Consider the following 72,089-nt stretch of genomic DNA (forward strand, 5'->3'; position numbering starts at 1 on the left):
ACGCTTTGTTTTGCAATGACAATAAATAAAAGTCAGGGTCAATCTTTATCTCGAGTGGGAGTTAATCTTCTTAAGTCTGTGTTCACGCATGGACAACTCTATGTCGCTGTCTCTCGAGTTACTTCTAGAAAAGGTTTGAAGCTGCTCATCTTGGATGAAGATAATAATGTTTGCAAGGAGACCACAAATGTTGTGTATCGTGAAGTTTTTCAAAAAGTATGATCATTAGTTATGTTTTACAATTGTTGTTGCTATAATTTAGAAAACAAAAGTTGCGTATTGTTTGGAAGTCATTTTTTTTATTTCTTTGTAAGGCGTACTGGTCATTACAAGACATGCAATTTCTATATAAGCAGATCCTCCTGCCATTGACTTTTAATTGATGCACTTTTCAGGTACAACAATACGCGGAACGTTTTTTTTTTTTTTTACATCGTTGTTACCCTAAAATACAATATTTACTTTAGACCATTGATTTTGTAAAAAATAAAAAAAAAATAACAATCGGCGTTTCTGTAGCCCAAACTATACTTATACACACCCGTAAAAAATTTAACGTTTGCATTCACAGACTAGGTGTATACATCTGACACTGACTATTATATAAAAAAATATAAATTTTTTAGTTTTTATGATTAATAAAATACATTATGTCAACAAATAATAATAAACAGTACGTTGACGTATTTTTGCAAAAATATTACATATGCTAAGATGATATTTTTTTCCCATGTCAAATTTAAATTATAACCACACTTATAACTTTAATACTATAACATAATATAAAATCTATACATTTGATCCTAAAAGTTTTTTATTTCCCGTGCTTGGCACGGGTCACTATACTAGTAATGAAAATATAGGTCCCCGTGATCTTGATTTAGTTGGTAGGTACAATGCATAAAATGTGTGAACTCCAGCCACTAGGCTACTTGACAAAAAAAATATAATGAAAAGATGGGAGGTAAGTTGGGAATATAAGTTTCCTAGAAATATTAAATATCATTTTCTCCCTAAAAAAACTATCGTTTTCTCCGGTATACACATGACCACAATCATATTATGTTGGAATTTTGGTCTAACCATTTGCGAAGATGCATTCTAAGTATCATTAGATTAAAATATTTGCAAAGGTGGGGATAGTAGTGTTACGACCCAAAATTCAAAATCGTGACCGGCACACGAACTAGAACATCCTAATTCGGCAAGCCTATTGACAACACTTAACAAACTAAAATTTAGACTATTTCCAATTTGACTTTCAGTTTAAAATAATATCCACTAAAATTTCAACAGAGTATCCTCTGTATTTTCAATTTTTTTCCAAGATTTTAATCCTGTTTGTCAACCTGTATTATCATCCAGAGTTTCAAAATGGTATATTTACATAACTGTACATCTCAAAATAAAACATTCAGACTTCAAATAGCTGCAGATACTCTGACTCCACATATGCATAAACAAAAGAGACATTCTTCAAAGAAACCTACCAAACAAGAGACGGCTGAACTTTGAGACTACTAGCAGCTTTCTACCTAGCTGCTTGGAAATCTAAAAAAGAATAGAAAATAAAAAGAGTAAGTCACAAGGACTTAGTGAGGAGACAACAACCACTACCAACTAGAAGGGAAACACACAAGGGCACGATTATTTATTTTTCTCAAATCTAATTTTTTACTTACAAGGCTAGTATTCGTATAAAAATATAATAAATTCACAATCAAGTGTACCATGAAAATTCATAAAACTTTGCAAATTTATCAAACCAAATAAGACTATATCATGTACCAAAAAAAAAAAAGACTATATCAAAATTTCAATTTCGTCAAGAGGTGAAACCAAATCCACAACTTTAAAGAAAATATAGAAATCGATTATAATGAAAAGGAATAGAGATAATCAAATCCAAATAGAATATAAAAATCGGACTTAATGAAATGGAATCAAAATAATCACTTCAAAGAAAATATAAAATCATATTCAATTTCATAATACCAAAATAATCAACTTTAAATAAAGTATAGAAATCTAACTTTAGCGAAAATAATCAAATGGGTGAATCGAGAACTAGCTGCATCTCGTTGATAGCCCTCTCCTCCTAATGGCGGCCTTTCCATGGGGCGGCTCCATCTAACGGATAGCTCTTTTTTCTCGACTCAAAACAAAGTGTAAAACATTTTCAATTAGAGAGTTTACCTCTCATTGATAGCCCTCTCCTCCTAATGGCGGCCTTTCCATAGGGGCGGCTCCATCTAACTGGGTAACTCTACCTAATTGAAATCACATACTAGGTGCACCTAGGTCGTCGTCACTAAAACCATAATTTTCAAAACAAATTCTCAAAACGTCTCACAAACCATATTTTTCAACATATCGGATCAAAATATGTATCATCAAAACTCAATTAAAAATCTACCACGTAGTCATAAGTAAATCCAAATCAAATCCACATCGAGTACATATAAATACCAAAATCTTCGAAAAAACACAATTTCAAACCATGCTTTAGAACATATCAAAACTAGTGCACAAACTATATGCAATCAAATCTCCATTTTTACTCCAAAACTTTATAAATCATAAGTAGCGTCAAAGAGAGTATATATTAATATCGAAAATTCCCAAAAAAAAAAAAAACATATCTCAAAACTGTATTTCTTCATATCTCAAAACTCATGTTATAGTATATGCAATCAAACCTCTATTTTCAAATCATTTGCTCAATAAGTCATGGATAAATCCAAATAGAGACCATAATAATATCGATGACTTTAAACATAAGTATCAATGAGAAGAAAAATGTTTAAAGGGTGTGTTCCCCATTTTATAAAACACTTTAACATAGAAAATTATCAAAATATCAATAATATTAATAGTGAAAATATATGATAATGATCGTTATCAACTCACAACTATGACGAGTCCACTCCATTCCTAGCAATGTCTTCCGAAATGACCACCAAAGCAATTTTCACCACATCTGAACATCATACAATGAATTCAACTCTTGTTAAACCTATCTAAGATCACACTCCAATAGATAAATCAATTAGGCAAAAAACCCCCCAATTTGTTAGACTTAGGGTTGAAAGGGATTCATGAAAATCTAAAATTTTACAATCTATACTAATTCCACTACTCATCCAAGGTAGATATCATCTCTAAATTTCATGAACCATAAAGCTTTTACCTTAAGGAGTATCGATGAGCAACTTTCAAGAGATGGGTAATCCTCTCTTCCTTGGAGCATTAACCCCAATTCCAAAATTTTACTCAAAAGGACTTGCATTATGAGATTGATTTGCTTGGATGTGCTATTGACCTCAAGAGTTCATGGCTTATGGAAGATATTTGGTGATTGAGAGAGAAAAGAATGGGTTACGGTGTGGGAAGAAAGAAAAGGAATGTTCGAGAGACAGTGAGAGAAACTTGAGTGGGGTTGGGTTTACTTAAGTTTATATTTTATTTTATTTGTTTTGTTTTATTTTATTTTATTTTTAATAAAGAGGGTGCGTTTCAAGTAGAGACAAGCTGGATAAGCTACTCTTTAATCTTCATCTGGGGCGATACCAACTATGATATTGTTCCTAGAGGGATTAAACTGGTTTTGGTTTTGCACTAGTTAATCCAAATTACACGGGACTTCATCGGTTGCCATAGCTTGAAAGACATGTATTTCCATTTCACCGTGGCTGGCAACGGGGGAAGACATGGATGTTAATAGTGATGTTAATTTAGAGTTTCTCTTTCCATTTGGTAATTGAGGGTTGTAGGTTTTTTTTTTTTTTTTTTTTTTTTTTTTTTTTTTTTATAGTTGTGAGATAAGGGAGACTTGTTTTCCATAGGTGATGTCGTTAATCTAATTAGATCGAGTAGGTTGGCCGGGCTGGAGAGCAGTGTTTTATTGGTCTTGATAAGTGGGGAAGGGTGGTACATGCAAACACTCTGACGCTCAAGTTAGTAAGTAGCAAAGATTGAGAGGTATCCAAAGAATATAAGAGAAGTCGAGAAGGAATTTATGAGCGGTCATTACGAAAGGCCTCAACATATCATTGTTGTATAGCCGTTGTGGCGTTAATTCACTTGGACATTACGAAGCAAAAAGAACTTTATGATGGGTGGGCTTGGTCTGTATTAGGTACAACCAGTGACGGATCCAGGAATTTCAATAAGTGGGGTCAATATTGTTTATCATAAATACTTATACAAAAATATACAAATTTATAACCAATAAAATAATGACAATATTATCATTAACAAAGAAACTACTTTTGACAATTGCAGTTGTCACATATAGTAGTAATGTTTGAGTACTTCTTGTGCTATGCTATTCCACAAATGTGATGCAGTTGCAGCTATGCTATTCGTTGGACGAAATCCTACATATTGTTGTTGATGATGTCTGAATTGGGTTTTATTTGATCATTAATAGGTCTTACTTGTTGGATCTTACTTTGCAAACTTATTGCAGCTATGTTATGCTAGTAGCCCTTGTTGGAGCTTACTTTGCAACTTGTTTTAAAATGGAAGCAAGGAATAGAGAACGTATGTTAGTGGAATATCATACTTTTTCTTCGTGAATATCATACTATTACAATATATTATCATATTTTTGGCAGAATTAATGCACTGGTTAAATTCAGGCTACCGAAAGAAAAAAAAGGAAGAATAAATACATTACACCGTGAACTGTCATACAAAGAGACAGAATACAGTCGATTATCCTTTGTAGCTCACAAATGGTCTGCAAGGGATGATCTTGTGATGTTAGAATGTTTTTGACGAGGGAGAAGCTAAGAAAAAAGAGAGAATCCAGTACACGACCTGGCTTTCAATAGTCGGAGCATGCAGCTAAGTCAGAATCACTATATGCAATAAATTTGCATTCATAAGAAGACTATTCATTTACTAGGGTAGGTTTTGATTATGCATAAAGGTTCTTATACACAAAGATTAGGAGTGCTAACAACATAGGAGAGGTCAAGGTGTGTGTGTGATGAATTCTGCAAGTTGTGTGTTCTATCTAAGGCTTAACCTTATTTCTACATCGTCGGTTTAACCTTCTTTCTTGCTTTTGTACACACGTTGCTTTCAAAATTGATACATTTCATTATTTTCTAATATGTAGTTCTATCACAGCTTTCAAAGATATTAGGATTGTACATAGCGTAAAGGGCAACCAAGAAACTCCAAAGATTGCTCTAAAATGCAATAACACCAAGAAACTCCACAAATACTCATTACGTTTAAAACACAAGCAAAGTAAGACAATAAGATAGTACCTAGGAAATCTTCAAGGTATTTTACATAGAAAAGTATACTACACATGTTTCTTGGGTTAGAAATGAATGTAATGCATTCTTATTTCTTAAACATGTTGGAGTCTTAAACACAAGTTCTTTTTGGGTGATTTTTTACTCCATTACACATGCTTCCTATAGTAGAGGCATTTTCAAAATTTATACTGAACTTTAGATTTTTATAAAATTGGTTTGTACTGTCGACCCACCACCATTAAACTCTTTATAATCTCAAATTATTTACTAATTAGTCTTATCCCATTTTATTGTTACATATAAACGTACGATTCTTTATCCTTGATTAGCATTGTAACCAAAAAAGTACGATTCTTTATCCTTAAGATCATCTTAAATGCAACTCTAACAAGATTTATTCCATATTCCTTAATTTTACATAGGAAAGTGCAACTCTAACAAGATTAATTCAATGAACCATATATTTAGAAATGTCTACAAAGGTTAATCTACTTACAAATTGGATCGCAGCAAGCAAGGAATTTTCTGTCAAGGCATCCGTTTATTTATAACATGAAAACTCAGATTTTTTTTTTTGACTAAAAAAAAAACCCAGATTTAAATACATGTAGATTGAGTTTAATAGTAACCCAGTGCACATGTCATGTAAAGAAATTATAAAAAGAAATGACACGTCAAGACTAAATTCATACATAGTACTCCCAACAGAATAGTCATCGATAATTGATGTCTACGCTGCCCAAAACAGAACACTCACATAGAAACATAATATGATATTTTTATCGATATAACATAGCATTAAGCATATACCAATTAAAACAGTTGTAAGAGTTTCAGACTTAATAATAGAAACTTAACCACAATGACAACTTCAAATTTTGTCCTTTAAAAGTTATGATGGTCTATATCAGTCCTGTATTGTTTGACAAAAAGTAATATCTTTCAAGATCATAGATAAATTAAGAGTAGTTAATTTTAGACAAAGAAACTAGCAAGTTACAATTAGCAAAAAGATATCTGGTATAAACCTAATTAATCCAATAATAACATGTTAGTTCCACATATGCATTTGAATTAAATAGTATAATCAATTAGTTATTATCGTCTATAGTTTGGCATCATGAGAAGAACTTCTCATTTCCTAAGGAATGATACCACATCAAAAATAAGAAACACTGGTATAGTAGGCTATTCTTAACCAGCAAAGCTCTACTGTGCTAAGCTGCATATAGCATATCCTAAGTTTCCAAAAACAATTTAGCAACAGGTAAGCATATAAACATCAACTGTTTAAATAAAGCGTTCGATAATGTGAAACTAATTGTCTGAAAAATAATACCTCATAAAAATTCTTAATCCAAACCATACAACTGAATATTCATCAAATAAAGAAAAGCTCAAAGATAATAACTAACGTTCTAATCCAAGATAGTAAGTTCTACTTTATTCATACCGTCTACTTATTCAGAATGTACTAATCAAATATAATAACCTATCTCCTCCCTAAAGACGACTTCTCTTATTTTACTGGTGGCATTTTCACATTTGAAGTTCTTGTGCGATTTTGTGGCTTCTTTTGTTTCTTTGGTGGAATTTTCACATTTGAAGTCCTTCAACCATTTTGTGCATTCACTTGCTTCATCGGTGGCATTTTTACATTTGAAATCCTTGAGCGCTTTTGCGGGTTCTCATGTTTCATTGGTGGCAGTTGCACATTTGAAGTCCTTGAACGAATTTGTGGATTCTCTTGTTTCATCATGGCATTTGCACATTTGAAATCCTTGAGGATTTTTGTGGATGCCAGTTTCTTTTGCATTCTTATTCGATCTACTTTCGTTTGTTCGGTGAAGCGTTGCCAAAGATTGTACCGTTGTTGGATTTGCCCCTGTAGTAGAAATTGGTTCAAAATTTGCAACATTGTTGTTAATGTCACCCCTCTCAAGCTCCTGCAACAGAAATTAAAGTAGGGAACATGAAAGGTTCCGCTGTGAACCGTTCCAAATTAGAAACCATACACATGAAAAACTGAGGGTAAGGATATGAAGTAACTTTTGCATAGGCCGCATTTAAATTTTCCACCTCACCTGAAACTCTAAGGTCATGTAGTACAGGAGATTGAGGCATAATTAGAAAATCATTCACGAGGACCAAATGACGCATATCAATCCAAGCTAACATTCCTCAAATAATGACAACCAGAACGAATTCCTGAATTTTCGCAATTCATGTACTTCAAAAGAAAACTAATTGCATCTTTGCGAAGTATTGAACAAGCACCGAGCATAATTTTAATTGCATTAGCTTTCTTAAAATCAAATGGAATATCAAGCATAGCATCAGGATCACATTTAGCCCTCTCTCTAAGTTCCCGAATAGAGTTTATCATGAAAGTGTTATAGTTTTCCTCATTAGTGAACTTCTTGAAAAGGGTTAGAATACAACAGCCAAAGTAGACAAGTATTGTAAACCAATCCAATTGAGGGCTATTATTAATATGCTCCTGCAATATTGAGTCCCAACTCCCAAGTATTGTACGCACATGCTGGTAATCTCGCATATCCAGGGTTTATACCTATATCAAGTAATGATGTTGTGACAGAATCATGGGATTCAGAAGATACATCGTTTATCATAGAACAAACACAAGTGCATACCTCCTTGTTATCAGTAGAAGGATTTGCCTCCTTATATGCAACAGTGAAAGGCATACCTCCTAAATTCAATGATTCTGTGGTATAAAAAGGATATTTCATCAGTTTCAAGCTTCCAAAAATTCCCTTTATAAACTCCTTAGGAATCTCTCCTATGGTGGGATATTTTTCCCTCAATCCATTCATCGTTAACTCTAGAAATTAAAATAAATATTCAAGTTAGAGAATGAAGATGAAGTATCAGTTTATATATTTATAAATAAATATAATTTGTTGCCAATTTAAATCTTATGTGGAGTAAAAACAAAATAATTTTGTAGGAATGAAAAACATATTAAAGGGAGGCAAACTAGTTGGGTGAGTTGGAGGCGAATTTTCAAACCAAAATCTAAGGGAGGTTTGGGGGTGAAGGATATCAATTTGGTTACAAAGTCTCCTAGCTAAGTGGAGGTGGAGGTTAGTTCAAGAAGATTGTCCTCTTTGGAAGCAAGTGCTTATTGATAAATATGGGATCAAAGCGGCGCCCTTGGATTGTGGTTTGACGGATTGGCATGAAGAAGTTTTCCATAATATTTGGAAAAGTCCGGCACCGTTAAAAGTGGTGGCTTTTTCGTGGAAACTACTTCTTGACCGTATCCCCTCTCGTGTTAACCTCGCGTTGAGAAATGCGTTAGGTCCGGAATTGTCTTTGTCATGTGCGTTATGCGGCCGTCTCGAGGAGACTTCGACTCATCTCTTCTTGCATTGCCGAGTGACGGATTTGGTTTGGGCTTCGGTTGCAAGTTGGTTAGATTTCGGTCTAATAACTCCGTCTGATCTTTATGTTCACTTCCTCCGCTGGTCGGACGAAGCTTTGAGTTTGAAGGTACGTTGCGGTTTTTGGTTAATTTGGCACGCTACTATTTGGGTCCTTTGGAAGGTGAGGAACGACCGTATTTTCTCGAACCGGGTTAAGGAGGTGGCTGAGATTGTGGAAGAGGTTAAAGTCTTATCTTGGCAATGGAGTTTATCTAGGGTGTCGAAAGCCTCGTGCCTCTTTTATGAGTGGTGTTGGAACCCAAAGGAGTGCATTAGGAGAGGGTAGCGTGTTTGGTCCTTTGGCTTTCATGTTGGTGGTGTCTGTTTTTAGCTTGCCCCTGCTGCTATTTTTCTTTTTTTCTGCTGCCTGTGTGTCGCTCTGTTTGCGCTTGGCTGTAGTTTTTGGGGTTTGGCCTTATTGGCCTTTTGTATGCTTTATTAGCTCTTTTATGCACTTCACGTGAAGGGGCTTCTCATCACTGATGTTTGTTTGTCTCTCAACACTGATGTTGTATCTTTTATGATTAGATAGTTACATGTTTCCTCAATATTTTTTGTGCCATTTGTTTTCATGATATATAGCATATCCTAAGTTTCCAAAAACACTTTAGCAAAAGCAGGCATATCAAGATCGAGTGTTTAAATAAAGCGTTCGATATGGTAAAATAATTGTCTGAAAATACCTCAAAAATTCTTAAATCAAACCATACAACTGAATTCATGAAATAAAGAAAAATCTCAAAACCAAGCATTTAATAGTCAATATCAAAAGTAAAAGTAAAAATACGATGATGTAGTCATAAGGCCATCTACTTATTCATGATGTACTAATCCAAGATAATAACATGAGTCCTCTCTTGTTTTACCGGTGGCATTTGCACATTTGAAGTCCTTGAGCGCTTTTGTCGATTCTCTTGTTTCATCGGGGGCATTTGCACATTTGAATTCCTTGAGAGATTTAGTGGATTCTCTCGTTTCACCTGTGGCATTTGCACATTTGATGTCCTTGAGCGCTTTTGTGGATTCTCTTGTTTCACTTGTGACCTTTGCACATTTGAAGAGCTTGAGCCATGTTCTGGAAAAGCTGTTAGGTGAAGTGTTACCAAAGATTGTACCATTGCTGGATTTGCTTCTGTAGTAGAAATTGACTCAAAATTTGCAACATTGTTGTTATTGTCACCCCTCTCCAGCTCCTGCGCAACAGCAAGTAAAGTAGGAAACATGGAAGGTTCGACTTTGAACCGTTCCACATTAGAAACCATACACATGAAAAACTGAGGGTAAGCATGGCAAGTAACTTTTCTAATGGCCTCATTTAAATTCTCCACCTCTCTTGAAACTCTAGGGTCACGTAGGACAGGAGATTGCGGCGTAATTAAAAAATCATTCATGAGGATCAAATGTCGCATATCAACCCAAGCTAATAGATTCCCCAAATAATGACAAATAGAAGCAATTCCTGAATTTTCGCAATTCATGTACTTCAAAAGAAATTTAATTGCATCCTTGCAAAGCACTGAACAACCACCAAGCATAGTTCTAATAGCATTCACTTTCTTATAATCAAATGGAACTTCAAACGTAGCATCAGGATCACATTTAGCTCTCACTCTAAGTTCGCGAATAGAATTTGTCATGAAAACGGTATAGTTTTCCTCGTTAGTAAATTCCTTGAAAAGTACAAGGATACAACAACCAAAGTAGACAAGTACTGAAGGCAAATCGAAATTCATTGTTTGGTAACCATCCATAGGTCGGTAACCACCATAGATATTAAAGATTGCTAACCCCCATGATTGGTTAGCATAGGTTAGTGACCCCGCCCATGCACCAGGTTTTATACCTATTGCATCCAATGCTGTTAACGCGGAGTTCTGGAATTCAGAAGATACACAAGTTATCATAGCACAAACACAAATGCATAACTCCTTGTTATTTTCTGAAACAACCGCCATATTATATGCCTTTGTGAAATAAGCCACACTAGTCTGGTTCATAATAAACTTCTTTGGTATTTCTTCAGTGGGATACCTTTCCCTCAGTCCATTCATTGTTGAACTCTATAAAATAAAATAAGTAGTCAAATTAGAGATTGAAGATGAAGATCAAGCTATATATATATATATATATATATACACACCCACACTCATATTGTAATATGAAACAATTATCATTAGGAGTGGCAAAGTGATCCACCAAATCTATATCCATTATAAAATTCATCCAATCCATCCACCAAACAATATTTTTTAATGGATTGTATTCAATCCATCCATATAAAAATATGGATTCAATTCATTTAACTCATTTTTAAAATCCAATGGATTAATTGAACTATTAATATAAATCTAATATATAAAAAATCCAAATAATCAAAAACTAAAATATTTAATGTTAAAATTAATTTAGAACTAAGAAATTGGAAAAGTTTGAAAAAACAAAACACAAAATTATAGAAATTTAATAGGGGTGACAAAATTGATAGCTTGGATAGATAAAACTATTTTCGAGTGAATAGGCAAAAAACCTTTGAAATTATTGTAACTTTCGTCAAAAACCCCATGACTTTTAAGAAACTTCAGAAACCCCCATGAAATTTTAAATGTTAGTCAATTATCCCCCTCCGTTTGTTTTGGCTTTTAAAACCTATAACGTGGCAGTTAACTGTACACATGGCACCTTCACACGGACTTGATGTCATGCCACGTCACGGGGGGTATTGATTATTTTTTATTTTTTGCTATTTTTTTGTCAAATTTGTTCTTTTTTTTTGCTTTTTTTGTTGTCTAAAATCTGTGATTATAAAAATAGGCAAATAACCCCCTCAAATTTAACGCATATATGCAAATACCCCCCTCAAATTTAAAACCTATGTACAAATATCCTGAAAACAAATGGCACAATAAACATTGAGGAAACATGTAACTATCTAATCATAAAAGATACAACATCAGTGTTGAGAGACAAACAAATTATGTCTACTATACTATAAAATGTTAAAAATATAAAGATAAATGCAACTCAGGATTAGCTCCCATCCTGGAATCATGCCAATACTTTTGTTAGGGTACAATATCTCATTATTTTGCATCATTTGTCAAACCTCCAATATGAAGACTGTGTTGAAGAAGACAAGTATAGATACAACTAAACAAACTTTGATTCTGGCTTTGGATTATTTTGAAAATAATACACTTTTGACAACTACTTGAATAAACATTAAAATTAATCATTTCCCCAATATCAATTGTAAACAATGTGCCAAAGAGGAATAAATCAATAAATAAATTTTATTCACATTTTTTTTACAGATCTAAGCAAAATAAATTAAATAATATCAAAGTCAATAGGAGAGTGAATATATATATATATATATATATATATATATATATATATATATATATATAGGCGCAGTATTAGTTTTAATCCATTGAGAGTTTTCATATATTCGAGGAAGACAAGCATTATTGCTTACTTGGTTATGGTAGACCTAACGATATAGAGATTTGCTTAACTCTATTTTCTCAACTGTTCATTGAGTTCTCCTCTTTCAAATGTTACCCTCTGTCTCTATTTATTTATAGTCGTTATTTAAGTTTTTAAAAAAATGGTGGGAACATAACTGACGAAAAACAATGGATTCGATAATTATGCAACCGCAATCAAATTAGTAGTATGAACAATATAACATTAAAAAATGGCATTAATGTATGAACAATATAACATCATTGCTATAATGGGTGCATGTTTGGGTTCACTATAGTAACTAGCAAATGTTATTGTCACAGTCTTAATTGTTCTTTTGTCAATATTTTTTGTTTTTATTTTGAAGAACAACATAACAAGAAAATCAGAACAACAAAAATTATTGAAACAACATAAGTGAAGAAAAAAAAAAACCAGAAATCGGTGGATCAAAATTATTGAACATGGAAGAACAAATGTTACTTACGAAAAATAAAAGAGAACGGGAAACAAACCAGAGAAGAAGAAAGGAACCCTAGAACGTGGAATAAGGAAGGAAGGACGGCGGCGACGGTGGTGAAGATGGCGACACTTCAGGGATGGTGATGAATGGAAACCATGATGAAGTTGAAGGGGAAGACGAAAGATGTGGAGCGTGTAAATGGAAACCACTAAAAAAAAAAAAAAAAACCTAGTTTAGTGGTTTTGGGTTTGAGAGAAAAACAAATTTCAAATAGAGTGAAAAACCAACTTAAACCTTTGTTTTCAAAACTGATTTTTAAAACTAAGGAAATCAGCGCAATTTTTGTCTGCTAGGAATAAGGGAGAGATTAAACAAAAAGCCAAAAATTGTGGAGAATCAGGACCCAAATGAAACCTGATTTTTTTTTTTTTTTTTGGTAAACAACCTGAATTAATTCCTATCTGGGAAGGGAAATAATGATTCCTATGATCATGGGATTTTATTGAATAAATTAGAGCTAGTGATCAAATAGTGTGAAGCCGAGAAAGGGGTGGAATTCAAATTTTTCATGGGGAGGGAAGAATTGCATAAATCATTATAGGTTTGCCCTCGAGGGAAGGCAGTGTATATTTATACCATTATATTTATATACCCTCTCCGTCTCAAATTATATGTTACTTCATATCACACAAATTAAAAAATGCAATTAATATTGCATCGAGATGAGAAATTTCACTTTATAAAAATATTGTTCATTAGTATGAAAAAGAAAAAATTAATATAAATTAGTAAATAGGAAAGGCCATTATGGGAAAAGAAATGTCAATGTTCATTGATATTGTAAAAGAACATATAATTTAGAACAAATATATTTTTCTAGAATGAGATATAATTTGCGACAGTAGAAACAATGTACGTCATCTTACGCAAAGAGATAGACATGTTAGTTTCAGAGTTTATGTTAGTTCTAACATAAAAAGGGGGATAAAAGAGTGTAATTTAATGTGTCAAAAAAAAAAAGAGTGTAATTTAAATTTTTTTAAGCAGAAGAATGTTAATTACTTTTAAAATATATTTAGATGATTTCTTCAAAAAAAAAATATATTTAGATGATAAGCACAAATCAATTAGTGATGGTTTTTTTTTTTTTGACGATAATTAGTGATGGTAACAATAAGGAAATATGGTAACTTTTCAAAAAATGAATTATCTATCCAAAAAAAGAAAAATGAAGGTTTCCTGTCATGTGTGGGTAATGGAGCAAGGAGTTAAACCAATTCACAAGTTTCCCCTAATATGGATGCTAATAAAAAAGATAGAATTACTATTTCTAGAAAAATTTATCATATACCCCAACACTTCCTTACTCTACAAACTATAAAAGTGCAACTATTACCCTTTTATCCTATGAAATGGCCATATATTTTTCTAGAATGAGATATAATTTGCGACAGAGAGAGTATAAGCACAGTAGAATCAACACTTCTAAAGACATCATGTGCATGTTGAAATTTAATTCATATTCTAATGTTAGTTAGTTAGTTAGTATGGGTTAGTTTAGTTAGTTAAGGTGTTAACCCATCATGTATCAATTTATCTGTGGAATCTTTAACATGTACCCTTATAACAATGTTATGCATGTAACCAAATCTATGAAACAATAGTAGGAAAAAAATTATAAATAAAACCTGCAAAAATAGATTATAAAAAATAGAAGTTAGGTATTGTGAATTAAAACATATTTATTTTATAAGTTTGACATAATGTCAATTCAATGAGTACATTTCATTATGTAGAATCACCCATATACACATTTTTTTTTTGTTTATTTATTATTTTTGCAAATCTCCTAGCTTAAATCAATTTGTCTATGAACTGCACGAGCACCTACTAAAGAAACAAAAATTATATTTGCTAAAACAAGACAATATGAAGAGAAACTAAATCTAGACACAATTGTTGATGGTAATAAGATCACAGTAATGCTCTCTTTTGCACCAAAAAAATAACTAAAAATAAGATCATAGTAATGGTTTTTTGTTTTTACCGGCGACTAGCAATTTTTATTCTCACAATCTATCACGCATGCTTCATAGTTGTGTATTATGTGTGGAAGACATGACATGGTACACTTTATTTCGCAAGATGCTCTTGGCCATCCTTTGAGCTTAGTTGGCCCATATTCTTCAGATGGAGAGTTGCATTCAACATATGCAGGGGCGAATGGTAGTATAAGGGAGGGGTAGCCCTTGCTACCCCAAAAAAAATATTTTTTTGAGTGAGTAGGTATATTTTTATATTTAGCTACCCCTAATAATATATATTTAGCTACCTCAAGTTTTATTTTAAGTGAACTAATTTTTTCTATCTTTATTTAACTTTCAGTTGAACTTCAAATTATTTAATCGTGTCGTATAGAAACCTGAAGATTAACACCCAAAAGAGATAAATAAAAGTGATCTTTATAGTTTATCTAATACAAAGTGGGGGGAAGCACTTGGGTGACATTATGTCACCGTGACATTAAATCTGGGCCACACAACACACATTGTCACACCACATCTGGGCCACACAACACATACAACACATATGAGCCACACAACACAACACATTTGTGTGGCCCAGATTTAATGTCACGGTGACTTAATGTCACCCAAGTATTTTCCCAAAGTGGGCCCATACCCACATCTCACCACAGAATTATTATTAATAAACAAAACAAGGTAAAGTGCATTTTATCTCTTCAGTCACAACACAACACACAAACCACTAAAATTAACACTGCCATGCGATAGCAACACAATACACAGGCAACACAATACACAGTACACGAGAGAAACAAACAATCCATGCGATAGCAACACTGCCATGGTGACCTAAAAGTTACATGTTAACTACAAGCAACATTAATTAGATTCTCAGTTCACCCAGGTTATCAGGTATGATCTCAATTCACATTTCACAATAATCTCATTTAGTTTGAAATCAATTTTTTATGTTTTGCTTTGGAATTTAGAGATAGCAACACAAACCACTAAAATTTGTGTTATACAAATTAGGAATTGATACATATTAGGTTAGGAATTGATACAAACCACTATTTTGCTTTGGAATTTAGGTGAGGAAAAACAAATTAGGTTATTTGTGTTATACGTATACTGAATTTTACTTCGGGTTCTTATTATTTTTTTTGTTGTGATATTTGATTTAAACAACAAAAATTCTTATGTTTATTTGATCTATTATTCTAATGTGGCTTTTTTGGTACAAAATAGTTTATTGCCGCATTTTTTTGGTATAATCCGTTCTTGTTGAATCAAGTGTATATTTTATTAAGAACATTTTATATAAGTAATAGTTATTGTGAATTTTTTTGCCTACTGCATTAGATTAGTTTAAAAAAAAAAATTATATGTGGCCACCTCATAAAATTATCGCTAGCTTCGCCGCTGAACATATGTAACAATTAACATAATCATTAACATCATCACAACACATTTTCTTATCATTCTTACTTCCATGACTCTTTTCGGTGTGTATATTTTAACAATCTCTATTATAGTTTTATTCTTTTGTGATGTTTTATAGCCAAAAAAGGGGAAGGTATCCAAAAAAAAAAGGGGGAAGGTATAAGACTTTTCAAGCGTAAAGCAAAACGCATCATAGTAATTTTCAAATGTAAAAAAGTCAAATCAATATCTACTAGAATTCTCTTTTTAGTGATTTTTAGGTTTCTCAAAAGACCTTATTTATAGCCATAAAGGTGTATCTATTAGAGTTTTCAAACGTAAAGAAAAATACATGATAACAAATTCCAAATATATTCTTAAAAAAAAAAAATTCAAATATAAGAATTCAAATTATAGTATATAAAAGAGAATAAAAATATTAATGAAATCAAAGCATACAAATTTCCATATTTTAGAGTTCGACATCAATCAGAATATCCATAGCACCTCCTTTCAATTTGGAAAGGAGTTTAAACATAAAACACATCTTTACTCAAAGTGGAATTAACTCGTGAAATGAGAAGTGCTATATTCAACGAAAAAAAGATCACGAAAAACTTCGTGAAAATGAAAGGAACAAATTATATAGGAGGATTTAGTGGAAATCAAGGGAAGGTGGGAAATAAATGGAAGTAAAACAAAAAAAATGCGTGGAAGAATAGCTTCGCTATGTCCTCGTGAGGAAAAATTTGCTGGATATAGAATTATCCCTCTTGAAATTATCTTAGATTCATTTAAAATTCTTTGGAAGAAACATTAAAGGTGAATACAATGGCACGCTTAATGTTTGATTTATATGCACTCATCATCCAGATATTTAATGATATGTCATATTTTTGTATTAGTTTGTTTATAATAAAAATTAAATTTTGAATGAGTTTTGTCTACTGGGTATTGGTATCAAACCAAGTTTCAGGGTATCCAAGAATTTACCAACATTAAAACTCATAGAGACTTTGCAAAATGTTTACATAACGAAATTAAAACTTTGATATATAGAAATTATTGTAGAACTTGATAAATTCTAGACTCAATTTCCGATCCAGCTCTGATTTGACATATTAAACTATGAGTCTAGATATCTTAAAAAAAACATCAACATGGGTTGAGATATATTATCACAGAGTGTGTTTTATCCGCTAAACAGTATGTACTGGACAGAACAACACAAGATTGAACGGAACAACACAAGGCAAAACGGCACATACAAACTTTTATGGTATTGAATAGTTTCTGGTCTTACATGATTTTTGGTGAACAAAAATTTATTTTGATACTTTAAGCTAATTGTCTGCGAGATAGAAAGTTGTGATATGGTTTAGTGAGGGACAAGAATTTCATTTTTCGTTTTATCCATTGCCTTCGGTTTATCCTGTTCCTGAAACAGTTTTACAAATCAAACATTATACTATTGGATTAAACGCACCCACAATGAGTTTCCAAAAGATTCTCGTATTTTTAGCAGATCAAACGCACCCACAATGAGTTTCCAAATGATTCTCATATTTTGTGTCATTATATGAGCATCAATATATTTTATCTTTGTCAGGAGATATGCTTGTAGTCACCCTGCTGAAGGATATGCTGGAAAGGACCATTTTGAGAAGCTTTGTTAGACGTATGTCATTCTTGACTTACAAGAATTTGAATAAGCTATTATTTAGTTATTTTGCATCTGCTGTTGTATATTTAGTTTATTTGCTTTCTCATTTATACTGAGTTTTATACTAAATTAGTATTTCCTCCCGTTTCAATTATAAGAGAAAATTCACTTTTTAGATTCATTCAATAAACGATGTATCTAGTTCTTAATATAATCTAGATATATCATTTATTAAATGAATTTAAAAAATAATTTTTTCCTTATAATAAAGACCGGAGTTTCTAAAAAGTACATTATAAGTTTAATATGTTCAAAAGGCAGGCCTTTACCATTTTTAATAAACATAAATTTTGTAATTATGAAAAATTTTGGACAAAAATAATATTTTAGCAAAACTTACAAAAAAAATATAAGGTTCATTAGATAACCCCTTATATTTGTACTTACTGTTTTCTTTTTTAATTTGTCATCATATCTATATTGTGTTCATTATGGTGTTTCTTATCATTCAACTATAAATCTATAATTTTTATGGAGGGGTGAGTGGTGCATGCTGTAGATTTTGGCATTATATATTTTTCTAACTAGTTGGAATAGAGTTCTAATTATATGGTGTTTTTCTATTTTCTAAATTTTATCTTCTTTAAGAAAACACTACCCCCTCATCTTTTTTTTATCTACCTCACTTCAATTCTCTTTATTTTCTAAAATTAGAATTAAATTTTATTAAGTTTTACTGTTCTTTTAATTTTATGGACTGATGCATTTCCATTGCGTTTGTATAGATGTTCAGTGTTTACTCTTAATGATACAGCTGAAGCTAACTGTAGAATGGGTTGAAAATGTTCTTCTAAATCATTTAGAGGCTTAATTGTCACTAACTTTGCCGCCATTTCTCTATATACATATATATATATATATATATATATATATATATATATATATATATATATATATATATATATATGTACGTATGTATATATGTATATATGTGAGGTCCATGTCATGTGAATTGTTTATTTTTCTATGCAATTCACTATTTTCTATCAGTGACGGATCCAGAAATTTTAATAAGTGAGGTCAAGTTATATCATAAAAAATTTATAAACGCGTAAGCGTGCGAAAATTATACAAGTTATATTTATAATTGCCCTAAAATGTTTATTTTTTTTAAAATATTTGTCCATTTCTAGCAGGGTATAAATAATATAACCATAATTAATTATTTTTTCACCACCAACGTATCGTCAGTCACAACATTTTTCAACAAATATAAGAAAAGTTTATATTATAATAATAGTTGAATGGTCTTGCTAACGATATGCTCTGAGATAATTGGTTAAAGATTTCATAAAAGAAAATTTTATCTTAAAAATAAGCATTATTTTATAATAATTATAACAACTTTTTATAAAAAAAAAACTACTTATTCTGATTTATTAACTAATGCTCTTAGAACACTCGTTAGGATCTTTCTTAGTTTTGTAATATTTTATATGTAATAAATAGAGTATGTAAAGACAATAATATTATATAAAGAGAGGTCAAACTAGATATATATTTAAATTTGGGTTAAAAATACAATACACGTGTGGAGGCAAGTGGGGTCGCTTGACCCCATTGCCCCCACATTAGATCCGTGCCTGTTTTCTATCACTGATATCATATAGAGTAAAAATGAAACACATTGTTATTGATTACTCCCTAATGCTAGAAATGCCAGGGACACACTCTCAACTATTGGTATTGGTCCCTAACATTAAGGAGTGTGTCCAGTGGCGGATCTTGAGATATTATGTTTGGGGAGCCAAATATTGATACAATATATATTAAACAGTTTCAAAAAATTGTTAGGATTATGAATTGTTGTGGAGGTTTGTTTGCTTGAATGTTGCATGGTGGACATTGGTTCAACGCCCACCAGGACTATTTTTTTGAATGTAAAACATTAAAAATACAAATGAAATACAAAAAAAAGGGTGTGAGAGAATCGAACACACGGCCAGGAGATGAATGAGGGGGTGGTGTTTAACCACTACAACAGCCGTTAAACTTTGACATATTATGACTAATATAATATTTATAGAGAAGTTGGGGGTGCAGTGGCACCTCGGGGTCTCTAAAGAGATCCGCCACTGAGTGTGTCCCTAGCATTCCTCTAGTAAATAATACCTAAAAAAGAATATCTAGATAAACCCATCAAGTAAGAAAATGAAAAGTGCCAAGATAAAACAACCTGTATGATTAAGTTAAGTCGCCTTTAACCATATTCTAATCAAATTTAGAAGTCACGAATAGTTTACAATTAAACCATATTCTAATCAAATTTAGAAGTCACGAATAGTTTACAATTACAAGCATACTGGTCTCACGCTGGACATCGATTATGAGGCATAAATTGGCGATGAATTTTTACCAAATCTTGTACTGTTTCTAGGTCTTCTCCTACAATTGAAGTTAACTCAAATTCAGCAACAGTTGAACAATTGTTGCCTTTTCTCTGCAGCTCTTGAGCAACATCAATCAAAGTAGGAAATCAGGAAGGTTACACCTTTGTCAACGCCTCCTTCGGAGCCAAATACATGAAAAACTAAGGGCAAAAATGAGACGTGATAGCAGTACTAGCGTCGTTGTAATTAATTTTCTAGCTCTTGTGAAAAATCAGAGTACGTAAGAGAGAGCAGGGAATTTGGCAATGCTAATTGAGCACACACTCTGTTGTGAAAAATCAGAGTACGTAAGAGAGAGCAGGGAATTTGGCAATGCTAATTGAGCACACACTTTCTGTCAAAGACTTTTGAACACTTAAGTAAACATTGGTCTACATCATCAATTTTTAAAAACCTATTACTTGTGGAACAGCTATGCCTGTTTAGATAACAACTTTTAGTGTTTACTATTAAAACTTCTTATAAAACAGAAAAGTCGCAGATGTATACCGTTCCTTTGCGGTTCTTAAATCTCCTGCTCAAACACAACTACCGCATGAACAAGCCAAGCACACACATGTTGTTTCTTTATTACATATTAAAAATAAGTTATTTCATGTTAACTATTAAAAATAAGGTCTTTGATTTTCCCACAAAAAAAGGTTAATTAACTTTCTCTCTATTTCTTCATTTTTGCTACAAAGACAAACCCAACCTGACTAAATGAACTCAAATCTCAAATTCTCCTCGTGAGTTATGTGCTTCAACACCCTAATGGATTTTAGAGGATTCGTGATCTATAATCTACGTGCGGTGCAAAAGATTGAATCGCCTCTTTTTCGCTTCTCAATATTTAATCGAGCTTAGGGGTGGTGGCGTCTAGCGCCATGCCTGTATGTAAACAATGATTTGGGGCGGTTAGAAGACAATGAGTGAAAACAAAGTTGATTAGGAGATTTTAATTTATATTTTTTTTTTCAAAAGACGGCCGGTTGCCAAATCTATGAATCAATCATCATAGAAAAAAATAAATAAAAAACACTTGCAAAAATAGATAATAAAAAATAGAAAGTAGGCATTATGAATTAAAATGAATTTATTTAAAATTGACACAATGTCAAATTCTATGAATAGATTTCATTATGTAGAGTTGCACATAACATACACGTTATTTATTTATTTATTTATTTATTTATTTATTTATTTATTATTGCTGCATATCTCCAAGCTTGAAGCAATTTGTGTATGCACTGCATGAGCACCTACAAGGTAAAACAAAATATATTATATTATTTATATTTGCTTAAAAAGAAGACAAAAAAAGATGAAGAGAAAGTAAATCTAGACACAATTGTTGATGGTAAGGATCATAGCAATATTTTGCTTTTTACCGGCGCCTAGCATTTCTTATTCATACAATCTTTCACGCACTTTTCCCATTTTTCTACTAGTCTTTGTCCAATACATTTTAAGTCACACTTAATTTCACACCATGCTCTTGGGATTCCTTTGAGCTTAGTTGGCTCAAATTCTTCAGAGGAAGATTTGCACTCAACATGTGTTACAATTAACATAATTATTAACATCATCACAACACCTTTTCTTATCTTGCTTACTTCCATGACTCTTTTTGATGTGTTTATGTTAACAATGCAAAAAGACCTTATTTATAGACACAAGAAGTGAAGGTATAAGAATTTTCAAGCGTAAAGCAAAACACATGATAATAGTTTTCAAATATAAAAAGTCAAATCAATCTCTATTAGAATTCTCTTTTTAGTGAGTTTTAGGTTTCTCAAAAGACCTTATATATAGCCATAAAGGTGTATGTATAAAAGTTTTCAAACGTAAAGGAAAACAGATGATAATAATTTTCAAATATCTGAATTCAAATTATATAATGTAAAAGAAAGTAAAAATTAATATCAATGAAATCAAAGAATAAAATTTCCATATTTTAGAGTTTAACATCAACCAGTATATCTATAACACCCCTTACAATTTGGAAAGAAGTTTAAACATATCTTTCGAATCGGAATGAAGTCTTGAATTTCTTAGATTCATTTTAAATTCTTTAGAAGAAACATTAAAGGCGAACACAATGTCACCCTTGAAGTTTGATTGAATATGTACTCACCATCGAGTTATTCAATGATATGTCATATTTTTGTACTAATTTGTTTAAGAATAAAGTCAAATTTTAAATGAGTTTTGCCTAATGGATATCAATATCTCTCCAAGCTTTAGGGTACCCAATAATTTACCAACGTTTAAACTCAAAAAGACTTTGCATAATGTTTACAAATAGAAATTAAAGTTTTGATATATAGATATGTATCTGATTTGATGTATTAAACGAAGTCTTGATATCTTAAAAAATAAAATAAACATCAACATCGGGTTATATCATTGAGTTTTCAAAAGAGGTACGAAACATTAATCTTAAGTTAAATTCTTAGATACAAAAAATGAATGCTTATTGGGTGAGATATATTATTTTAGATCACTCACTATATTCACGCACCAAACCCATTAGTATACCCGGACACCCAAAAAAATTAAAAAACATTTGTATTAGACTTGAGGGAGTGTGTTAAAGTCTCCTACAAAGAATATGAGAGATGGTATATGAACGAGGAGAAATGTTAGGAACACTCTTCTTCTAGCACTCTCCCTTACACTCGCTCTCTTATTGGGTGAAATCCATGTGGGTCTCACCACTTTATGTAGGATCCATTTCCAATGTGTGGTACCCACATGAATTTCACCCAATAAGAGAATGAGTGTTAGAGAGAGTCCTAAAAAGAGTGTCCATAGCATTCCTCTATGAACGAGTGTTTATAAGTGGGGTCAATTCTCACTTTACAAGCCGATTTTATGAGATTATGTTACGCTTAACAACAAATTCGAAGAAGAATCATATCTTCTATGTTAGTAGTGGTGCAAGATTACAGCATTATATGTTTTTCTAACTAGTTTGATTAGAGTTCAAACTCTACGGTGTTTATATATTTTCTCAAATTTCATCTTCTTTAAGAAAACACTCACCTCATATTTTTTTGTCTACCTCAATTCAATTTTCTCTAATTTAAAAGCTCTACAACTGTATTTTTTTTTATCGACCGACGCATTCCCATTGAATTTGTATAAGTGTATAGTGTTTACCTGTATAATGGTTTTAAAAGGTTATTCTAAATCATATAGAGGCTTGATTGTCACTAATTTAGCCCCCATTTCGTTGCATATGTGGTCTATCTCATGTGACTAGTTTAATTTTCTACGCAAGTCACCATTTCCTATCACTGATATAATAACACTACCCTGATAAATGAAGGAATACTCTTCTGATCTTATGAAATAAAATAATGTATTTAGTGATCTAACTGAGCATGTCATAATTAATGAAAGTCAGACACTAGTTTATCTGTTTTTATTGGCTTGTTCGTTATCATTTCATGGATCATGATCATCCTTAGAGGCCAAAAATAGAGCCATTGTATACAATCTGTGAGGTACCATCATGGACACATCCTTCATGATCAACACATCCACCTTACTAACGTTTATCACGATTGCCTCGAAAAAAATACATTTATCATTATTTAATGTTTTTTCATAGTAAACGCATCCATACAAGACAATCGATTTGGTTACGTTCATCTTTTTGACAAGAGGATCGATATCATAGATGAGTGCAAAGCAGTGTGTCATTCATCACTACTGCATCCACTATGGAGGCCGAGTTTGTGGCATGCTTAGACAAAAAAAAAAAAAACTAATTTGCTACGAAACTTTATTTAAGGGCTTGGACGGTACCATAAAGCCGCTAAAAATATTATAACCATTTCGCAATAATTTCTCTAGAAACAATGTTGACAAGGACCTTAAATAGAGACAATATAATCCTCAAGCAAACAACATAAGTTACACATAGACTAACACACATGAGTCAAACATATAATCAGAAGTACTTTAAAAACTACTTTTCTTTCTCTTTCTCACAATCTCGATCATCTTTTATAAACCATCCAGTGTTTCCAACAATCTTATAAATCTTCCAGCGTTCCCAATAATAAATCTGCTAGTTCAAAGATTCAAAATAAAGAATTCAAACATGCTTAAAAAAACTAAATTTGTAAACATCAAAAGCATTGCTAAAGGCCACATGTTGAGACGTCCAGAAAAACTTACGTCATCATTGGGTTTCAAACAAATGGAAGACGGGGTTTCCAAATCCCGCTGATCATTGGGATCATCGAATCCCCCTCCTGGCTGAGCAACTTCATTTTTGTCTGGTGAATGGGACTTCTTATCAACATCTGTTTATTTATTAGTTTGATTAAATAAGAAACCCTAGGGTGAGGATATTTTAATATGGCTGAAAGTTAAAAAGGAAAAACATACTTTCTTCTTCTTGCTTAGCAGAAAGAAATGGCTGGGTTTTCACGTGAGGCTTTCCCTCTATGGCTATGCTATCTTCTTTTTTCATCTTAGCAGGTCCTGTTTTATTGTTTTGCAGCGGTTGAGATATGACGATGATCGTGGAGAGAATGTTCCTTCAAAATTCAACAGATAGAAGAATTAATAATAATCTGTGTGCTTTAGGGTTTAATTAGGGTGATTAAAATATTTCAATCGTCATAAAATAGATTAAAAAGTTTAGGGTGATTGAGGGTTTCGTTTCATGAAAACACTCTAATTTCTGGAGAATAATTACAAGCTAAACAGAAGAGATTAAATTATGGACTAGATTTGAAAAAGGATGAAAATAACTGAAAGTTAAAAATAAAAATAAAAATTCAAACCGCAAAACAGTGAAAACGAAGTAGATAATGAACCTGTGACGGGATATGGAGTCGGGGATAAACTAGTGCAGATCTGTGAAGAACGATCGCGATGTGGGATGGGGAAGAGTGATACGGTAAAATAAATTTGCACTAAAGAGTTATTTATACACAAGATATATGTAACTAAATTTCCTATTTTTACTCTTAGCATAATCTTATTTTTTTTTTTTTGGGAAATTTTGCTAATCTTGTATTTTTTTTTTTTGAGGCCTGCTAATCTTGTTGTTACTGGGTGGGTAGTAACGTAATCCATTCCCTTTAACGTCATCGTAATAAAACCACAAGTCAAGAAAACAAAAAAATTCAGGGCCCGTTTGTTACAGATTAAAATAAAAGTGATTTTGACATAAAATAATTTAGAGATTATTTTTTAGAGATTTTACGAAAAATCAGAATCCATTTTGCGTTTGTTTACCGTAATAAAAATCACTTTTTTTAAAAAAATAATTTAGTTTGTTTGGATACAACTATATAAAAGCGATTTTTTTGTTACAAAATTAATTCAATCTTTATATCCATATTTTCTCTCTCCTCTAAAAAAAATCTATTTTTTGAGAAGCTGCTCTCAACAGCTTCTCATTTGAAGCTGTTTTTAGATTTTTTTTTAGATTATGATTTTTTTAAAAATTTGTAACAAACGGATGCAATATTTTGAAAAGTGATTATTTTCTTAAAAAAAGTGATTTTTCCTAAAAAAAGTTATAACAAACGAGCTCACAATCTCGACGATAGAATTTGAAAATACAATCAAAATACTTTTTACCCTCTATCAAGTTTTTCCTCTCTTTTTCAAGTTTCCTTCTCTGGTTCAAGTTTCTTTCTCTGTTGCAAAGCTTCATCGGCGTCACGCATTCAACTCTGTAAAGGCACATTTATACTCAAGTTCGTTTTCCTTCCTTTTCTCCTCTGCTGTTTTGATGTTTTCTAATGTAAGAACTTTTCTTTATCTTTCTGTTAGGGTAGGAGTAGAATACCTGGTAGTTTCCACCGTGATAGATGGTGATTAACGGCAAAGTTTTGTGTTTTACTTTTAGGACCACCATTTTTACTGTTTTTATCTTACTTTCAAGTGATCTGCTCTTGTTTGGTGGTGGTTTGAACTTAGAAGTTCGAACCTAGCGCCACCGTAAGTGGGGGTCACCGTCATTTTAAGTTTTCCAACCTTTTATCACATCTTTTGCTTTACTTCTTAAAACTCTTACATATAAATTTTTTATTGCTATAAATAAGGTGTTTTGAGAAACCTAAAACATTATAAAAAATAGAATTCTAATAGAGATTGATTTAACTTTTTATATTTGAAAATTAATTACCATGTTTTTGCTTTACGTTTGAAAACTCTTGACCATTCTTTATGGCTATAAATAAGGTTTTTTAGCAAAACCTAAAACATCACAAAAAAGAGAATTCTAATAGAGATTGATAAAAGATACACATCGAAAAGAGTCATGGAAGTAAGCATGAAAAGAAAAGCTCTTGTGATGATGTTAATGATTATTTTAGTTGCAACACAAGTTGAATGCATCACTCCATCTCAAGAGTTTGCGCCAATTAAGCGGAACAAAATAGCTTGTGAAATGAAGTGTTACCTTTTATGTTTGGGGAACCCATTAGGAGAAGTTTTTGACGCGTGCGTGAGAGATTGTGAGAAGAATGAATGTGGTAAGAACAAAAACATTGTTATGATTTTAAAATCAACAATGGTGTCTAGATTTATTTACTCTCTTCATCTTTTATTGTCTTTGTTTAGCAAATCTTTATATTATTATGGAAAATGCTCTTTGGAACAACAATATATACGCACGAGAAGCGACAAACTATTTACCACCCTTGGATTTTTATTCCTTTGCCCTAACCAATTGAATTCTCTCTCCCATGTTTTACTCTCCATCACATGATTTCCACTATTTCCGCCCGTTGCCTTTCGTCTAATGCTACATAGCACTTCTGTATTATTATATATTTGTTTTTTTTAAGGGATATTTGTTTTTATTTTGTAGGTGATCGTGCAGTGCATGCATAAATTGATTCAAGCATGGAGCATTGAAACAATAATGAATAATGTGTGGTTATAAATAATAAATAATGTTTATGTTACGTGAAAGCATTCAAAATAAAATGTACTCAAAGAATTGATATTATGTCAAACTTCAATATGTTTTAATTTACTATGCCTACTTTCTATTCTTAAAGTCAACTTTTGCTTATAATAGTGACCGGAGGGAGTAAGTATTAACAACAAATTTGAAGCGGTGGAGTTTGACTAGAAATTATAAGCTGTTTTTTATAATACAATTACTAATTTGGAGAATTTTTGATACCATAAAACAAAAAGGAGGGTTGAAACACTCGCAAATTAAAAGATCTATAAACCTTTTCTCAAAAAAAAAAAAAAAGATCTATAAACCTCTACTATCCAACCAAGCATAAACGCAACACATATCCCCGACACCACTTTACATGGGTTTGGAACTGCCTAAAACCAAGACTGCTGCAAAATTGTTTAAAATCTCACAAAATGAACCTATAATTTTTAATTTATTAATTTTTTTCAGGTGAGTCGTTGCCCACCCCAGCCTATGAAGGGCTCTGCCATTGAATCTACCCATGTGATTTACTGTTGAAAACCACTTCTCCTGAAAATGAGATGACTTAATAAAAAATTTCAACCTTAGATTATGTGAAAAAATGGATGGTCATATGTTTATTGGCAACGTTATGGTTATTCTTTTTGTCGATGTTTACAAATGAAAGATAAAAATTTGGGATCCACACACTTTATATCAATGTAGGTGAATGATCCAAGTTATGTTGAAGCGCATAACTTAGATGTTTTCTTGGGAATCCATACTTAGAGGTTATCCTACTCAAGTCTTATTAAATGCATGATTTTTATGTCATTCTAGGAATTAAGAACTGATTATTTAGTGCTTGTAATTGCATCACTCGAGGAGGAGCATTGTTCAAGATTGAAGTTGTGGTAAAACAAAAATATTAGTTATTACCTTTGCTTTATACCCATTATTCAATAATCTTTTGAGTGATTGCATGACATAGATCTCCTTTTTTATGAATTTTTGGTTATTTAGAACAATTCATGCCTGTTATTGTTGGTTTTATGGATATGTTGTATTTTTTTCAATGACGGATTTCAAAGTAGAAACACTGGAGGTGAAAGTTGGAGTTTCACCTGACTCCAAGTACGGATCAATGATGATGTACGAATTTGAATCCAACAGAGGTATAGCTTGGAGCTGAAGTTTATGGAGTCTCTAATGATTGGAAGTTTAATGCAATGATAAGGAATATGTTGATTACTTATGGATAAGGACTAGAGCCGCTTCCATGAGACATTACCAAAGGGCACAACATGAAAGACAATGGTAATGTAAAAGGACAGTGCATTTGTTGTGCCAAGGGGTCCGAGTTTAGTGGCCGTTTATAGCAGTTAAACCTAGGAGCCAATTTTGATCGTAAAAGCCAAATTTCAACCTTCATCCATTCCATTTTGAAGATATAATAGACAGTTCTTAGTTATTTGGAGTTTTAATAGCATTTTGAGTGAGTAAAGCAACAAGTTCTTTTTTCTTTCTTGAATTGTAATTTTCCTTTGTACTACCTGTCGTCTTAAATACGAGAGAAGATTTTTTTTTCATGTACATTGAATTCTAATATTTAGGATCTAAGGGAGTAGACTCTAAACTTATCTACTATCAATTATCAATTATTGCATGAGTTTGCTTAGTTATGTACTTAAGCTTATTTTAAACGCGATAATCTTTAAAATAAAACTTGATCTTTTTTTTTCTTCACTTTATTGTCAAATTTCCTGAGCTCAAGTGAGGATGAGAAACTACTTGTTTAATATGATAAACCTTTTTATGCTAGAAAGAAATAAAGACCTTGAAATAATATTTCAAAGTTTATATATATTTCTTGTCATAGGAAAAAAAATTAACCTTTCAAATACAAGAAATGGTTAGGATCTGACCTTTATATTGTTTATATATATATTTGCCCTCAATTTTAATTTATATGTTCTTGGCTTCATATATTGAAATGGTGACGATTCATATTTCGAGATTTCCTACTCTGGTTGCTGTAGCACAGGAGCTGAAGAACGAAGAGGAAAATGCTAATGGTTCAAGTTCAAGTCTTTCCAACTCTGAGGTTATTTTAAGTGAAGGTGCACACCCTATAACAGGTAAGATTTGGTGAATCGTCACAGGATTAGTTTTTAGGCTTTTTTTACATTTCATATTTTGTACTTGTTGTTTGATGTGTTTATCTGGGCATCCTTTTTTATTACTGTTATTATGGTTGTGTTCACTTAAATTTTAATGGATCTTATTTTGCCATTTTTTTTGGAGGAGAGTGTCAACAAGAAATTCTGTTTATAATGCAATGGTAGACAATGTTTGCAGTGTGCTGATAATAGAAGACATGCAGATCACCTTAAGCTTATGTATTAACAATTTGTATATACTAGTTAACTGTAGAATGGATTGAAGAGGTTCTTCTAATTAGCGTATGCTAAAGTATTTTGAGGCTGCAATTCGAGTTCTTCTCTACATCAAAAGCTACCCTAATAAATGTGTTTATCTCATCTTCTGAATTATGATTGTTGAAATCAAGTCACTGATTTCTCTGTTTTTCTCTGCTTCTATCTATCCCTTTGTGACTTGTGAGGCCCCGTGGATAGTCTACGCAGTTTATGATCTACATTAACACAATCACTTTATCATTCCTTTCTATTTGAGATGATAACAAATCAGCCATACCAATTGTTCAGAATCTCACCTTCCCCTGGCTCATCAAATGGATTGAAAATGATTCCATTTGATCAGAGACAAAGTTCAATCCGAGCTCATCAATCTGCTACATATTTCCTCATCTACTCAACTTGTAGATTTGCACACTAAATCACTCTACTACTGCATCAGTCACTCATTTTGTGTGAAAGTTAATTATCTTGTATTGAACTTTATTTTTTAAATTCAGGGTTTAGAAGCAAATCTGTCACTGCTGCTATTTCTTCTACTGGAGTATCAGTTTAGCACCACAATAAGAGTAATACCGAAGTAGAGTCAGGGCTCTTTCAATTTAAAAACATTGAGAATATGAATTATTATGATACCATGCTATATCATTTTTAGGAATAATAAAGTGAATGCTTACACAATTTAACTCCTTAGATATTTTAAATAAAAGTTTGCTTGGAATAAAAAAATTATTTCAACCATATGTAGAGAATCACAAGAACTAAACCATCATAATCATAAATCAAGGTGTATACAAATATCAAAGAAAAATCCAACAAGTAGAGGGAATGAAGTGTCATAATAAAATAAGCTCATGATCAAATTAAATAACCCTTTTCCTTATGAATTTAATCAAAGTACGAAATCACAAGAAGTATACATTTACAGGTCTCACGCTGAGCATCGGTTATGTCGCACAAGCTCCCAATGTAATTTCCCAAAATCTTGTGCTGTTTTTGGGTCCACTCTAGCCGTTGAAGTAAACTCAAATTAACCAACAGTTGAACGGTTGTCATCCTTTGCAGCTCTTGAGCAACAGAAATCTTGATGGTTCAACCTTTGATACATGAAAAACTGAGGGCAAGCATGAGACTTATAGATCTATACGCCTCGGTAAAATCATTTACATCTTTTGAAACCAGGGGGGCAAAGAACACAGGTGATTTAGCCTTAATTAACATATCATTGATAAGTGTGAAATGACGCATCTCAGACCAAGCTAACACATTACGCAAATATTGACACACACTATCAATTTCTTCAACACTTTCAACCAAATTAATATATTTCATGATAAATCTAATTATCTTGACATAAACTTAAACATGAACCAAAGATTAGTCCTATTTGTATCAGCTCACTTGAAATAAAACCAAACATGGAAATCATTATCATCTTCAGGGTCACACCCAGATATCTCTTTCGATTTACTAATAAATTTAATCCTAAAAGTATTATTATTTACTTCTTTAAACAACACCCTTGTTTAGTGACTGTGGATTACAATGAGGTGTCTGTGAACTAAACACACTTATGGCCCTTTCTATTTCAAGCGAAAAATGGCTAACTATAGTGAAAGTCAGCTTCAAAACACACAATACACCTTCCAAATGAGTCAAATGATGTTTCACCAATAAACACCAATCTCCTATGGAAATTTGACTTCCCTGGCCTAATGTTGGTTTCTGCTATCGTTTATCAACTTCATTTTTTCATCATTATTATTTTTCTTGAAAAGAAATTTGACTTATGGTCATGGCTAAGTTTGTTGGTTCTTGATCACGGTTGGAGAATGCCCCTCTCAATCTAGTTTTCTTTCCTGTTGTTTCATAAATTGTAGGCAATGTTCATGTCATTTCCATTTCTTAATCAAATCTGGAGTTTACTTGAACAAAAAAAATAACAAGAATTAAAAGAAAAACACATATAAAAAGATAATAATTAAAGAGGACTCAATTCCAATAATCAAGAATTACATATGAAAACATTAAAAAAAACAAGGTAATGTTATAATGCTAGGCCATTTCCAAAACATTTATTTCATGATATGCTCGAAGCAAATAGCCAGAACTATGGTATGATGCCAATTCAGATCTCAAGTATTTTTTTATCATTTCAACACCTACCAGGCTACCAATGAAAATATCAAATTGGAGTCTCAATCTAAAATTTTCAAGCTACCTCATCTAAATCTAAAACATCTTCCCTCCTTGCATTTTCCGCAAGGCAGAAAATATTTGAAGCGTCGCATTCACTATGCAGTTCTTGTACCATAACAAAATTAAATCAGTCGGAAACCACAAACTTTCCACCTTGAAAAGATCACAAGTGCCTAAAACACCGAAGATAAGGGTGAGGTAAAACAACATCAAAGGCATCAGTCATCAGCTAAATCACCAACCTTAAATAAAACACATGGGTCATAGAAAACGGAGAATTTATTCTAAACTCAGACCATACAAAATGGTATTCAAATGTTTGCACATGTTAGAAACTTGTGAATCGGGATGATTGCAGTTGTTCCTGAGGAATGTGATTACAGTTTTACAAAGATCACGAGAACCAAGCATAGTTTTAACTGCTTTTATTTTTATGGGATCAAATGGTATATCAAGTTTGTTTTTTGGGTCATACCTAACTTTAGGTTGCAGATTACTAATACAGTCGGATATATAACTGTGATTACCAGTCGTCCCATAGAAAAGAAGAAGAATACAATAGCCAAACATTACAAGGATGGAAGGCCAGTCCAACTGAGGAGCATTTGAAATATCAATGTTGTTTTCATGAGCCTGTGATGGTAAACTCACAAAACGAGGCTTGACGCCGGTTGCATTCAGAGCTGCCTCCACGGAGTTTCTGAGTGAAGGAACCACTGAGCATAGCATAGATCCAACAGAAGCACATAACTCCTTGTTATTATTCTTAAAATCTTTGGTAGCCTTATGATATGCCATACGGAAAGCCAAACCATTGATGTCACCTTTTTCATCTGGGACATAGAAGTTGCATTCTGTAAAGAATCCCATCTTGTTGATGATTTCAAACTGCATATTAGGTTGATTGGTTGTCGGGAGAGTTGTGTGATGATGCATACTTTTTTTTTTGGGATACTAAAGTAGTGGAAGATGCAAGTGTGATTATATAGTGTGGTGTGATTTATATAGTGGGCGCCAAATTGTTGTGAATTCGATGAAAATCAGACCAATAAATATTTGATGTGTGGAGCAAGTAATAATTAAGCAACCAAACAAAGTGTATGGAAGTTATAAATACAAGCAAAGGTAGAAAACAACGAGAGAGAAAGAAAGAGAGAACACACAAATTTTGGTTATCCAGTTCGGTCCAAAACTGACCAAATCTGGGGGAGAGAGCAGCCCTCCATTCCACTATAATGACGAATAACTTTACAAAAGAGATATCAATGAGTTATAAGAATAAGTCTCCCGCCTAATACTACCCAAAGCCCCAATCTCTTCCCGTGACCAAGAGACTCAATCCTAATAATGTTTCCCAAGGTGAATCAACTCAACCCTAGTGTTTTTCACCCCCTTTATCTCCAAGTTTACTCTGATACAAAGGTCTATAAATATATTTATAGAGAAATATAACTCATAAATTTGGAACGAATATACACTGAAGATACGTTTTTTTTTTCTCGTTCAGTGAAATAATATTTGCATCAAAAATATAATATTCCCTTTCAAAATATATTTGCATCAAATCGTCCTTCATACGGTACAAAAATATATTTATTGTCCATAAATATATTTTCAGCACAAAATATATTTGAAACAAATCTTTTATATTTTTAGCAACAAAATTCTCCATCCTTCAAATTTTGAGTCATACTACAACATTCTCCACCAATAAGAATGATCCCCAAAATAATATTCATCTTACATCCGTTCAATTTTCATGATTTGACCGTTTGCAACCTTTAAAATTGAAAATTGTTTCGAATTTCAAGACTGTGGGGTTTCACCAAGGCTCTTTTACTAAGAAAAAAAACGATATACTAGCGTAGCTATCCACTATAAATTCATTGGTTATAACTTTAGTGGTATCTTTTTTTTTTTAGTAAAAGAATTAATAATCTAGTGGATAGCTAATAATCTAGTTTATAAATGATAGCAAATAAAATAGTTAATTGAATTTGTAGTGTTTGGTAAAACTAGTGGTTAATACTTCCTCCGTCTCAAATGGGTTAAATTAAGGGTTATGCTAACAAGTGCTCTAAAGATATTTGTTAAGGAAATCAAAAGTAGTAAGTTTGTATTAGATTCAACAATGTTTTAACTTCTAAAAAGTCAAATTTATCGCTTTTCACCATATGACAATGCACAATTTCTATTTTTATCCTCTTAATTAATGTCCTAAGGGCACTCTTTAACATTTCACTTAAACTAATGATACATTTAATTAATTAATACTAAGTAATCTTATCACTATTTATCTTAATTTTAACCCAGTAATCTTCTTAATTTAAAAAAGTTACTCCATCCATCTTAAATTATATGACGTTTTTGACATTTCACACGTATTAAGAAATATAATTAATGTTGTTTTAAAAAGAGATATTGTGAGTTATTTTATAAAATTATCGTTAATACTCCCTCCGTCCTAAATTGTATGTCGTTTTGGAGAAAAAAATGTGTCCCAAATTATATGTCGCTTTACAATACCAATGAAACAATAATGTTATTTTTCCTATTATATCATTAATTATTTATTACTTTCTCTTCTTTCAATTCTTTCATTTATCTTTCTCATATCATTTATTAAGGACAATTTTGTAAAACAACTCATAATATCTCTTTCCTGTTATACCCTAATTTTGGACCTAAAAATACTTGTTCAATTCTTCTTTTCTTGCATTATAAGTCATTTGATTTGTCTCTGATCAATTACATCTTTCTCTGCATTTTATTTCAATATTACTTGCAAAATTCACATGCAAGGGTATTTTAGTCATTTCCTATGTCAAAATTTCTTTCAGTCTTTTAAAAATTTGTTTGAGTCTTTTCATTTGGTTAGAATAAGTCTCTGTTTCATTCTATGTCAAAATCCATTTCAAAAATTGCATTTGAAGTCGTTTTGAGTCAGTTTTGCCCCTAGGGGCATTTTGGTCTCTTCATGTGTCAAAACCCTGTTTAAATCCTAAAAATTGTCTCTGAGTCTTTTAATTTTGATTGTATGAGTCTTTGCTTCAAATTCTTGTAAAAAATCCATTTTAAAATTTGTATCTGAGTCAGTTTCAGTCGTTTTAGCCCCAGGGGCATTTTGGTCATTTCACTCGAAATTTCGGCAGAGAGAGGTTACTTTAAAGTACCTCATTTAGGCCATTGGTTCGTTTTAGTCCGTTTTGTCAATTTTAATCGGTTCACTTTACGTTATTTTCCGGTTACCAATTTTAATTCAATTTTATTTTAATTTTCATTTTAGTCCTAAAATTTCTAATAATTGCAGTTTGGTCCTTTAAGTTTAGTTAATTACATATTGGTCCTTTTTGTCCAAGTCTTAAGTCCAGGCACAGGTGGTGCTCTCTTATTGGTCAGGGTCCACATGGCAGTTTGTTACAGGTCCAGCAGTCACATGTGTCAGCTATAAATAGCCAACTCATCAGTCAAAGTCATCAATCCCATTCATTTTTTGACAACTCACCAAAAACACTTCTCACTCTCTCTCTCTCCACAAAAACGAATCAAACGCCAGAAACCAGAAGAACTTGCTTGAAGTTCATCAAGAACTTCAACAAGCTCCACCGTAACTGAACCGGTAACAACTCAAAACCACCGTAACCGAACCTGCAACAACTCGAAACCACCATAACAGAACTGTACAACCACCACAGCAGTCATCAATTCATAGTAACACCGATCCAAAATCACCATAACTCGTCACGAATTCCACTTGAATCACAACGATTCAAATCGGAGTCCGTAACAAGAATCCAATTCCGTTCAAATCACCACCGCACATTTTATCCAGAGATTCACACAAGTCATCAAGGAACAATCACAAGGACAGAGTTCGTGTACGAGATCGCAAAAAAGGGGTGAAAAGAAGGAAAATCAACTTGAAGCGAAAGAGAAAGAACAGGTTGCGAATCAAGCGAGGATTCCAGTTCGTTCATTCACAGGTAACAACATATTCTCTCTACTTCTCTGTGTTGTTGTGATTTTGTATGAAACTTCTTGCTTAGATCTAGCCAGTTTGCGTACGTATTTCTCAAAGATATCTTCAGATTCGAACGTAGGAGGAGAAGAGAATCATTTTCGTATAAAAAAATTGTTGAAATTAACAAGTTTTGTTTTCCGGTGTGGCGGCGCCTCCGGCGGCCACCGCACCGGAAAACTGCTCAGGTCACCTCCTACCTTCGTTCTGGTGAGTTCTGCAGTAAGAGTGAGAGGGAGAGAAACTTAGAGAGAGAAGTTAGGGTTAGGAATGGTTCAAGAAACCGGTTCAAGGCCTTATATAGGCCTGTGAACCGGTGCAACCCGTTTCCAACCCGCTCCAGTGGCCTCTTAAGGCCCAGTAACTAACTGCCATGCCTGATTGCTATACACACCCCTGTTTCCTGCGTTCTTGCTGCAAAAATTGCTCACGGCACCCCCCTGCCTTGCCTAAGAATTCTTTAAAAAATTCCATAAATTTTTCACATGTTTGTTGGTATTTTTCTTGACCTTTTTGTGATAGTTTTGTGTGTTAAAACCTAAGAAGGATATATATAGTATTTTCTTGTTAATTTGTCTACTTTTTTTTTCAAATTTGTGAAGTATTTGTGTGTTTTTGAGTCCAAAAAATCCTTTAAAAATTCCTAAAAAATTCCTATGTGTTCTTGATCTTTTTTTTTATATTTTTGTGATATTGTCATATGTTGAATCTTGGTTAGAAAGTGTGTGGTATTTTCTTGTTAATTGTTTTCTATTTTTGTTAAGAAATTGTGAAAGTTTATATGTTTTGATGTTTAAAAATGCTTTAAAAATTCTAAAAATTTTCATACACATTTCTTGATAACTTTGTGGTGTTCTTGTGTCAATTTTACATAATAAAAATTGGTGAACGTAATGTGGATAATTTTCCTACTATTTTGTGATATTTTGTGTTAAAAATGAATGAAAATTTGCTTGATTTTAATCCAAGTTGCTTGATAAATTTTGGTGACCTATACCACTTGATCCCATAGAGTTTAGCCACTGTTTTTGTTTGATACTAATGCATGAGCATGAATCTTGATTAGTTACTTAGCTTACAAGTTAGTTGTGTAGTTAAATAATGCAAATATGCTTAGGTTTGTTTCTAAAATGTCAAGTTAGTCATGTTGCCTAAGTTCCCATTCCAAAATTTGATTCTAAACCTTTAAAAGTGTATTGGAATGTGAGAATTATAGGTCACATGAGCCTTGCACTTCATGAACAAATTTTAGGCATGTTTGCACCCATTTTGCCTTTATCTTGGTTTGTTTTCCATCCTTTATGTTATAGTGCCTTTCTTGCTTTATTTCTTTTGATATTGCCTTATGCTACTAACCTTCTCACTTCATGTTTCATATTCATCATAAGCATCTCCATTTCATCCCATATTCATCTCTATTTTTCTTGCAATTTAGTCCATACAAAAATTAGAATGTAAATACTTAGGAGTTCGTGTAATATTTTACTTTTATGCCATTTTAATTTCTTGGCAAAGAGGCCATAGAATGTAACTAGGGCATGATGTAATAAGGACAATGGACTCTAATAATGTACACCGACACAAGCACCGACACATGCACACACATCACTATAGTATATAGCTAGAATATGCATGTTTAGATGTATGTTTAGGATTGTATGTTTAGATGGATGTTTAGGCTTTATACTTAGAAAAATCAATTTTCCAAAAAAATATGAATAAACTTCACTCAAACCATTTTCCAAATAAACCTTGGGATCAAGATCCCATAGTATTTTCCTTTTCTTTTCTTAAATAAAAATCTTAATGAACTTTAACCATACTTGGACCACATTTTGCAATTGACTAATCCCACCTCACTTCTTTCATAATCTCATGCCCTTGAGGCCTCTCTCTCATTCTTCAAACTCCAATTTTCAAACTTAAAATCAACCAACAAAAACAAAAACATTTTTTGGAAGAGAACTACGGTGGATTTGATCCCTTAAACGGGTACGTAGGCTGTAACGCCCTCCTTTTTATTTAATTATTTTTATTAAGTTAGAGTCTATTTATGTGATTTATTTATTTATATGAGGTGTTAGTATTTTATTATGTGGCATTATTCTATTATTTATTAGAATATGAGAATTATTAGAGTAAGTAGATTTGGAGGTAGTTTTGAGATTAGATGTCTTTTTATGATTTAGTCGATTTATTTTGATGAGTGATATTTTGTTATGTTATATGTTGGTATTTACTAGAATAATATATATATATATATATATATATATATATATATATATATATATATTTTATTTGTTAGAGATATATTTGTTATTTGATATAGAAATATATTTGTTATTTGTTAGGGATATATTTGTTATTTGGTATAGAAATATATTTGTTATTTGTTAGAGATATATTTGTTATTTGATGTAGAAATATATTTGTTATTTGTTAGAGATATATTTGTTATTTGGTGTAGAAATATATTTGTTATTTGTGAGAGATATATTTAATTTAGAAATAAATAAGATTATGAGGATTATTAGTGTGAGTTGAATTGGGGGTTAGAATAGAAAGAAGAATAAGTTGTTGGGCCTAAATAGATTTGGGAAGAATATTTTAGTATATTATAAATAGAGAAGCTTAGGTTAGAAAGAGTTTACCTTAAACCGCTTTTTGGAAAAGAGGAGAACAAGAAAGAAGAGAAGAGAGAAGAGAAGAGAAGAGGAGAAGACCTTAGGAAAGAAGAACGCTGCTGCTGATTCAGGAATTAATCTAAGGTGAGGGTGAGACTATCTTGCATTAATATTAAGTTGTTAAATCATTAGATTACATCTAACAAGTTGGGGAGAGTTTGTGAGAATTTGAGAATTAGGGTTTTGAGAGAGATTTGATGATTAGATGATGAAAACTTGTTGAATTGATGTAGAAATTGTGTACAAACCTTAGATAATCATTAGGATGAAAATTAGAATCAGTTTTGAGGTTAGCACCATGAGATTAGGTGAAACTTGAAGAAAATCTGCATTCAGCCCGAATTTTGATATTAAAACTGGTATTGATCGGTGCGGAATTGGTCTTAGGTGTAAACACGAAAGTTGTAGGTATGGATGTTAGCTTTCTAATGCCGTTGGTCTCACGTCAAAACGATATATAGAACTTGAGTTATGGTCAAATTACTGCACGTAGGTCACAGTAAATTTTTATGGACTTTCAGCACAACTTTTCCGAATTTAAAATGAAAACTGGTATTGATTGGTACAGAATTGGTCTTAGGCGTAAACATGAAAGTTTTAGATAATTTTGTTAGCTTTCTAGTGGCTTTGGTTTGACGTGAAAATGATGTTTGGTCTTTGAGTTATGATGAAAATACTACAGGGAGGTCTTAGCGAAATTGTACGGTGACAGCATTCTCTGTTTCATGTTTTTGCGTTTTGTTCATATGTTTCTGTTTTGAATTGATCTTTGTTGTAAACATGAAAGTTGTTGATATTTGTGATATCTTTCCAGTAGATTTGGTTTGACATGAAAATATGTTGTGGATAATTTATTATGTTTTTACAAAGATACATAGTGAATTATTGTTGATGTTTAAATACGATGTTATATGATGTTGTTGATGATTGATGAATAATGATATTATCATGCGAAGATGTTGTTGTCGTCAATGAAGTCGAAGTTGTTTAAGTTGTCAGTTGTTATGAAGTTGAAGTTGTTTAAGTTGTCAGTTGTTATGAAGCCGAAGTTGTTAAGTTGTAAGTTGTTACGAAGTTGAAGTTGTTAAGTTGTTGAGTCCATTGCATACTCATATAAGTTGGTTGGGGGCTTGATGCCCTGGAATGCTTAGTCATTCACACGATGGTTGAGGGCTTGATGCCCTGGAGCTTTTGCTCATTATGTTGGGGGCTTGATGCCCTGAAGAGCCTATTTACGCTCATATAAGTTGGTTGGGAGCTTGATGCTCTGTATTGGTACCAAATGCATTTGCATATCAAGAGGTTTTTAAGATGATTTAAGATGTTAAGATGTCAAGTTGTCGAGTTGTCAAGTCAAGTGTCGAGTCGACTATGAAGTTGTTTAAAATTGAATATGAAGTGAATGATGAGTTTGATTAAGAATGTTGTTTATGTTTGATGATGATGTTTGATTATGATGATGATGTTTGACGATGATGTTGTTAATGTTTGATGATGATGTTTGATTTTGATGATGATGTTTGACGATGATGTTGTTCATGTTTGACGATGATGTTGTTTAGGATTGATGATGATGTTGATTATGATTTGTTTATGATGGTTGAATATGAAGTTGTTATGATAAGATGCTATGTGATTTATGATATGCTGATATGTGAATATGATAAGATGTTATACGTTTACTAATGATGATGTATGATGATTCCTCGTGATTATATTTAAGATGGATTGTTTGTGATTATGTTTATGGTTTATATATAATGTTATGAGATGGTTATGATTAGTACTTGATGTTATATGATGATGTTTATGTCTATGATTAAGATGCTATGATTAAAAGGATATATGATAATGCTTATGACTAATATTTGTAGATATGTGATGATATTTTTATGATGATATAATATGAAGTATATGACTAATGTAGGAAGAATAATGATACTAGTTAAGGAAGTTTAAGTTGCTAGATATGATTAATGAATTATAGGATGTTTAAGCTGTTGAATGTATTTTACATGATTTATATGTTTAATATTTTTGTTTTGAGAAATCTCACCCCTCTGCTTGGAAATGTTGCTCTTCGTATGGGTAACTTGCAGGTAATCAAGATTAGAGGCGTCGTGAGTGGACTCCTCACATGTGTGTCTAGGTGCTCTGATACGTAACGGGATATGGGACTTGACTTTACTTCTATTCCTTACGTATTGTTTATGAATCTTTCAAGAATTGATGTTGAACTAAGTTTTATGAAATTTTATATTGAGGCCCTTGTGCCAAAGATTATTTAAGTTGTCAAACTATTCCGCTGCGAAGTTTTAAAGATTATGTTGTTATAATTTTGAAGGATAAATATTTATTTATTCAATTTATGATTTTTATGAAATGTGACATTCCGTTTACGATGAATACTCTGATTTATTTACGAAATTTTCACGTTGGGAAAACGGGGTGTTACAATTGGTATCAGAGCAGGTCGGTCCGTCCGGCCAAGTAGATGAGTCGTTGTGTCGTGTCGTCATGTTTTCTAGTTAGTAGTTATGTTTTTTTTTTATGTGATCATGTTTAACTGACTAACTTGATGTGGTTTTTGTGTTTTGTTTGAAGAAGTAATGAATAAATTTATTTTCTATTGTGCTTGAATTTCGAGGACGAAATTCTTTTAAGTTGGGGAGAGTTGTAACGCCCTCCTTTTTATTTAATTATTTTTATTAAGTTAGAGTCTATTTATGTGATTTATTTATTTATATGAGGTGTTAGTATTTTATTATGTGGCATTATTCTATTATTTATTAGAATATGAGAATTATTAGAGTAAGTAGATTTGGAGGTAGTTTTGAGATTAGATGTCTTTTTATGATTTAGTCGATTTATTTTGATGAGTGATATTTTGTTATGTTATATGTTGGTATTTACTAGAATAATATATATATATATATATATATATATATATATATATATATATTTTATTTGTTAGAGATATATTTGTTATTTGATATAGAAATATATTTGTTATTTGTTAGGGATATATTTGTTATTTGGTATAGAAATATATTTGTTATTTGTTAGAGATATATTTGTTATTTGATGTAGAAATATATTTGTTATTTGTTAGAGATATATTTGTTATTTGGTGTAGAAATATATTTGTTATTTGTGAGAGATATATTTAATTTAGAAATAAATAAGATTATGAGGATTATTAGTGTGAGTTGAATTGGGGGTTAGAATAGAAAGAAGAATAAGTTGTTGGGCCTAAATAGATTTGGGAAGAATATTTTAGTATATTATAAATAGAGAAGCTTAGGTTAGAAAGAGTTTACCTTAAACCGCTTTTTGGAAAAGAGGAGAACAAGAAAGAAGAGAAGAGAGAAGAGAAGAGAAGAGGAGAAGACCTTAGGAAAGAAGAACGCTGCTGCTGATTCAGGAATTAATCTAAGGTGAGGGTGAGACTATCTTGCATTAATATTAAGTTGTTAAATCATTAGATTACATCTAACAAGTTGGGGAGAGTTTGTGAGAATTTGAGAATTAGGGTTTTGAGAGAGATTTGATGATTAGATGATGAAAACTTGTTGAATTGATGTAGAAATTGTGTACAAACCTTAGATAATCATTAGGATGAAAATTAGAATCAGTTTTGAGGTTAGCACCATGAGATTAGGTGAAACTTGAAGAAAATCTGCATTCAGCCCGAATTTTGATATTAAAACTGGTATTGATCGGTGCGGAATTGGTCTTAGGTGTAAACACGAAAGTTGTAGGTATGGATGTTAGCTTTCTAATGCCGTTGGTCTCACGTCAAAACCATATATAGAACTTGAGTTATGGTCAAATTACTGCACGTAGGTCACAGTAAATTTTTATGGACTTTCAGCACAACTTTTCCGAATTTAAAATGAAAACTGGTATTGATTGGTACAGAATTGGTCTTAGGCGTAAACATGAAAGTTTTAGATAATTTTGTTAGCTTTCTAGTGGCTTTGGTTTGACGTGAAAATGATGTTTGGTCTTTGAGTTATGATGAAAATACTACAGGGAGGTCTTAGCGAAATTGTACGGTGACAGCATTCTCTGTTTCATGTTTTTGCGTTTTGTTCATATGTTTCTGTTTTGAATTGATCTTTGTTGTAAACATGAAAGTTGTTGATATTTGTGATATCTTTCCAGTAGATTTGGTTTGACATGAAAATATGTTGTGGATAATTTATTATGTTTTTACAAAGATACATAGTGAATTATTGTTGATGTTTAAATACGATGTTATATGATGTTGTTGATGATTGATGAATAATGATATTATCATGCGAAGATGTTGTTGTCGTCAATGAAGTCGAAGTTGTTTAAGTTGTCAGTTGTTATGAAGTTGAAGTTGTTTAAGTTGTCAGTTGTTATGAAGCCGAAGTTGTTAAGTTGTAAGTTGTTACGAAGTTGAAGTTGTTAAGTTGTTGAGTCCATTGCATACTCATATAAGTTGGTTGGGGGCTTGATGCCCTGGAATGCTTAGTCATTCACACGATGGTTGAGGGCTTGATGCCCTGGAGCTTTTGCTCATTATGTTGGGGGCTTGATGCCCTGAAGAGCCTATTTACGCTCATATAAGTTGGTTGGGAGCTTGATGCTCTGTATTGGTACCAAATGCATTTGCATATCAAGAGGTTTTTAAGATGATTTAAGATGTTAAGATGTCAAGTTGTCGAGTTGTCAAGTCAAGTGTCGAGTCGACTATGAAGTTGTTTAAAATTGAATATGAAGTGAATGATGAGTTTGATTAAGAATGTTGTTTATGTTTGATGATGATGTTTGATTATGATGATGATGTTTGACGATGATGTTGTTAATGTTTGATGATGATGTTTGATTTTGATGATGATGTTTGACGATGATGTTGTTCATGTTTGACGATGATGTTGTTTAGGATTGATGATGATGTTGATTATGATTTGTTTATGATGGTTGAATATGAAGTTGTTATGATAAGATGCTATGTGATTTATGATATGCTGATATGTGAATATGATAAGATGTTATACGTTTACTAATGATGATGTATGATGATTCCTCGTGATTATATTTAAGATGGATTGTTTGTGATTATGTTTATGGTTTATATATAATGTTATGAGATGGTTATGATTAGTACTTGATGTTATATGATGATGTTTATGTCTATGATTAAGATGCTATGATTAAAAGGATATATGATAATGCTTATGACTAATATTTGTAGATATGTGATGATATTTTTATGATGATATAATATGAAGTATATGACTAATGTAGGAAGAATAATGATACTAGTTAAGGAAGTTTAAGTTGCTAGATATGATTAATGAATTATAGGATGTTTAAGCTGTTGAATGTATTTTACATGATTTATATGTTTAATATTTTTGTTTTGAGAAATCTCACCCCTCTGCTTGGAAATGTTGCTCTTCGTATGGGTAACTTGCAGGTAATCAAGATTAGAGGCGTCGTGAGTGGACTCCTCACATGTGTGTCTAGGTGCTCTGATACGTAACGGGATATGGGACTTGACTTTACTTCTATTCCTTACGTATTGTTTATGAATCTTTCAAGAATTGATGTTGAACTAAGTTTTATGAAATTTTATATTGAGGCCCTTGTGCCAAAGATTATTTAAGTTGTCAAACTATTCCGCTGCGAAGTTTTAAAGATTATGTTGTTATAATTTTGAAGGATAAATATTTATTTATTCAATTTATGATTTTTATGAAATGTGACATTCCGTTTACGATGAATACTCTGATTTATTTACGAAATTTTCACGTTGGGAAAACGGGGTGTTACATAGGCAAGGAACAAAATTCCTTCAATTCAACTAAAATAAAAATCCAAAAACATTCTCCTCCCTCCAATTCTTCACTTAGAACATTCTTAGGTTTAATAAACACTTTCAAAATAGCATTTAAAAATAGAGCGCGCGCGTAGAAATTAAAGATGGTTCCTATAGGATAATATAGTCGTTATGGGTGCCTAACACCTTCCCGTAGCGAAAACAACTCTCGGACCTCGATTCTCAAGGGTTTTGCTTACTTTTTCCCTTCCCAAGAAAAAATAAGATATCACCGGTTTAAAAGGTTCAAACGTAATCAATGTTTGACACCCGAAAAACCAAGATAAAACATTTCCCACATTAAATTAATTACATTTTTTAATATGTGTGAAATGCCTAAAACATCACACAATTTTGGACTGAGGGAGTAAATGCTATGAGAAAGATAAATTAAAGAATGGGTATGGCTAATGAGTGCACTTAAAGGCATTCTTTGAGGATTCCAAATTAATAAACTATTTATTGAAAAAGTCTAATATTTCAATTTCCGTTGCATTGAATGTACAAGTTTCTATAAAAACTTACTATTTCAAATCCTCGTTAGCATTTCCCTTAAAGAATTGAAAGAAGAAGGAGTAATAAATAGTTAAGGATGTAATAGAAAAAATAAATTTAATGTTTGATTGGTATTGTAAAACGACTTGTAATTTAGGACAAATTTTTTTCTCCTAAAACAACATATAAGTTGGGACGAATGGAATAACTTTTTTTAATTAAGAAGATTACTGGGTTAAAATAAAGATAAATAATGATAAGTTATAAGCTACTCAAATTAGCTCATAAAAAAATGTTATAGCTAGTAAAAATACTTCCTCGGTCCTAAATTATAAGCAAAAAAAACTCTTTTTTTTTTCTTTGTCCCAAATTATAAGCAAAAAAGACCCTTCTATACAATAACAAATCTGCCATATAAATTGTTCAGAATCTGCTACATATTTCCTTTTCTGCTCAACTTGTAGATTTGTACACTAAAGCATTCCCTTCTACTACATTTCCAGTCACTCAGTTTGTGTGACAGTAAATTATCTAATGATTTATTCTTCCTTTGTCTTATTCCCTCCTATATTTGAACTTGTGCAATCAGATTTTGAACAAACTTAATTTTTAAAAATTCAGTGTCGAAAAGTAAATCAGTCATCGCTACTGTTTCTTCTGTTTGAAGACCATTGAGAAAATGCATATGTTTAAATTCAGTTTTAACATAAATTTAGCACATTTTAAAATTATTGTGTTATTTGCGCAATAGAAGTACTAGTACTGAGGAATAAAATTAAATTATATTTCTAGGACTGATATATAACAAATCTAGCTATAAAAATAATTAAAAGAAAATCACATTAAAAGACAGTAGAAAAGGACTCCATTTCAATAAACGAGAACTACCCATTTCCAAAACATAATTAAATAGCCAGTCCTTTGTGAGAGTGCAAATTTAGATTTCATGAATTTTTTAGAATCTAATACAGTTGGATACATAACTGTTATAACCAATCATCGTGTCGTTGAACTTCAGCTTGAAAAGAAGAAGGACACAATAGCCAAACATTACAAGGATGGAAGACCAGTCCAATTGAGGAACATGTGAAATATCAACGTCTTTTCTTTAGCCTGGGATGGTAAACTCACAAACCAAGGCCTGACACCGATTTCATTCAGTGATTTCTCCACGGAGTTTCTGAATTCAGGAACCACAGAGCATAGCATAGATCCAACATAGGTGCACAATTGCTTGTTATTCAACGAATTCTAGGTAGCCGGAGTAGCCCAATAATATGCCATACGGAAAGCAATACCAGTGTTGTCTCGTTCGTCTGGTACAAAGAAACAATAATCACTCACGAACCCGATCTTTTTGACCTCAAACTGCATAATAGGCTGGTTGGTTGTAAGGAGAGATGCAGTCATGGGGCTGTTGATATTTTTAGTCAATGCATTTGCATCATCTACGATCCGACCTTCTTTGGTGGAATTCTTTATTTCAGAATTGGGTTACAACAACAGTGGAAGATGAAAGTGTTTGGGGTTTGTTTATTAGACTAAACAGAGAGATCGCACTATATATAATTTAGTTTCTGCCTCTTTAAATAGTCTTGGAAATATACTCCTCTCTATATCTCAATTCTTGGAAAGCAACAATTGAGATCAAAATGTTAAATTGAATTAGCCGTTAGTATTTCTGAAGACTATTTTAAGTATTAAAGAAAATGCTAACTAGTCTTACCAGGGGTAGTAGTTAAGGAGACTAATATTGTAAAAAATTCTTGAAACTTGTATCGTAAAACTGTTAAAAGTGTAAACAATACTCTTTTTAATGCAAAATTTTCTACTTTTGTTTTCCTTAACTAGTGACCTTGGACACCAGTTAACATAACTCTATTATTAAATTACTCCTCTTTTATTTTTGTATTGGAGTAATCTCAGTACCATAGATAAACACAGGAATATATTAACTTGCAAATGATATAAATAGTACTTTCTATGTTCTTTTTTAAGTATCATTATTTGACCATGTGCACTATTCATATAATCCATTTTAACAAAATATAGAAAGTAGTGTTGGGATTAAGTTTCAATAACATTTTGTCTAATGTTTCATCTAAATTGATTGTATAAATTTTATGTTTCATATATAACTCCACCTATCCCTGAGCGTATGTTTCCATCTCTACACAATAACGTGAGATCCATTGAATCAATTGACTTCTGATGCTTGGTGGCAAAATAGCTGGTATTCTATGTAGTACACTTAATCTGGATGATTGTATATAATTAACCACACTGCCATAACTCCTGTGAAGTTCCACCAAAAATTGCAATATTACAGGGTGTGCCCCTCAGTTTAAAGAATATGAACCATCAACATTGAAAAATAAAGAGCCAAAAACTTGTAAAATTGAAGGCAAATGTATGTGAGACATAACAGCTTTACAAGCGTCAATATTTTAATTCTAATAAAAAAATAACTATAACAAGAATTAAATGAAAATAAAATCAAGAAGATAATAGAAGAGGACTTGATTCCAATAAACGAAAAGTACATAACATGAAATTACACGAGAGAAGTCAAGAAGTACATAATCCAAAGCTGAAAATCACAAACTTTCCACCTAGAGAGGTTCACAAACTAAAACCAACTGCCTAAAATACTGAGGGTGAGGGTGTGATAAAACAACTTTGCATGCATTAGTAAAATCACAACCTTCTCTATAACACCAAACAGACGAATTAGTCATAACTCGGACCAGATAAAATGGAATTCAAATATTTACACACGTTAGAAATTTGAGAATCGGGATGATTGGAGTAGTTCGTAAGGAATGTGATAACAGTTTTACGAAGTTAGAAATTTGAGAATCGGGATGAATGGAATTAAAATGGCATTTGCTTTTGTACCATCAAATGGTATATCTAGCTTGTTGCTTGGGTCACATCTTGCTTTAGCCTGCAGCTCACGAATACATGTGGGTATGTAATTGTTATAAGTACAACCTATCGTCTTTTCGTTAAATTTAGGCTTGCAAAGAAGAAAGATACAATATCCAAACATTACAAGGATGGAAAGCCAGTCCAATTGAGGGAGATCAGTAAAAACTATAATGTCTTCATGAGCATGGGATGATAAACTCTCGAAACGAGAGGCCTAATGCGTTTTCCATTCAGTTCTTCCTTGACAGAGTTTATGAGTCCATGAACAACACAAGCGCATAATATCAGTCATGTTTCTCATCACATTGGTACAATCCTTTTGGATTTTTTTTCTCCAAATGTGAGCATGTCAAGTTAATAGAATGATGATGGGGCGTTATTTGAATTTAAATGGGAGTTATTACAAAGATGTCAAAATTATTGCGGATTTTATTTTTCTATAAGCAATTAAATTGTCATCAAACATTAGACTTATTGGTATCATATAGGAGGTCTCAATGCAAATCATTTTCAAACAAAATAATCAATTGGTAACAGATATTTTGAATTAAAACGTATTTATTTGAGTTTGACGCAATGTCTACGATCTGAGTACATTTTTGTAGAGTCTCACGTAACTTAAACACTGTTTATCTATTATTGTTGCAACTCTACAAAGCTTGAATAATTTTTTGTATGCACTGCACGAGCACCTACAAAGTAAAAACAAATATATATTAATATTTAGATTTGCTAAAAAGAATATACAATATATAAAAGATGAAAAGAGAGTAAATCTAAATATCATTGCAATATTTTTGTTTTTACCTGCGCCTAACATTTGTGTTTCCTACAATATCTTACGCACTCATCAAAATCATGTCCAAGTTTGTGATTGAGACATATTCCATCACACTTTAAATCACAAAATGGTTGTACAAGCTTAATTGGAGGAAACTTTGGAGATGGAGTGATGCATTCAACTTGTGTTGCAACTAAAATAATCATTAACATCATCACAAGAGCTTTTCTTTTCATGCTTACCTCCATGACTCTTTTTCAATTTGTAACTTTTATCAATTTCTATTAGAATTATCTTTTTGTGATGTTATTGATTTTGCAGAAAGACCTTATTTATAGCAAAAAAATTGGACGTGTAAGCGTTTTCAAATGTAAAGCAGTCAAATCAATATTTATTATAATTGCCTTTTTTCGGATCTTTTGGGTTTTACATGATACCTTATTTATAACAATTAAAAAGTGTGCATATAAGAGTTTTCAAAAGTAAAGCAAAATACAATGATAATAAATTTTCCAATATAAAAAGTCCAACATAGTGTGCATTTTTTTTTTGTCAAATGTATTTTTACTTCCTTTTATACTAGTACTATCAGTGGCATTGTCAAGACGCTGGATCAGGGGTTCAAACTTTTAAACGTTCAACCTTTTGATCCCTCATTTATACTCCATTGTTATATTGATTTTCGGATGTATCAAAATTGCATATAAATTCACAAGTGTCTATTTTATTACTCAGTTTAATTATTAAATTTGTTTTTAGAAATTTAATTTAGTATTTGAACCATTTTTTTTCGTTGTTCAATTTATTTCATAAAATTACTTGCAAAGGGGTCACTAGAAATCTGTTTGCAATTTTGATATATTTAACAACTATGTGACAATGTCCCACACATCCAAAGGATCAAAATAGGTGTTTGATTATTTAGAAAGAAAGGAAAAGTTAATATATTCAATGACAAAGGTAGTAAAAGAATTTTTTTAAGGGAGTAAAATTATTATTATATTATATATACTTAATTTATTTAATAAAGATTGTATATGGTATAAAATTTAACATATACACATAATATATAATTACTCTTCAAACATTTTTTTCAAAGTTCTTTTCAAACTTATAAAATTTGGTATAATATGTAATAGATATTAAAATTGCTATTGGCCAAAAAAAAAAAAATTGAAATCGCTAATAATAGACACATCTAATCACCTTACCTAAGTGGTGCAGAACACAGGATAACTCCTACAACATGATATTTCAAGAATGAAAATATTAAATTAAATAACTAATCGAAGCCAGTCCTTCAAAAAACAAACTAATGAAAGCTATTGAAAAAACAGCGTGGTTTTGCATATATAAATAATATTACTGATTAATACCATAAAAAACTAAGAAAATTGCTTTTTTGACTGCAGATTTTACATAATAACACATGAAAATGTCTAAAATACCCCCAATGGTAGTTAACTACCGCTAGCAAACCGGCAGTAGTTGACTACCACTATAACTGTTGTTCACAAGAGCTACATGAAATAACATTTTAAAAAAAGCTATAATCTTGTGAGTAAAGTTTGTTACCAAACACGTCATGTTTTGATTCAACAAGCTTATAAGCTAATTCAATAAACTATAAGTTAACTTCTCGTCGTTACCAAACACAGCCAAACTCTATAAATAAAGTTTGGCCAACAATTGGTTCATCCAAGAAATGAACTCAATGTCTCTTTAACAATTTATCCTTAGTAGAATTTATTTATCTTGTCCACTCTTTTCATTGTTCTAATATGTATAAATTACATAGTTTTTTCGAAATTTTGATTTTGATGAAAATTATTTTAATATTGATTAAAATTATAGATATATACATTTTTCATTTTCATATTCTAATAAAGTATACTTATCTTTTTCAATAACACTAACAGTATAAATAATGTAATATATTCTTACATTTTTGAATGATACAAATAATATAATATTCTTAATTTTTTTTTAAAAAAATGTATAACATTCTGATTCAGTAAAAGAAATATAGCATTATTATATTAAAATTTGTTTAAAAGTATAATTAGAAGTGAAAAAGTCATTTAAAACCAGTGTGTGTGTGGATTTACCGTTGATTTCATGTTCAATTCCTCCAATGATTTCCCAACAATAAACATTAGCAAGTCAAATGTTTAATGCCTTTATTACATAACGTGTCCCATATTATTGCTCTTTATATCATTGATTTTTTTTCTTCTTTACAAAAACAATACGATATTCATTCAAATCGATAGAATACATCAGATATAAATATCGCTAAAAACGTAAAGAGTGAATCTGCGAACAAACTCAAAACACCCAAGTTAATAACATACAACTGCAAAATGCCCACAAATAACATGATAAAATCAAAGTCACTTCCGAATCTGTAACGTTTACGTCCAAATCATTGTCGTGGTGTTGGTTTAGTTCCTTTATATAATTGATTAATTGTTCCCTTTTTTCTTTATCAACTTTAAAACATAATGCACTTCAAATATTAATTATGAGCAATGTTATATCTCTAGAAAAATAACATCAAGAATTCTTCAAGAATAAAGAGTAGCCAATCACAATGCAATATTTGCCACAATTCAAGGAGGTGTGGCTGGAAAATAGGAAGTGGACAAATAAATCATCCAATTAAAATTTGCCAACTGTGTCTTGAAAAATTCTTGAAGCTATTTTTCTTGAGAAGTAGCATTTTCCATTAATTATATTTTCTCTCCCTTTTTTGAGCTTGATGTCAAAAAAGTGGTGGATAGTTTTTCATCCGCACGTCAAGATGTTACAGAATTTGGGATGATTATCCATAATTGTAAAACTATCTTTGAACAATATTATGTCAACTCTAGTGTTGAGTTTGTAAGGAGACAAGCAAATGAGGCAGCACATAGATTAGCTAAGGAGGCCACATCTTCAGCTAGTTTCCAGATTTTGGTAGAAATACCAGATTGTATTGAACACATTTTAAGTAATGAAATGATATAAGTTTCTTTCCTTCCAAAAAAAAAAAAAAACTTTATAACGTTATTTCAAAAATTAATATTATGACACGAAGAAGAATTACGATCCCTAAGCTCCTCCAAATTTAGATCACGGCTTCTTTAGTCTTTACTCCAAACCTTAAGAAACTATTTTAGAACTTTCAGCCTCTCATTAATGAACGGGGTCATCCATCCTGCATGCTGGATGGAGGAGGGAGTCCCAACGAAGCTTAACTATATCCAACCCCTTTCTGACTAAACCAAAAATTATTGAACCTAAACGGTTTCGGACTCCAAAGTTGAGACGAGTAGCGAATAACTAAAGGATAATGGTCTAAAACATCACAAGTAGGGTGCGAATGAGCCGAGACGAGCCGAGCTTTGTTTAAATAGGCCTGACCAAGTTAAAAAGCTAAGGCCTAAGCCTTGGCCTTTTACCTGTTAAAGGCTTTATTTTAAGTTTGGGCCGACCTTTTTAAAAGTCTGTCTAAAAGCCTAGTTTGTGTTACAAATTTCAAATGGAGTTCATTCATCCATTTTTCTTTCTTTTCAATTTGTGCAACGTACTTTATGTAGAGATAAATATTAATTAGATACACATTAAACTAATGAAACACAATCGTAAAATTTATAGATGGATAAAAACTCAAGAATAATCATGTCTGATAACAAGAAGGATTTCAAACTTAATCTGATAATCATTCGAACATTAAGCATATTAGTACCAAGCCTTAAAAGTTCACTCAAATCAAATAACAATATGAGTATTTAATGATAACTTAACAAACTTTCAAACAGTGAAAAACTGAAAACTAAATGAACACTTAAGGTGGAAAAAAATGCATAAAATCTTCAATCTGATAAAAAAATCACCAACTTAATATGAGAATTTGAAAGAACTGTTATTCTTTTTTGTATTACTATATAAATAATAAATGTGGGAAATGTAATATACTCATACACGGGCAGACCTGATAGGTCTGATAGGCTTTTTTCTAATACTCATACACGGGCAGACCTTGTAGGTCTGATAGGCTTTTTTCTATGAGCCTAAGCCTAATCCATTTAAATTAATAGACTTTTTAAAAAGCTCATGCTTGACCTATTTATTAAACAAGTTAGGCCAGATCGGACTTTCACTAGGCCAGACTATAGGCACTGACGAACGGTCTGACCTATTCTCATCCCTAATCACAAGGCAACACCCATTGGCTAGCAGGGTCCCACCTATCCCACCATGCTTCTGAGATAGGAATTCGATCCAACCGACTCAGAACTCTGCAAAACTGTTAAAACCATGTGAAACGCCTATCAAGAAGGGGAAGATCCATCACTCCCATATCCGACACAAAACTCCCAAACACAAAATATTATGGCAAAGAGGAGTTTTAAGGAACATTCACCAACAATGTTGTGTGTTTTGTTTTAATGATTTTGAGTTTCAAAATCATTTGTTTTTTCTTGCCGAATTGTGAAAAATATTTGTAATTCTATCTTTAATTGGCTTGGTTGAAATCTGACGTATTCGGGGGATGAGGAAGTGGAAAATTTCTTATCATATAACTCTATTGCAAAAGGGAGGAAAATGAATGAGCCGTATCACATTTATTTTGGTTATCAACATATCGACGCATTTGATTGGAGTGGAACAAAGAGATTATCGTTAATTCAAAGGAGGTATCGGGTTTGGTTCATTAACATGGAAGGTAGAGACAAAAACTCACTTTTTTGGATTGGTTTCGTAGTCCATTATCATAAATCTAAAGATTGAAACAATCTTGGATCGAGAGAATTTAGTAGGTTTCAATTTGGCATTGTCGAGGTTCCGCAACTGGTTTTGGTTAGTAGTGTGTTAGTGACAGCTTGATACTATATGCAGGTTGTAAGGCCATTTAAGGTGGTGTGGTTGTGGTGGTGTGCACTACAATTAAGGACGGTTATTCGTTAGTGCTGGCATTTGATATTTAAGATTTCATTTTATCGTGCAAGTGTTGCAGCAGACATGTAACAGTATCATGTTGCCTACTTTTCACTGATAGCTTGGTACGTTTTTTTTTTAAGGAATAAAAAATAAACGAGAGCACCGATGATTTTTTATTTTAGAAAAACACCGATGAAAAATTAAAAGAGCAGAGCTATTCATCTAGATGAAAATTGTCCCAATCAGATTGCGAATAGGAAAGTGTCTGCTACTAAAAGAGCACTGCAATTAACCAATCACCTTTGTGCATGGCCACAAAACAAGGAAGGCGGTGCTATAAATTAGGAAAAAAACTATTGAGTAGAAACACTGTCGTGAAACTTTCGCATGGAAATGTGTCGTTATAACTACCATTACGCAAATTTAAAAACATAAAACTCCGTAGTTGTAGTATTTGTGCGAAAATCATTTTACATTATCACAATTTTCAATATTTGACCCTTTCGTAAAATATAGATTTGTTAAAAAATGATTGTACATTATTTTTTGGAAAAAAAAAAAACATAGCAGAGCTGCTCCCCCACATGTACATCTCTATAACTGTTTTAAGTTTTCTCCGTAGGTTCTCTCTTATATTTTGTAACATCCCGCTCGTCAACTAATGGGATAATACCAGTCAAACGTGTCAGAGGACCAAGGTTCATGGAAAGCGAGTATGATGGAGAATGTTTATTAACGACATTAGCCAAGCACGAATTAAGTATCAGTGTCAGACTAAACGCGACTGAGCCGCAAGGGCTATTTAAGGCCACAAGGGCCATTTTTCTTCATTATTCATTTCACTTTCTCTCTCTAGGTTTGAGAAAGAATTTCTCTCCTCTTTCTCTCTAAGCATGTCGCCCTTCTCCCTCTCCTTTGGCACCAAATCATCTTCTTTGCAAGGCAAATCAAGGTAGTACAAGCTTAAGGGTGGTGATGGTGATTGTATGCTAGCAAGATCAAAGCATGGATGAAAGTTTTAAGACAAACAAGAAGCTAGGGTTTGGTTTGCTTAAGCTTGGAACTTGGAGCAATTACAGAGATCAATCACTAGGTGAGTTCTCTAGATAGATCCTCCTACCTATGGGTTATGTGTGTTTGGGTGAGATGATGAAAATGTTAAGTTAGAAATTATGAACTTATAGTCTTAGTACCCCTTTTGCCATTAATCATTGAAATTGTGTTGTTTGTTGTCATGTATTTGTTCTAAGCTGTTTTCTATGTGTTCAGGGTGTCTTGTGTGCATTGGAAACTCAATTTTGAGGTTTAGAGATCAAAAACACGAATTCTGCAGGTCTAGTACTGATGAACTTCGCTTAAGCGAGACGAATCTCACTCAAGCGAAATCAATGTCGAATCAAACTGCCAATCTCGCTCAAGCGAGATTCCACAGCACAACACTTTTTAAGAAAACTTCATGTGATGCAGTGGTTTTTGACGAAGCTTTTCCTTGCAGTCTTTTATAACTTTAAAAACCCCTCAAAGTCAAGTGATCATTGCACAATACACCTAAAGATATGGTAATAAAATGCATGAACAACATTAATAATTTCAATGACGAATAGCACATGAGAGGTTATGAAATGATCCTTGATATGGGTAGGAAATAACACTAAGTATGGAGGAAAGCATAGAGCCTCGACATAGAAAGTCGAGAAATAGAATGCTATGCATGTGTCCTATGTATGATAAGATGCGAAGTTTAGTGTATTCTCTTCGTAATAGGAATGACCATGCAAGCATGATAAGCCGTGAATAGATAAGTTAATTATTTCACTACGAATGAGATGTTTATGTAGGTGGTTTACCGTCAAACGGGTAGTTCACGGACCCGTGGTAAACAAGCAAGTATGTAGTTTACCATTAAATGGATCGATTAAGGATCCGAGGTAAAAGAGAAAGCATGTATAGTTTTAACCTTTCTTGAACGTTTAAGACCAAGACTTTAATGCAAGATGTAGGTGTCGTGTCTTTTGTGATCCACATTAGGTTGGATCTCGAGGGGTTTCTGCTAGGTGAAACGGGATAAGCTCGTAAGGGGGCCTGCACGACACTGAGGGAGTCTGATGTACCTTTAGATAGGTTTTCATCGGTTTAGTAAGGGATTGTGCTCGGGTTTACTCCACCCCGGGGCTCTCCGTAAAATGAACTCAGATAATGTTGTTGTTCAACGCTAACCTCTAACTTAATAAATGAACATGTTTATGATATGACGTTAGACACGTACAAGTTTATGAATAGAGCAAGTAAAGAAGGTTATGCCGATGACGATCTTAGGTTTCCCTAATCGTCCGATTTAGAATCGTGTCATGATTATGTTATGTTTAGGCCTCGATGCGTTGAGCGTATCTTGGCATAGCGGTCTTAGGTTCCCCTTAACCGCCATGACACGTATAATGTTAGCAAGACCTATGACAAGTAAGATGAGCCTATGACGGCTCTAGCATGCACGACCGTCTAGGAAAGCATGACCACACACGTATAATCAACCGGCAGGTTGTATTGTAGACATGTGGTGACCGTAGGTTTTCCCCGAGGTTACCTATAGCCTAGGAATTAGGTAGAACTCACTGAGACATTATGTCTCATCCCAATCCTTATTTGTTTCAGACAAGCAGGATGGTATGGCAAGCTTGTAGCTGGATGGATATTTCAGCAAGTGCTCGTTCGTACCCGCTGCAGGATGATATGGATTTCAAGGATGTATTTACTATGTTTTAGACGAGATGTGTTGTATTGATATTGTACGAACGTCTATTGTTTTATATTACATTCATTCGAAAGAACTTATGTTGAAAATTTTAATGTATCCAGTACTAAAGATAACGCTCATGTTAAACTTTCTAGATACGTCTAGTATGGGTGTTACATATTTTCTTTATCGAGGGAAATGGTTTTAAGTGAATTTTTGATCCTATATCATTTTTGTTGATCTTTTCCTCTCTATTTCAATATAAATAAATGATTTTTATGTATATTTAGATTATTTTGGCGATTTTGTTCGTTGCTTGTGTGGTATTTTTTTATTTCTAGTTTTGTTGTGATGTTCATTTTGTTCAATCAATGATTTTGTTGTCAACGATGCAAATCGAAGGCATGAGTATTAATTTTATAATTTTATTTGTAGGTTTTTTTTAGTTTTTTTGAATTTTTTTTTTAATGATGTAGCTCGATATACTAAAGCTCCCACATACGTAATGTCCAGGAAGAGTTCTCACCATTTGGTGTATTGTACGCAGTCTTACCTAGATTTTTAAGCAAGAGACTGTTTCCAGGACTTGAACACTGTGACCTTTCAGTCACGTGACATCAACTTTATAGTTATGACAAGGCTCCCCCTCAAACATTAACTAAATGGTATTTTATTTTTTTTATACAACAACTGAATGGAAATTTAAAAGCATTTATATAAAATAAACACATTAAAATACAGATTTCTTTTTAATATATGTCAAATTGTCAAAAAAGTATTTATAACAAGGGCCGTGCTTAGTTAAGAAAAAAATTATATTGAAAAGAGCATATTTTATGCTTTTAAAAACTTAACTACACAATTTATAAAATATTTTGCATTTGTTTTCTTAACTACTTTACTATATTTTTACTACACAAGACGTAAAAGAAAAGAACAAAACTATTAGAGCATCATGCAAGAGAACTTAGCTGTCTTTTATTTCTTAAGTTTTGTCCCTTAGGAAATTTTACCATTGGAGTGTGTCTATGTGGCAAATATTTTACTATAAGAGATCTAGTTTCAGCAAACAATACAAATTCCATGCAACTTAATATTTAAAACAATTTTTTATTACTCAATCTACACTGAAAAAGTAGGTCAAGTAGAAATTTGTGGGTCATGGTTGTGTATTGTAATCACTGTTGGTGTAAAATTGATTAAGGTTGGTTATAGCAGATTGCCTAAATATGGAATTTTTAACATGGGCACATGTTAGCCAACCCAAAAAAAATTTGGCACATAAATAAATGTGTAAAATATTTCATATTCCTTAAATTATAGTAGTATCTGTTACTACATAATCTGGAAGCATTACTGCGGAATTGAAATTGAATCACATTTTAATGAAACTAAACTGACTTGTTTTTAAATTAAGTAACAGCCATAAACGGTTCGCTATTTAAGTATTAATGCAATGCTTTGTTTTCACTATAATAAGTTCCTTTAGCAAGGGATATTTTGAACCCTTTATCTTGGAAAAAATTCAATTAATTTGATGATAGTACTCTTCTAGAGAAATTTGTTTCTAATCTAAAGCAACACAAGGTACATGATAACAATGAAATCAAATTTAAGGAGCAGGTTTTATCATCCCCTAAATCAATTTCAGGTAAAAAATAACTATAAAACGATGCTTGTGAGTGTTTCTAACATTGGAAAGACATGTTCCATTTTCCATCAAAACTTCTAACTGCTGAGACCAAAGTTAAAATTTTCAAATTTGAATACAACTTTGAGCATGAAACAAACAAAATACTCTGCTATTCAGTACTCAAGCAAAAGAAATTATCAACCAACTGATTATGCAACGGATTAAACTCTTGAAGAACACTCAAGATAAAGCCTTTCATGTTTTGCTTGCTGCATAAACTAATCAAAGAAACTTGTAAACTAATCAAATAAAAGCTAAAATAACAGCCATGGGAAACAGGAGTCCAACATCATCAAATCTTAACTATTAGATAGTGCATACTATGATACTAAAAAGCAAGGAAATACTTCAAATATTAATTGAGAAAAAAAATTAAAAACTAAATAGTCTTAGCAATCATGTGTTCCATTCTACTCTTAAGCTCCGTTAGATGATTCTCCAACACATCAATTTCAACCTGCTGGTTATTCTCACTAAGCAAATTTGTGGCAACGCAATTGCAGACTCAATATTCTCAATTTCTTCGGTGGAGAGCTTTGTATTAATATCCTTCTTCGCAGCATTTCTCATTTTATAAATGTAGTCATCCAATGCATTCACGGCTTTGGCCTTCCTTAGGAATTTCTTGTCCTCAACACGGTAATTCTCAGCTTCTTTGATCAACTTTTTAATTTCTTCAGCTGACATCCTATCTTTGTAATTGGTTATTGTAATCTCATTCATTTTGCCTGTGGATGTTTCCTTAGCAGAAACTGTCAAAATACCATTTTCATCAATAGAAAAACTAACATCCAAAGGGAGGCCTCGAGGAGCAGGGGTATGACCATAAAGAGGAAAGGAACCAAGCAAATTGTTGTCACTTGCTCTTGTTCTCTCACCCTCATAAACCTCAATCAAGGAACTTTTTTGATAATCGTGAACTGTAACATATGGTTTTGTCTTCTTGACGGGAATGCAAGTGTTCCTAGGAATCACCACACTCATGATATCTCCTACTAATGACCTACCAAGAGACAAAGGAGTAACATCCTGCAGCACCAAATTTGGAACATTCTTGATATCTTCACTTAACAAAGCAGCCGGAACAGCTGCCCCATAAGCTACAGCCTCGTCAGGGTTAATGCTCTTGCACAACTCTTTCCCATTGAAAAATTCTTGCAATAGCTGCCGCACTTTGGGAATTCTAGAAGACCCACCAACAAGGACAACATCATCTACCCCGCTCTTGTCCATCTTAGAATCTGCAAGACAGCTTTGAACAGTATTTGTACACTCGTTGAATAGATCCATATTCATTTCCTCAAACTTTGCCCTATTGATTGATGAAGAAAAATCAATGCCTTCAAATAATGAATCTATCTCTATAGTTGCAACAACAAGGAAAGAAAGTGATCTTTTTGCCCTCTCACAAGCTGTTCTCAACCTCCTCAAGGATTTCGGATTCCCACTAATATCCACTTTGTTCTTTCTCTTGAAGTACTCTTGTACAAAGTAGTTCACCATTCTGTTATCAAAGTCCTCTCCACCGAGGTGGGTGTTTCCAGAAGTGGCCTTAACATTGAAGATGTTATCCTTAATAGTAAGTATTGACACATCAAAAGTGCCACCACCAAGATCAAACACAAATATATTACGTTCTCCAACACAACCAGTTCTCTTATCAAGGACATATGCAATAGCAGCGGCAGTAGGTTCATTCATTATCTTCATAACATTGAGGCCAGCAATAACACCCGCATCTATAGTGGCTTTTCGTTGAGAATCATTAAAATAAGCGGGCACTGTCACAACTGCATTCTTAACAGGTGATTCTAGATATTCCTTAGCAATTTCTCGCATCTTGGTGAGTACCATAGATGAAACTTCTTCAGCACAGAGCTGCTTGTCTCCTTGTACCTAATGGTAATCATGGGTTTGTCATTGTCACTGGCAGTGACCTTGAATGGCCATAACCGTATACCATCTTGAACAACAGGATCACTAAACTTCCTACCAATTAACCTCTTAGCATCTGAAAAAATAACATTAGTAATTCTCATCATTCAGTTGTTCAATGATTATAGGTGTGAGCATTAACCATTTATGACGCACGGACTCTGACATGGACACCTGACACAACACCGATACGTCGACACCGCTAATGTGAAAAACATAGGACACCGACACCGCTGCCTATATATTAATTTATTCATAAAAGATCTAAATAAAGAATCAAAATACATACATATGCATCTAACTTGATAAATTTATTTCATTAAATAAAGCTCTATTACAAGATACAATAGTATTTTGCCTTTATATATCCATCTAGTATCAAAAAATCTAAATGTGTTGTAATCAACTTTAATGTCTATAACCCCTTGTTGATTAACATTTATCACACATCTTTACCTCTTGAATCTCTCAAGTGTGGAATCAGAGCAAAAATCGTGATTCATATATATAGGTGTCGGACACCGGTCCAAGGAGTGTTAAAGAATAGAAGAATACAACTTATTTAGGACACTTGTCCTACACGTGCCGTACGAGTGTCATAGGAGTGTCGGACACCGCGACATGCCTATCAGTCTCATAGCTTTATGGGTTGTTTTATAATGGATTTACAATAATAACAAGTGAAAGAAATATATAGAGGAATTTAAAGAGTAGAATTACCAAAGACGGTGTTTTGAGGGTTGGCAGCAGCTTGATTCTTAGCAGCATCACCAATCAACCTTTGATCATTGGTGAAAGCAACACAAGAAGGTGTTATTTTGTTGCCTTGATCGTTGTGAATGATTTCAACTCGAGAGTTTTGTTCCTGCCATACTGCAACACATGAATATGTTGTACCAAGGTCTATTCCAATCGCAAGTCCTTCATATTTCCTAGCCATGATTACGTCGTTGGTACGTTTTCTTCTTGCTTTACCCTTTTTACTAACGTGGAAACCCTAACTTGAAACCCTTTTTACGTCAAGCGGAATATATGTGGTTTTTTTCAAATAGAAATACTTTTCAAATATAATACAGATTTTTTTCCTAAAAAAAAAAAATAAATATATAATACAGATTTTTTATGTTCCACTAGCGAAAAGACGGGCACTCACGTACGTGTCCGTCTTTCCGCTCTTTTTATTATGCAAACATTTAAAAATTATGAACAGTGTATTTTTATGAAATTTTAATTTTGATTAAAAGTAAAAATATAAATGTTTTTTGCTTTCAAATTATAACAAATCAAATTAATCATGATTATCTATTTCAATGAAACCAATAATATAACAAAAATATATAATCTAAATTCTTATTTTTTTTAATGACACCAACAACAATCTTTATTATAGAAAAAATTGTTGCTTAAGGGTATAATTGAGATAACGAAAAAGTAAGTATAGATACACTCATCTAGTTTGTTACACTTTTTAAATGATAAAGGAAAAAAGTGGACATTTGTGTTTGTTACACTTTTATTTTAATATTTAAATTTATTATTCTTATCTATTTGTTACTTGTGTTATTTGTATTGAAAATTAAGGGTATTTTTGGAAAGAAAAATTCAGTCCAAAAGTGCTGAAAGGGGTAGTTTTCTTTATATATAGTATAAATGTTTTTTTTAAGGATTGTTCCATATTGTTTGATTTGCTTACAAATACAATTTATCGCTTTAGAAAAAAATTGTCGCAAAGTATATATCGTTTTACGATACCAATGAAACATTAATGTTATTTTTCCTATTATATCTTTAACTAATTGTTACCCTTTCTTCTTTCAATTCTTTCATTTATCTTTCTCATGTCTTTGTCAAATTTTCTCAATTAAGTCTCTTGTCATGTGAAAAAAAGATAGAAATATGGGTCTAATTGAGAAACTTTTGACAATATTTCAAAATACTCTGTGTTTGTCAAAAGTTTTTCATTTAGACTGATGTTTCTATGTTTTTCCACATGATGAGGGACTTAATTGAGAAGTATTTGATAAAGACAGAGATTACATAGATTATTTTGAAATACTAGACCATTGACCCGTGCTACCGCACGGGTCATACCACGTAGAAGTTAATCGAATCAATGAAAATAATGTAACCATACATAGCTGATAGAAGTTTTATATCATACGCAACAAAATGAAATATGGTAGCATACATAACAAAAAAGTTTGAACATTAACCATCAAGATACATTACGAAAGACTTCGTGATAAACAACATTTGAGGTCGTATCAGTGCTATCTCCATCTCCAACAACGATTAGTATTTTCAAACCTTGTTTTGAAGTGACTCTGGAAATTACAATGTACAACTGATCAGGCAAGCTGAACACAGGACTCGACAAATAAATACCAACATTTTTAAGTGATTGCCCTTGACTCTTGTTGATTGTCATGGCAAATGAAACAGATATTGATAAATTAGGCCTCAAAAGAGACTTAGTGTAGGGGATGTTTGTTGTGAAATTTTATGTGCATTAACTTACAGATATTGATAAATCACCTTCAAAGAGACTCTTCGTGATGCAATATTTGTTGTTAAATTTTATGTGCATATTGATGCAAAGCTCTACCATATAGCGTGACAAATGTGTTTAACATATTTTTTGTGGTTATTTTTTGTTATTGGAGCATATTGGATATATAGCATATATAGCATAGTCGATTAAATTCTCCGTGTATTAAGTTTTTCATGACCAATTGATATAAGTACGTCATAATTGCTTTTAATAGGTAGTAATTGGTAGAGTAATTAGTGCATAATGCATAAATGCAATTAAAAGCAATTCCTATACGAAAATATGCAAGCTAAGAGTTTTCAATTGCCATTAACTACGATATCAAGCCATTAACTACGTTCTTAATTGCCATTAACAGTGTGTCATTCGTTTTTAATTTAATTAAAAGTGTGTTATTCGTTTTTAATTAGCATTAAGTAAGTCCAGTGAGAGAAAATGATGAGTTTGAGAATAGAGATTGAATTAACGGGTGAGATTAAAAGCAATTAAAAGCAATTTCTATACGAAAATAAAATTGAATACTGTTAACAGAATTGCACATAGCCCTGAACTGCTTGATATTAAGACAGATCATAAAGACAAACTGAGAGCATCAAGAAAAGTGTCATTACCGTAAATAATGGAAACAGAAAATTTAAATAAAAAAATATTTTGCATCAATTTTTTTCGTGATACAACATATTTTTTGTTAAATTTTTCTTTAGTAGTTAGATGCAAAGCTTTTCTATATAGCGTGACAAATGTGTTTAACATATTTTTCGTGGTTATTTTTTGTTATTGGAGCATATTTGATATACATCATATATAGCATATTCGATTAACTTCTCCGTGTATTAAGTTTTTCGTGACCAATTGATATAAGTACGTCATAATTGCTTTTAATAGGTAGTAATTCGTAGAGTAATTAGTGCATAATGCATAAAAGCAATTAAAAGCAATTCCTATACGAAAATATGCAAGTTAAGAGTTTTCAATTGCCATTAACTACGATTTCAAGCCATTAACTACGTTCTTAATTGCCATTAACAGTGTGTCATTCGTTTTTAATTTAATTAAAAGTGTATTATACGTTTTTAATTAGCATTAAGTAAGTCTTATGAGAGAAAATGATGAGTTTGAGAATAGAGATTGAATCAACGGGTGAGATTAAAAGCAATTCCTATACGAAAATAAAATTGAATACTTGTTAACAGAATTGCACATAGCCTTGCACTGCTTGATCTTAAGTCACATCACAAAGAAAAACTAAAGTATTTTGTCTTTCAAAGAAAAACTTAAACTATTACTAATAAAAAACTCCAGTCATGCGTTTATCAACGCTTGGATACGATAACATATTTTTTGTCCATGACGCACTTGCACTTGAAAATCAACACGTCTCCGCCCTCAATACCATTGGCAGCACAAAAACTCGTCCAACCTTTTCCGAACATCACATTTGGTATGGGGTCGTCTGTATATTTGAGTCTCACATGAATGATATTGTCATAAGGTCCGCACAACATGACGTAATCGTGATGTTTCACTCTAAGGAATTTGCCGAAAGTATCAGGTAGTTCCTAAAAAAAGAAAAAAAAATTGTTAATGACATACATAAATCCTTTATTATAGCATATATAAATCTTTAAATGAATAGCATCAAAAAACAATAAACAACCTTCGGTGATTTCGTCGATCCATATCCAGATAGGAACTTCAAAAGGTACAATAACACGATGCTGCCGCACTCATGGAATGATAGGGTGGATAATCAACTGGAGTAATGTTATAAGCAAAAACAAAGATTTGAAATCTACTTCCACCAAGGTACTGGAAAGCAATAATCCTACTTCCACTAAACTCGTAGAATAATCGCAATATGCACTCCAACCATCTGTCAACAACGGCCGACTAACTGATTTGTTGAACATGACGTTATGAGTATTCCCATCACCATCTAGCAAGTGTCATTGCTCCGGTAGCTCGTAGAAATATTTTGCAACGAAGAATGGTTGTAGTTCTCCGACATCCTAGAAGTTAGACAGTGTATTAAAAAAAAGGAAAAACAACTGCAAGCTGATTTAAACAACAACAAAAAATATTAAATCCAACGAAAAGAGGATTTAATTTTCATGCACATAATAAGTTTACGGACTCCCTTCATCGTATTTAAATAGAAAAAGATTAAATCATCAAGTGAAACAAACCTGATTTTCTACATGCACTGTGAAGAACGAACATTTAACTTTAGTGATAAAATTTGGGGGAAACTTCACCTTTAAACGCATATCTTCCTATCACTCTATTTCGGATAGCACAGTAAAGTGAAAAAAATGTATGTGTGAAACATTGTAATGTCAGTACGAAGAACACTTTTTTAAGGAATGTTTATGCTATTTTTCCTCCTATCACTCTATCTCGGATAACACTATCTAAGGGATGTTCATGCTATTTTTGATTAGCAATTAGTGTAGGGGATTGTTGACCGACTTTAATTGCATTTGATACGTATTCAATTGCATTAACTAAGTATTATGAGAGAGCATTGTTAGACTTTGAATCAACGGGTGTGATCAAGTGTGAAAATAGAGGTTGAACAGATGAGATTAGATTAGTCATTAATATATGTTTAGGAGGGAAAAATGCTAGGGATTAGGGCAAAGAAGGATGAATTAGGGCAAACATGATAGCCAAGCAAGTCTAACTTTTATAATAAAGGATTAATAGAGTCAGGACTAATTAATTTGAGAATCACTTACAAAGACAGGGACCAAATTGGTGGTTTACTCAATATTAATTACATTTTTTAATACGTGTGAAATGTCGAAAACGTCATACAATTTGGAACAGAGGGAGTATATCATTAGATAAAAAAAAAATTGTGAATTAGATATTTTCTGCTCACAACGGCATATATTATTCTTTGAAGTGAGTAAGATTGTAATGAACGATAAAATACTCCTCAAATGATTAACACTTTTGGATTTGCAATACTGGATACCTCTAGAAGAGAATATATATATATATATCATCTCATCCAAGTGATTTCGGGTATTTTTTTAAGGATAAATTTACAATAATAAATATGTACAAATATCTAAATCATTATATAAATATAACTCAAAGGGTTTAACCTAGTGCTAAAAAGACAAGTCTTGGACCCACAAGTCCCTGGTTCAAACTCGGCTAGTGCCCGTGAAGGAAGTTAAATATAAATATTTTTCTAAGCGCTCTTTAACTGAGGATGACAAAACGGGCCCACCTATCTCGCCCTGTCAATTATCCATCTAACAATGTAAAAAATATATAAATGTAAAGCCAATTTAAACACATTAAAATACACACATTTTTTTCAATTTATGTTAAATTGTCAAGATATATTTATAATAAGGGTCATGTTAATTAATGCCTACTTAAAGAAATAAATAAGAAAATTTTACACATACAATATTTTTTTTTAAGGACATACAATATTGTTTTCTTAACTACTTTACTATATTTTTACTACACAATACGTAAAAGAAAAGAACAATATGTTAAAAAATTAAAAGATTTTATAAAAGAGTGTCTTACGATGTTATGAACATGTCTGTAAAATAATCTTTTAAAAATTTGATGTAATGAACATGTCTGTAAAAAATCTTTTAAAAATTTAGAAGTTTAAGCATAATTAAACAAATTTTAATTTAACAGGGACTAAAAACACTAACGGAAAATTTTGTAGGGACTAAAAAGTGTGATTTATTTTTATAGGAACTAAAAACAAAACTGCAGATATTTATAGGGACAAAAACTTAATTAACCCTTAAATTTATGATAAAGCTCATAAACAAGACAAGCGTCTGTCTCTAGATAATAGTTAAAATTACTATATCTTTATATCATCCACATAAAAATGGGAATAATATTATGATAAACCCTCAAAGAAAATAAAATTTAGTGTTGTTTTTGGGACTTGCATCTTTTTTTGAATTATTGTGAGTTTATCTTCACACTTAAGGATTGTCGAGTGACCTTGTAATTACTTAGTGACATAATGGACTAATTTGGCATACATTATGTTGGTAGTACCTTGTAAATTTAAGATTATTCTCATTTAATTTACTGTGAAATGTCTAGTAATTGCGGTTGTTTTGGTTGAAACAACATGTTGCCAAAGTAATCTCTATTGTATAGATTTGATTCAACTACACTTACAAAAGACGTAGTATGGAATTATTCATGCGAGTTATCTTTATGGGTTATCTTTTATCCATTAAAGTAATTATTGTCTCAATATCTCTTAATACAGTAGCAATTTTTGTGAATTTATCTAGTTAATTCAATTTCAATGGATTTAACTTTTACAAGAAAAAATTAAAAGGGCGAAAGATCTAAATATTGTCTTTTTTTTAAATTGACTTTTGAATTATGTGAATTGAGCTGATGAATTGAACCTATCGAGCCAAATTCGAGCTAAAAAAATGTTTGTGTCTAACTCGAGTCGAGTATCGAGCCGAACTAATTCTTATCGAGTCGAGCCGAGTTTAGACAAGTTCGACTCGACTCAACTCATTTCCAACCCTAGGGAAGAGATATGGTAATAGAACAAAATTGAATGAGGAAGAATTAGTTCTAAACTAATTCATATAGTTATTATTATTATAGTATATTTGAATCCTCATGAGGACATTATTGTTCTTCCTCTCAATTAAGTTAAGAAATTATTTCATGTAGATCAAGCTCAACACCCTTAAGAACTAGGAATTCTAGTGTCATTGAGAATTGACTGAAAAGCTAAATTCGATTTAGTTTAATTGAAAGACTCTATTAGGACAGTCATGATACTAGTTTGCTTATTATAATCTTGGAGCTGCATAAGATGGATTTCAATATAGTGTTTCTTAATGTTGCCATTGATGTACAATATGGTGCAACTGAATCGAGCTTTTGTGTCAATTGATACAAGTAGATGGTTTGAAATGTCGTGAAATCCACTTATAAGTTAAGATATTTGTCTCTTTAGTGTTACCATAAACACTCATAAAGTAATTTTCTCATTTGATTTTGAGATAATATTACGGAGAATTGTGGATTTAGTAAGCTCAGCGGGAGTAAATTTATATTTTGAGTTTTATGTGTCAATTATATTTTATTTAATCAACGATGATATATGTTTGTCATTTGAAACTAAGAAATCTCTAATAAATGTTAGTGATGAAAGATCTTGGAGACACCTCTTTTGTATTAGGCATTTTGATACTTAGAGACTCTTAATCTGTCATTTAGATATCACAACAGAGTTGTGTCAATAAAGTTAAAAATAAATTGACATTAAAGTTAATAAATTATGGGTGACCTCAATCACCGAGAGAGACTTTTCAGTCTCAAATATTGCCCATTAGAAAATTTATGAATTTATAAATTTAAGTATTTTCCTACACTTTGCTTATAGGATTTTTATGCATGATCTTATTATACACATTTGGAAATAGAGTATATAATAAGATTGTTTGGCAGATACTTGAGCGATTCAAAGTTTGAATTGGTGAAAAGGCAACCATAAGGATTATTTAAGAGGACAAGAGATCTTATGCTCACATCAGAGATCTGACAATTTGAAGATCATTAGTGTGTTAGACTCTGGTTTTTTTTGGATGTTTATATATAATACACATCCTAACTCAGGAAATTGCTGTAAGTATTTACGTCACTTGGTTGTATATCGTTAAAGGTATTGAAAGACCGCTCAAGTTATATAGTGACATAATTCAGTCGTATAGTTATTTAACAACAAAGTTTGTAAGGTTCATTTCCTTATAAATTGTTGTTGTTAAATGATAGAACATGTAGAGACAAACTTTATGCTAGTTATACCACTAATCAAAGACCTGACACTTAAGGTCTTTCATATGGTTGTTGTCATTAATGATGTCTTGTATAAGTGAGAGTCTCTTTTTATTTTATGTTATATACTTTTGTTTTGGTATTGATACAAACTTTATGTTATGATTTTCTGCAGAAATAAAGTTCATGAAGTTATTATTGTAATAACCATTTATGTATCATTTGCGCAAATATTCAATTTGCAAACTTCAATTTTGATTTCACTAAAGTTTTTGTTGGACCAATTGGAAATAAACATGATTTAGAGATCACATTGCATTAAATTTTCATGTCACTCATCATATCGATCTATGTCATCAAGTGCATTGATATGGTGGTCGTCGGGGTTCCTTTACGTTATACATCAGTGACGACAGCCGTGGTGGTCCCATTATTAATGTATTTGGTGGACCAGATTGTAAAGTTGAAATCTAAAGATAAATAGCATTCAGACGCGCACCTAAAGAATTTTGTTATAATTATTAAGATATGTAGCCCAAGTGGTAGATTGTTGAAATATTTTATTATTTAATTATATTCCGACATCATTATGTGGCAAATATAGTAATAATAATTATATTAGTTATTTATCATTGTGAGCCTTAATTGATTAGTGATGAAATTAAGTAACAAGACTATTAGATTTCTAATTAGATAATTAATTAAATATTTAATTAATTGATATGGACTCAATGAGTGGATGTCTGACCCATTAACGAAATAATGGGAAACCCTAATGCCATCCAATATAAAAGAGGTTATGGTCCCCAATACACCGTACACGACAAACTCTCTCTTCTCCCCATCTGAAGAGAACTTGAGGCATAAAAGTACCGATTGAAGAAGAACCAAATCAGTCGCCGCTAACCCCTTCTGTTTATTTCAGATCACCTCCTCTCTTTCATGTTGCTGTTGAGAGGGGTTGTCATGAAAGCTCCATCAGGTATTTTTAATACCCTAATTTTTAATATCCTTGATAAATCAAACATGTCGTAGATCCGATCATAATTATTTTTAATGTTTTGTTTGCTTCTGCTATTGATTCATAATTGATGAATATGTTTTATGAAATCTGTTTTTATTAAGACCTAAATTTTCAACATGATGTAATACACCATCTGTTTTCCTTTCCCTTGAACATGGAAAAATTTCAAATGAGAGACAAGTGGCGGAGCCGGGGGTGGCAAGGGAGAGCCACCGCCACCCCATCATAAAAAAAAATGATTTTTCTTACCTTGGAATCCCTTGACATCCTGAGGGTATCGTCGGAATCTGATGGACGTTGTAAGGATCGCCGCGGAAAATCGTGAAAAGTGTGAAATTGTACACAGCCGCTTCTGTTCATGCTTGTCCAGAGTTGTTGTTTGCGGGTCAGATCTACAACCCGTTTTCTTAAAACGAAGATGTGATTAAATCCATACAACACGTGAAAGGCACATGCATGCGCTGCTGTTCCTTCTTTTGTTTTTTTTTTTTTGTCGTTTTGCCTTTTGTGTTTGTGTTAAATGCCGAGGTTTTTTGTTACACGTTTTTTTTACTCCTTTTACAACTTGCTTTCTTTTTTGTTTTCAACACTTAATAACTAATAATGTGATTTAAAAAATTCATACACACAAACACAATAAAATTCCCTTAAAAAAACACAATAAAATTAATAATAGGATTTGAGAGAAAATGGTTATGATAAGTTGTTTGTCAATGTGTTGTCTTTTTGTGAAAAACATGGTATTTATTGAGACCTCAATGATCGTCATTCAACAACAAGATTTGGGCGTTCTCGCCTTGAAGAGAATCCTGTAGGATCGGAAAGCGTAAAGTGTCACTTTAAGTATCTAATGATCGACTTTATATATTATGTAGTTTAAATTTTGAATGATCGTTTTTTGGTTTATTACAACTTAAATGTGTTGTATGCAATATGATTTATATATTTTCATTTATTTTAATGGCTGTCACCCTAAACTTTTTTGTTTGGTTCCGCCACTGTGAGAGGCCCAGGCAGTTTCTTCGTGGCTTCCTATATTTGTTGCTTACTAAGCAATGGAAGTTTCCATTTTCATTTCAAAATCTTTCTTTCGAAACCCTTTCCCGTAAAGTTCTCCAAATCGTAAGTACAGATGAATTTGGATTGCATATCATTTAATTCATTTATTTATAAGCCGTGCCATTTTATAAGAAATTTATCCCTATTACGGTATTACCTACGTAGAAAATCTAGTACAAATTTTACGAATTGCGATTCTTTTTAAGAGAAGAAGTGTGATTTCCGATTATATAATCTATATCGTATACGTATGTTTCACTTTCAATTATACTTCTAAATAAAGTTGACTATTATAATGTTTTTTTGTTGGTATCATTTAAAAATATAAGAACTTATATATTTGTTATATTGTTGATATCATTGAAAAAGATAAATATAATTTTTTTGTGGTGGTCTGGTTTGAACCCCGGATTTTTGCATATATTATGCATTGTCCCTAGCAACTGAGCTAAGTTTACGAGGACAAAGATAAATATAATTTGTTATGACATGAAAGTGCAAAATATCTATTATTTATACTTATAATTTTAATTAAAATCAAAATAATTTTAATTAAAATTTCATAAAAATTATTGACACAATAAATAGATCGGACTGGGGGAGAATGTCCGTCTAAACAAGTAAACGCTAGTGTGTATAATGCATTTTTTTTTTTTTTGAAGTAATAGTGTGTATAATGCATGTTATTGACTTATATTGTCTGCTACCCCAAAATAAAATAATATTTAATTTTGATTTTTTTTAATATGGTGATTTTTTTTTGCTAAAATATGGTATTGGTCCCTGCAAAATAGGCCAGTTTTGGTTTTAGTCCCTGCAATTTTTTTTATAGTTTTTGGTCCCTGCAAAAATAGGCCAGTTTTGGTTTTAGTCCCTGCAAATTTTTTTTATAGTTTTTGGTCCCTGCAAAAATTTCTGTTTTTGGAAATAGTCCCTGACCCCAGTTATATGATGATTTGTCACTTTTATAAATTAAAAAAGGTTTAAATGTGTAATTGGTCCCTGCACTTTCAACAGATTTTGGCATTGGTCCCTGCGCTTTTTTTTTGTTTGGCATTGGTCCCTGCACTTTGTAAAATATTGGCATTGGTCCCTGTACTTTTTTTTGTTTGGCATTGGTCCCTGCACTTTGTAAAAATATTGGTATTGGTCCCTGCACTTTGGAAAAATATTGGTATTGGTCCCAATCATTTCATGCCACGTGGCACCAATACCAATATTTTTTCAAAGTGCAAGGACCAATACCAATATTTTTACAAAGTGCAGGGACCAATGTCAAACAAAAAAAAGTGCAGGGACCAATGCCAATATTTTTACAAAGTGCAGGGACCAATGCCAAATAAAAAAAAAGTGCAGGGACCAATGCCAAAATCTGTTAAAAGTGCAGGGACCAATTACACATTTAAACCATTAAAAAATAATTATTGTATCTGTTTTATTGTTATTTTTTAATTAAAAAATAATTATTGTTATATAAATTAGGTTTAAATGTGTAATTGGTCCCTGCACTTTTAACAGATTTTGGCATTGGTCCCTGCACTTTTTTTTGTTTGGCATTGGTCCCTGCACTTTGTAAAAATATTGACATTGATCCCTGTACTTTTTTTTGTTTGGCATTGGTCCCTACACTTTGTAAAAATATTGGTATTGGTCCCTGCACTTTGAAAAAATATTGGTATTGGTGCCACGTGGCATGAAATGATTGGGACCAATACCAATATTTTTCCAAAGTGCAGGGACCAATACCAATATTTTTACAAAGTGCAGGGACCAATGCCAAACAAAAAAAAGTACAGGGACCAATGCCAATATTTTTACAAAGTGCAGGGACCAATGCCAAACAAAAAAAAGTGCAGGGACC

General features: G+C 32.1%; 2 protein-coding genes, 2 long non-coding RNA genes and 1 pseudogene across 4 annotated transcripts; all 5 read right to left on the reverse strand.

Annotated features, from left to right (window-relative positions):
- Nucleotides 1-21,272: 21,272 nt before the first annotated feature.
- Nucleotides 21,273-22,188, reverse strand: LOC146945163 (uncharacterized). Its single transcript, XR_015028160.1, has 2 exons — nucleotides 21,586-22,188; nucleotides 21,273-21,456 (listed from the first exon to the last, which is right to left on the reverse strand). It is a non-coding gene; the product is annotated as an uncharacterized LOC146945163 (long non-coding RNA).
- Nucleotides 22,189-24,007: 1,819 nt separating this feature from the next.
- Nucleotides 24,008-24,838, reverse strand: LOC146945164 (uncharacterized). The gene is made up of 3 exons (XM_085748827.1): nucleotides 24,599-24,838; nucleotides 24,386-24,513; nucleotides 24,008-24,272 (listed from the first exon to the last, which is right to left on the reverse strand). The coding sequence occupies exons 1-3, from the start codon at nucleotides 24,681-24,683 to the stop codon at nucleotides 24,174-24,176; spliced, it is 312 nt and encodes a 103-aa protein (XP_085604953.1). The 5' UTR covers nucleotides 24,684-24,838; the 3' UTR covers nucleotides 24,008-24,173.
- Nucleotides 24,839-30,634: 5,796 nt separating this feature from the next.
- On the reverse strand, nucleotides 30,635-32,688 carry LOC146945165 (uncharacterized). The gene is made up of 3 exons (XM_085748033.1): nucleotides 32,026-32,688; nucleotides 31,764-31,846; nucleotides 30,635-30,889 (listed from the first exon to the last, which is right to left on the reverse strand). The coding sequence occupies exons 1-3, from the start codon at nucleotides 32,675-32,677 to the stop codon at nucleotides 30,635-30,637; spliced, it is 990 nt and encodes a 329-aa protein (XP_085604159.1). The 5' UTR covers nucleotides 32,678-32,688.
- Nucleotides 32,689-48,208: 15,520 nt separating this feature from the next.
- LOC146945166 (uncharacterized) lies at nucleotides 48,209-48,788 on the reverse strand. Its single transcript, XR_015028161.1, has 2 exons — nucleotides 48,531-48,788; nucleotides 48,209-48,415 (listed from the first exon to the last, which is right to left on the reverse strand). It is a non-coding gene; the product is annotated as an uncharacterized LOC146945166 (long non-coding RNA).
- A 9,333-nt stretch (nucleotides 48,789-58,121) lies between these two features.
- LOC146945167 (heat shock cognate 70 kDa protein-like) lies at nucleotides 58,122-60,729 on the reverse strand (annotated as a pseudogene).
- Nucleotides 60,730-72,089: the final 11,360 nt, after the last annotated feature.

This window comes from Medicago sativa, chromosome 2 (genome assembly GCF_051527215.1).
Source record: "Medicago sativa cultivar Bolivia chromosome 2, Bolivia_mono, whole genome shotgun sequence".
Taxonomy (NCBI): domain Eukaryota; kingdom Viridiplantae; phylum Streptophyta; class Magnoliopsida; order Fabales; family Fabaceae; genus Medicago; species Medicago sativa.

What these genes read in the sequence shown, in the direction of transcription:
- LOC146945164 (XM_085748827.1), bottom strand. Translation starts at nt 24,683, where the DNA reads ATGAAAAAAGAAGATAGCATAGCCATAGAGGGAAAGCCTCACGTGAAA. An exon ending in TGCTAAGCAAGAAGAAGAAA is followed by an intron (nt 24,514 to 24,598) that starts GTATGTTTTTCC and finishes ATAAATAAACAG; the next exon opens with ATGTTGATAAGAAGTCCCAT. An exon ending in GTTTGAAACCCAATGATGAC is followed by an intron (nt 24,273 to 24,385) that starts GTAAGTTTTTCT and finishes TTGAACTAGCAG; the next exon opens with ATTTATTATTGGGAACGCTG.
- LOC146945165 (XM_085748033.1), bottom strand. Translation starts at nt 32,677, where the DNA reads ATGCATCATCACACAACTCTCCCGACAACCAATCAACCTAATATGCAG. An exon ending in TTTGTATGGTCTGAGTTTAG is followed by an intron (nt 31,847 to 32,025) that starts AATAAATTCTCC and finishes TTATGGTACAAG; the next exon opens with AACTGCATAGTGAATGCGAC. An exon ending in ATGTTTTAGATTTAGATGAG is followed by an intron (nt 30,890 to 31,763) that starts GTAGCTTGAAAA and finishes GTTTATGTCAAG; the next exon opens with ATAATTAGATTTATCATGAA.